The 66,221-nt window shown below is 47.3% G+C and overlaps 2 protein-coding genes across 6 annotated transcripts; both read left to right on the top strand.

Moving 5' to 3' along the window:
• Window positions 1-28,139: 28,139 nt before the first annotated feature.
• On the top strand, window positions 28,140-44,160 carry LOC104689535 (serine protease inhibitor Kazal-type 5-like). 4 transcript variants are annotated; one of them, XM_010399691.4, is made up of 14 exons: window positions 28,142-28,284; window positions 29,454-29,479; window positions 30,541-30,668; window positions 31,181-31,247; window positions 32,792-32,919; window positions 33,023-33,074; window positions 35,394-35,524; window positions 36,111-36,189; window positions 36,642-36,700; window positions 37,530-37,611; window positions 39,907-40,034; window positions 40,401-40,464; window positions 43,455-43,507; window positions 43,922-44,160. In XM_010399691.4, the coding sequence occupies exons 1-13, from the start codon at window positions 28,227-28,229 to the stop codon at window positions 43,458-43,460; spliced, it is 1,008 nt and encodes a 335-aa protein (XP_010397993.1). In that variant the 5' UTR covers window positions 28,142-28,226; the 3' UTR covers window positions 43,461-43,507; window positions 43,922-44,160. The 4 variants fall into 4 exon arrangements, 3 of the variants coding, with proteins under 3 accessions (XP_010397993.1, XP_010397994.1, XP_010397995.1); XR_002045490.3 differs by lacking the exon at window positions 39,907-40,034 and having other exon boundaries at window positions 28,140-28,284; XM_010399693.4 differs by lacking the exons at window positions 39,907-40,034; window positions 40,401-40,464 and having other exon boundaries at window positions 28,146-28,284.
• A 5,830-nt stretch (window positions 44,161-49,990) lies between these two features.
• Window positions 49,991-59,105, top strand: LOC104689536 (ovoinhibitor-like). Of its 2 annotated transcripts, XM_039559616.1 has the most exons (12): window positions 49,991-50,106; window positions 50,872-50,891; window positions 51,700-51,836; window positions 52,019-52,079; window positions 52,567-52,700; window positions 53,142-53,199; window positions 55,867-56,000; window positions 56,079-56,139; window positions 57,437-57,573; window positions 57,922-57,982; window positions 58,342-58,457; window positions 58,916-59,105. In XM_039559616.1, the coding sequence occupies exons 1-12, from the start codon at window positions 50,052-50,054 to the stop codon at window positions 58,959-58,961; spliced, it is 1,020 nt and encodes a 339-aa protein (XP_039415550.1). In that variant the 5' UTR covers window positions 49,991-50,051; the 3' UTR covers window positions 58,962-59,105. The 2 variants fall into 2 exon arrangements, with proteins under 2 accessions (XP_039415550.1, XP_039415551.1); XM_039559617.1 differs by lacking the exons at window positions 52,019-52,079; window positions 52,567-52,700; window positions 53,142-53,199 and adding an exon at window positions 54,428-54,488.
• Window positions 59,106-66,221: the final 7,116 nt, after the last annotated feature.

A 66,221-nucleotide genomic window follows, 5' to 3' on the forward strand; every position in this document is an offset into this window, starting at 1 on the left:
GCATCCCTGAGCTTTGTGCTTTGCTGTTCCTCTGCTCAGGATGAACTGCAGGGCTGCTGGTGGCCAGGTCCTGCTCTCCCTAAGGATCCTCCAGGATTACATGGAGGGTGATCAGACACTCCTGGCAAGGGGCTGGACAGCCCTGAGTGCAGCTCCCTGTGGAGCATGGGAGGGAGGGGGCACAAGTGCCCTTGTCCCTGAGCCCAAATACCTCTCTGTGTGCTGTCACCCTTGCCGTGTCAGCCTCTTGACCAGCTGGGGCCTCAGACCCAGAGACCTGTCCCTGGTCATCTCCATCAAGGTGCCGACATCGATCAGGCACAAATGCAGCTGACACAAGTGCCTTTTACTCCAGGAACTGCAGTTCCACCTGCTGGGTCTCATTTTTGCCTTTTGTGCCCTGCTGACATTCATGTCCTTTCACTGGATCTGGCATTTCGGTGATTAGGAGCAGCCTTTGTCACTGGATCCGGGCTCTGCCATTCCCAGGATCCTATAAATTCAGCTTTCAGCCATACAGAGCCCTGGGAGCCTTATGGATGTGGAACAAAGATGCATAAATGATAATTAAAACCTCTACAGAAACATTCAGTTATGGCCAGAAGCATAAGTCATAAATAATTATCACGATGGCCAGCTTTGCATTATGATGATGTATTATTATTACTAGAACTAATGTTATGAGACTGAGAAAATCAGCACTGGACTGAGGAAGTAAAACACTTGGAGGAGGTCTCTGGGCTCTTCCTGAGAACAGGGCAATGGACTAAATGACCCTGTGCTTTCAGGGATATTGCTTTTATGCTGTTCCATTATATCAATATTTAAATGGGGCATTAAAACATTGATGACACATAAGAGCTTTACTGCCTGTGCATTATTGGGATGTAGGTCTTACTCTGTCTGGAGCTTCAGGGTTGCCCACACACGTGGACCCAAGGAGCCTGTGGTGTTTTACCACATTAATGCACTTAACATCACCTCTTTGTTTTCCCTGATGAAAAGCATGGGAAGCACTTTCAAACAAAATTGTTGTCTGACATCCCTCAGATTTCCAATGGTGAGTGTGGCCCCCCAGTCAGGGCCCTGGAGGGAGCCAGGAACCAGGTGAGAGACCCCCTGCTCTCCTTCACAGCCGGGCTCGGCCTCACTGACACCAGGGTCTCCCAGAGAGCCCTTCCCACAGCCCCAGCACCACCGGCGAGGGTAACCTCGTGCCAGGTGTCACAGCATCTCCCTGTTATCACCCCAGTTCCCAGGAGCTGGGAGTACATGAGGAGCTCTGCTCCTGCTTTAGCCCATTCTCTCTCTTGGGTTCAGAAGGCGGCTGGAAAATGGGAACCACTCCAAACGGGCCTGGTAAGTGACACTATTTTGGAGAGGCTTAAGAACCATTTGTGGTTTCTAAGCTGTGATTCATGATCATCTGGGTCTGGTTTGTGATCTTTGAATGCTTTTGACTGGTGACTCTGTTGCAATTTCCCGGGGGCACTGGTGGAGCTTGTTGCTTCTTGCCACTCTCCGGACTTCAAAACACTCAAGGCTCTGACAAAAGTAAATCCTAGCTCTCTTCTGAGGGCTCAGGCAGCTTTCTGCCACGCAGACCCCACCCTGGCTGGAGAGGAATTGCAGGCACCAACCTCAGTGTGTCCCACGATCCCTTCCTATCCTATTTTCCATTTTGCTTGGTGGCTGCTGCACACAGCATCCTCCTCTTGGGAAGAGCCCACAGCCCCCAGCTGCTGCTGCTTGGCCCCTCCATGGACAGGAGCCCCTGGTGAACCCATCCCATTTGTCCAGTACTTCACTCACAGGTGGCACAGCAGGGAGAGGGCACTGATGGGCCAGCATTGGAATTGGGAAGCTCCAGCTCCCACTGAGCCGTGTAGAGCCCCTTGCCTGGTTCTGTAGGAAATATTCAGACAGAGGTCCCTAGTTCCTACTTGGGGATTATGTATGGACTGGTGAATTCAGCAAGTCATAGGACCAGAGGCTGAAAGGAGCCTCTGGCACAGTGGGGGAGGCTTGTCTCTCGAGGGACATGTGCTTAGGATGTGGGTCACGTTTCCACTTCTTAGAGAAGAAATTTGAATAAAAGATTCAGTGCTCCCCCCACCTCCGGAAGCTGCTAAAGGCTGTTAATGTTAAAAGCCCTCAATTAGGAAGAACACTAAGGATCTACACAGGAAGACAGAAAGCTGCTCTGTAGCTAAAATAACTTCTGTGAGGTGCTGTGATAACAGAGTGAGACCGGAGGATAAATTGCCAGAGTGATAGTGCCTTCCTGCCTTCAAGGATGGTCCCTGCTGTGGGAAGGGTTAGGGCTCTGCCAGGGAGTGGGAATATCCCAGTGTGCCGGTAACTGGGACTGATCCTCTTGGCACAACCTCCTTGCACAGCAGGGTCAGGCTGTCAGGAGCAAATCCTACAGAGAAGGCAAACTAAATGGAACTTCAGCATCACATCCAAGTGCTCTACTCTTTCCCACACATGCTGGGAAACTGGGTTGGTTTTTTTTATACAGGCATGGAAAAAGAGACTGACTTTGGGGTGGTTCATTCAAACCCCATAACTGGTGTTCAGGGGAAGTTGAGCTCTTCCAGGTGCAAAGAGTGGCACTGAGCAGGAGCAGGCTGGAAGGGAATTGGCTCCATCTGGGCCAAATTCTGGTCAGAGGAGGAGGGGAGGGCTTTCAGGAAGGAAACCAATTTTTCTCTTTGGAAATAAAAAGCCTCTGGCATCACCTGCTGCTTATCTTGTTGTAGTGACATGTAGTTTCTTTCCAGGACTAAAGAGCACAACCCTGACTCCAATAGGAGCTTAATTGCTATTAATCCTGTTAATTAAATTTGGTTCTCCTGTGCCACTTTAGCACTCTGACTGAAGGAGGGAAATTGAAAACAAGGAGACTGGGAAACGAGCTCAGCTGACCTAAGGCATGTGACTCCTCCTGATATCATAAATATGTGCCCCCTCCACACTTAGGGAGAGGTAGACAGCAATGGGATTGCTCTGGGAAGGATTTTTGGGTGCTGTGCCAGGAAGAAAGGGATCCTGGTGTAATTGGTTTTGAGGGGTCTGCAGGCTGAATGTGAGTTCTTAAATTAAGTTGATTTTCAGGTAATAATGAGACTTGGGGTAGTAGGGGACTAAGTATACTCTCACGGATTGCCCTGCTTTTGTAGGGCTTTATTTGAAATAATGTGTGATCTATGGTAGTTTATTGGGTTTCAAAAATGTGTGGGTGGGGGGGATGTCAACAAAGTTTATTTTTTTTCTAGGTGGTCCCTGTCCAGGGTGGCCCTTTCTCAGATGGCTCAGGGGCACAAGCTTTCATGTCAGAGCTGTCTGCTCCTGGGCAGGCAGGAGTTTGTCGTGTGCCAGGTTTTTGGGTAGCCCTGCTGTGCTGGTACCTGCAGGGGTTTCTGTGCTCACCAACAACTCCCCCATCAGGAGAGCCAGAGTGGGCTCTTGAGGAACAGGTCACTTTGTTCTTATTTGGGTTTGTTGTATTCCCTTTAAGGAAAGACTTTTGAGAAGGGACTTTTTAGGCAGTGAGTTCCATTCCCTCCTGTTTGTGGGGATTTTTTTCTCTAACTTGAACTTTGTTTTGTAAACTGGTTTAAGTATCTGTCCTAGTGAATTCTTGGGACTTTCACTTCTCTTTCCATGACAAAGGTTAATGTACTGTGGGTCAAGATCTTGGTGGCCAGTTAATGGAAAAGCAAATTTAGGCTTGAAAAGGGGCTTGGCAAATAGATTTCCTGGGTTGGGGGATTCTACCTTCCAACGACTTTTAACAAAAAGAAGAGCAATTTAAAGGCTTATAAGTTTGAGAACCTGATAAAGAATCCACCCATCTGTTAAGAACCTTTTTGTGGTAAATGTTAAGGGTCTGCTGAGTCCCTGAAGGCCTAAAGTCCTGCTGAGTTTGGTGGTTTTGCTTCATATTTTGTTTCTGGTCTGAGCCAAGCTGCAGAGGTTGCCTGGAGGAGTTCAGAGGAGTTTTGTGAGGTTGTTGCATCACTGTGGGGTCAAGGTAAACCCCATAACTGTTATTTAAGGTATTTTGGGTTTGTGGGTGTGTCATGCGATTGCAGTATACAAATGCACATCTAATCATGGTGTTTGAATAGGGTGGGGTGGTGTCCCTGCCCAGTTCCAGGGTGTTTCTAAGCAGCTTGGGCTCTTCTCCATGCCCCAAAAAGGTGGTGAGAGGTTCAGGAGTGGAAGACATGATGTCAATGCTCAAGAAAGATACACGAAACCAGCGTTTTTAGTTGAGGAGGAAGACAAAGCACACTCAGAAGTTGTTTCTTGCCATATCCCAGTGCTGGTGTCTGCCTTTGCTTGCTTTCTTTGGTGAACAATATTGGCATGTGGTGTTAAATCCCATGATATGCTGAAGATCACGGATGAACAGTGGGTCATCCAGCAGCTCCGTCTCTGTCCCACCCAACCACATGGAGAGGGGGAATGGCCTGATGAGTGGGCAGAAATATTACGTGGAAAAGTGGCTGCTTTTCGGGGTCTGGCTTGCACGGGGGCTGTAATTGATGAACTGGGAGTTGGCTTGGGGACCCCGGTGGGAGGGATGGGGACGGGGACCAGGTGACAGCAGGTGGCACTGTCTGCTGTGAGCCAGCCCCGCGCTGCCCCTGCTCCTTGGGGCTCACCTGGGGCAGCCACAGCTCTGCTTCCCGTCCCTGGGGCCCGTTTGCAGCCCGTGCTGGAGGTGCAGATGTGACACCCCCTGCGGAGGTGGGCAAATCTCCCTTTTTAAGGTGCTACTGTGACTTGAGGTCTGTGCTTAGCAATAAATTCAAGGCATGTTCTGAATACCTGTTTAAAACAGTACATATAGTGATTCTTGATGCTAAGAAAAGCCTTCCCTCGGGATGGTACTTCTATTCCAGATCCAGCAAGGCTTCTACCCCCGCTGCCTCTAATAACTGCAGTTAGAGAATTGCATTTCATCTGCCTGAAATTCTCCTGCCACTTAAGCGAGATGATGGACTGATTTCAGCTCTTTCCAGTATTGATCTGGCATTGCAGAGCTTTGTTTAAAGGTTGCCCCTTTCCATCCAAAAGGCTTTGGGAGTCCTACATCTTCACAGGGTTTAGCGAGCAGTTTGGAACCTCGGGGTGAGTGGTAATGAGTAATTGCCAGCAGCTAGTGCTGAGCCACAGCCATTGGAAATGATGAGAAAAACGAACCAGTGCTTCCCTGCAATTGTGGGTTTTCCCTGCCACGGGGCAGCGGAGGAGCAGGAGTCCCACCCTGGGTCAGCGGTGTTGCAAAAGCAGAGAAACTTTCACTCACACGCTCTGAGGAACCCTGGGGACAGAAATTGCTGCTGAAGTGAAAGGGAGCTGGGAGCAACATCCCAGCCCTGCCTGGCCCGTCCCACGGCGTCACTCCTGCGGCTCAGGCAGTCCCTTCTCCCCAGCCAGCGGTGGCATTCCTGAAAAGGCTGTAATAAATGCAGCCATCACTGATGGTGGGCTCTGGTGTGCAACCCCTGTGCACCCCACTCTCCCTCTGCACAGCCTCCTGTCTCAGGGCTGTTGGGATCAGGGGCTTCCTTCCCCTCTCCTGAGCGTTCCTGGATGATGGGGGAGGGAGGACTGCTCATGGGCTCACGTCTTCAACAAATAAATAGGCGTTTCAGGTGCTAAACCACTTTTTTTTTTGCTGGTTACACCTCAGAGGTACACAATGGACCTGGTGAATGTGGGAGCTGTGCTCTTTGCTGGCAGTGTTCGAGTGAATCCTGATTGATGTAGAGGATGGCTGAGGGGGTATAGGAGAAAGTTTCATGAAGGATGTCTGGACTTCAGGCGGCTCTCTTGAAAGCTGTTTATTGCATAGGCGAAGTTACAGCATTTCAGGGAGTGGGTATCCAGAGCCAGCCCTACAGCTGCCAGCTCCAGCTGTAGGCATACCTGAAGCCACTTTCTGTTCAAGTTACAAAGCATTTTATACTTTTCTTTGCAGAGTATCTTAATACATAACAACCAATAAGCACCATACACAATACCTTTACATTTGCCTATAGCCTATCGTAACTACTACCATCACCACATTATAGTCATTATTATCCAATCACAAGAGTAAGTAAGTTACAATTTAAGCTTACAGTGGAAAATTCTCAGACCTTTCTTCTTCTTGCTACATCAACATTTCTTGTTTGCCTGCCATATCTCTCTTTTTGGTAAAGACACGTTTTCTATTTACTTATGCTCTTCTTGAGACTTATTTACTTGGTGAAAAACGTCTTTGTTTGCAGTCACATACCTTTGTCCTATTCCTAAAAATCTCCTTCCAACTCATCTCCAACCTTTGCCTTCTCAGTTACTCAGCGATCAGTGTTTCAGCGAAACATCTTTTACTCTATATCAAAACTTGCTTTCATTTCTGTCTCATCCCCAGTTTCTACATTCAGAGATCTTTCTGCCAAGCCTACATACCTGTGAAACTTTCTTACCAAACTTTCATCTTCCCCAACAAGGGGGAGCATCACTCCTGGTGACATGTCCCACCCTGAGCGAGCTGCCACCATGCTGGTGTGACACCTGCTGACTTCCTGCAGTTTCCCAGTTGAAGGCCAGCTCCCTTTCCAGCTCCCTGTTGGTACCAATGCCTCAGAGGTTTGTAGGGTTCCCTAAACCAAGCTTTGCCTTAGCTGGAGGAAATAAGTATGATTTAAAGTGCAGGATGAGCTGGGATGTTCCGCCCCAGTTTTTAGCAGAAGCTAAGCACTGCCAGTAGCTCATGCCATGTTCTGGCTGTCTGTCTACCTGTGGTCACATCAAAGTTTGTCCCCTTACTCTGGAACTATCCATGCTGAGCTCTGTTTTTTATTGCAAGTTGTAGGACTTTTCCTGGCTTATTAAAAACACTTACTCTGTGTGTGTGTGCCCCTGGCTTTCCAGCTGGTCCTGGTTGCTGTGTCAGTGGCCTCCTCTGTCTTGCTTATCTCAGATCATTTTCCTTCCAGGTCATTGACTGATGATGAACAGAAAAGGCTCAGAAAGCCGAGTTATAGGGGGCATGGAGAAAAACAAAGTTGCTTGGTTTAGGTGCTGTGATTCCTGCAGCATTTCCTGTGTCTCAGGCTCACCTGTCCCTTCCTCTGATGGCCCCAGCCTGGGGCTGGGAGTCAAGTGCAGACAGCCTTGGGAGAGGCACTTAACTCTCTCCTTCTCATTGATGGGGAAACAGATAAAAATAAAGATGCTCACCTCCTTCGGAGGGCAGTGAGAGGATTAATTGGTTAATGTTTGTGAAGTGCTTTGAAGTTGAAATAGGGCAGATTGGAGCTAACCTGGATTGCAAAAGCTCTGATGTGTCATGTGGAGGTAAAAGCTGTGCTGAGGAGGCCTTGGAAGCCTTAAACTCACCATCCTTCAGGTGTCAAGCATCTCACAGGCTGATCTGGCCAAAACCAGGGATTAGGGACAACGGCAATTGCAACAGCGACCTTTCCCCCCTCCCCATTAGTCCTGGCCTGGCCTGCAGCCCTACTCACAGGGATGGAGTGGTGGGGTATGGACCAGCTCTCGCTGGCAGCATCGCATCCTGCCAGGCCCTGGGACAGAGCTGTGTGGCAAGAAGGGCTGGCACGTTTTGTATGGAGTGAAATCTGGTTCCGGGTTCAGCGCTGGGGAAACCAGAGTTGAGGGGGGTTGAGCAAGACAGGCTTCTCCCGGGGAGGAGCACGAGAACCAGCGCACCCAAAGCAAGAATGTGTTTGGTGACCTGGGTCTAAGCCACGGCGGGTGGGGGCGGCTGTGCTGGAGCTGTGTTTAGCCTGGGTGTGTGTCCACCCACTGGTGGTTGCTCAACAGGCTGAAGGAGGAGGAGGAGGCCATGCTCACTTGGCTGCTTGTGGTGCCTGATGGGGGATGAGCCTGGTGAGAATTCCTAGCTGCTATGGGATGGCCCAAGGAACAGGGAGCTTCCATGGGCTGGCCAATGCTCTGGGTTTGGGGCAGAGCACTTCTGGGGTGCGTGTTAAGACAAGCTCTCTGCATTGTCCATGTACTGCAGGGCATCCACAGTGGAGGAAGGAGGAAAAATCCACTTTCTCTCTTCCTGGAGTAGTGGACAGAGCAAGGCTTTGTCCTGCAGTATAAGCAGTGACAGAACCCATCCAGTGCTGTCCTGAATGAGACCAGACTTGAAACTTTCCCTCTGGAAGGACAGATCACGTGCAGGTGGGTCAGCATTCACCTGCCACCTCTTGTGGACCCTGTGGTCTACCTCCCAATGGCACAAAGTTGCTGGGGGACTGCTGGGTGTAGAACTGTGTGAGTCAGGTCTCTGTCATCCCATTTCTCTGCTGTTCGTGGTCCCTAGCAAGCAGACCACCTCCACACTCCTCCTGGCTTGGTGCCACTCATGATTCAGGGAGAACTGGAGGTGGTGCTGGCCTCGGGGTGAGGAAGGTTGTGGTGGTAGCAAATGTGGAGGCAGAGTGAGCAGTGAGCTGTGGGTGAGCCTGGCTCCAGACCAGCAGCAGGAGCCGTGCCTGGAATGGGTTGGTCACTTGTGTGCATCCACATTAGTTTCAGCAAAGACTCTCAGAGAAAGGCATCCCCCTTCTCTGGACCTCCTGGGCCTGGCTTTCCCAAGGTTTGGGGCCAGCATGTGCTGCTGGGATGGGTGAGCTCATAAATCTCCAACGGGCACTTGGAACAAAGCAAGGGAGGAGCAGCCCCAGAGCCGCCTGGCCCTGTGGCAGCCAGAGCTGAGGTGCAGCCCTGCAGTGACCTGTGGGCAGCCAGGCCCTCCTGGAGCAGCCTGGGCTTTGGCAGGCAGATCAAGGGATTTGAGTGGGAGGGGATGAACAGCCTCCTGGGGAGGAGCTGCCTGTCAGGGAAGGCTGGGGGGGGCAAAGTGGAATCTGGAGGAGGCTGCAGGTATCTTTCACTTTCATTGGCTCCTCCTGGGACTTCGAGCCAAGAGGCAGCACTGCAGGCAGCACCTGGTCCTTCCAGGGAGCCTCCTGTTGTCCCTTCCTGCCTGGAAGAGCAGGTGGGACTGCTCTGCCTGTGCTTGGTGGTTACCCGTGGCAGCTCTGCCCCGTTCCTTTCCCCTGGGAAGGACCAAACTGCTGCTGCAACCTTATCATCCAAATGCCTCCGAGCGGGGAAGAGCCTGGGGACCTGTTTTACAAGGGTCAAACAGATGTAAATAGCTTTTCTACAAAGATTTCTGCTCCATTTCCCCCATCCCAAATGCTCTAACAGCCCCTGAGGAGGTTTCTCTTTGCTTTGGTTACTGTACCCCGCTGACTGCTCAGCCCACACAGCCAGTTTTGGGCTCTCCAAGGTTTCTTGAAGAAAGCAGCCAAATGTTTGTTTTGTGGACACCCTCATAATGCATATGGGTTTTCCAAGGAGCAGCCAAAGGCAGGGGGGAGGGAGGAACCAAGAGAAACTCTTCATCTGGGTTGACTCATGCATCTTGCTTCAGCTGGGTTTATTATTCATCATGTACCCATTACTGCCTGGGGCCTGGCTCCATGCTCAAGAAAGGGGTTTTTTTCCTGCTTAAACCACATCACTGAAGTGCTGCTGAGCACTTGTTTGCTGTTGCCATAAGTGCCTTCACTCCAAAGCTCTGGGACAAAGCAGGAGATAACTAACTTCTTCCTCCTTTTCTGTGGAAAAGGGGTTTGTTCCTGGACAGCCCTACCCCACCCAGCCTGAGGAAGCCTTGCTTCCAGCAGGAAAACTGTCATGCCAAGTTAAATGCCATGCAAATATGATGGTTTCATTTGTGGCTTTCTGTAACAACAGCTGCAAGCAAAGGGTGGGATGGGGAGGTTGAATTTTGCCTGCAAGTCCTCTTGTCCTGAGCATTGGTTGGATGCAGGATGATTAAAAGCAAAACTAATCTTGTTTGAAAATGAGGCTTTCCCATGGAATGAGAGCTTTGCTTCCCAGTGCTGCTCTCTTCTGTAAGTGTGCTCATTTGTGTGGGCACTGAGTTCCCTCTGTGGGCCCAGACCCACCTTCTGTGGAGGCCAATGGTGCCAGGGACAGCAGTGCTGTCCAAGGAGATGCTGCCATTAGGGCAGGCCCACTAAGCCTACTTAGAGAAAATCACCAGAACCACTCCTGGGGCTTTATTTTTGGTGTTGGAAGGTCCTGTGTAAGAAAAATCCAGTGATGATGTGCTAGACCTGGGAGAGGTGGACCTTCTGAGATGATGCTCTTAGAGAGGGTGGGCAGAGGGAGAAAGGAGTTGAGGTCTCCAGGGAAGCAGTGACACCTGATCTGCTGTTGTGAAGCTGAATTATTAGAGTTCTACTTTTTGGCCTGGGAATTCCTATCGTACTAAAAGCTTCCTGTTACAGAAATCGTGACTAACAAAGAGAGATGAAATTCTCAGCTGCAGCCAGGTGAAATGGCAGTGCATTGTGAGCTCTCCCAAACCTTGAGCTGTTATCATGGAGCTCAGCAGATGAGTGTGAAAAGATGATGGGGACACTGAACTGAATCCCAGCCTCAGCTCCAGGGAAAGCAAAGAGCATCTTACCTTAACCACTGGCTTGTTTGGTGGCAAGTGGCAAATCTCTCCTTTCTCTGTACCCCAGATGATAAAAACCAGACACTGCTCCAGGTCAGCTCCTTCAGGCTATGGCAAAAGTGGTTCAGTTGGTGTAAAGCCTCGGGGAATTGATGGCTGGATACCCAAATGCCACATCTTTGTGTGCCCTAATGGAAGGGCAGCACTGAGGCCTCTGGATGCAGTTTGGTGGGAAGCTGAGCAGGCAGCACCTCCCCAGCCAGATGTTATTGTGGCAGGGGTGGCTTAATTCCCAAGGTAAGTCCTAAACCAGAAGGAAGACAGTGACAAAACCATGCTTTGGGGAGTGTGAGATGCTGGGCTAGGACAGAGCAGCCTGCTGACAAACGACAAGCTGCTTGTTTCTTGCCACTGAAGTCCTTATCCCCTGCTTGCTGAGTGTGCCCTGTTGTCTACAACACAAATGACCTAGTTTGAATGGACTACTTAAATCTTTGAGCTATGCTGATGTAACAGAACATCAAAAAAAAGAAATCTTAGACCATGCAAAGCATCTTTTCAATTAGGTTCACTTAATTTGTGGAGTGCTGGGGTTAAAAGTGAAAAATGAAACTCACGATAGAGAAGCCAAGTTCACGGATGTCCTGAAGTTATTCAAGTGTCTTGAGAGTTCTTTATTCAGGGCAGGAGCAAGACTTTCCCACATCCCTTTGTTTCTTTTAAGTTTTTTGTGCTTTTGAGAGCTGTCTTTAGTCTTAGCTTATTAATCCTGTTTGCTGCAGTGGTGCCACGGGGAGCCACTGCCGCTGGCGTGATGAGCTCTCGGTCTAATTTGAAACAAGATGTAACAAGGGAACACAACCCGGAGTGGGAGGCAGAGGGTGTAATGAGATCCAGGTTTGATAGCCTCTGTGTTGCACAACATGGTGTGCTTGGGCACCTTGTTTGCAAACTTGTGTCCCTTTTGTAAGTTTTGGGGAACTACATCGACCTGAAGGTCAAGATCAATACGTGGAGAGTAAGTGTTGGTTCCAACTGTGCCTGAACTATTGATTTTAACTTTTAAAACATTCTCACAAGTGATTGAAGAGGTAGTAATTTTGGAGATGGATTGACCCGGTAGAGGTGTGGGTTTTTTTTAACACAAATGTTTCAGTGGTGCTGCCTGTGGAGAAAAGTTACAAAAAAGAAAAGAACTTCAGAGAGTGCTGGTGCTGTTGAAGCAGCAACACCATATGATGCAAAACTGAGCAAGAGCAGCCAAAGTAGGGAACTACAGCTCTGGGGAAATTTAAAGGTGAGGAGGGCAATGCACTGGTTTTAATGGGAACATGGGGAGTTATTAAAGGAAGGATGAGGGATCAGCAAGGATGGAGCTCATCAGCTGCCTTTAAAATGTGGGATGTGGGAAAACTGGGGGAAATGTGCTGGCATCTATCCCAGGCTGCACTGATTTATTTTTAAATGAGGAATCTATCATTGTGAGATGTAAAGACATACAGCAGCTGTTCTCTGTGCAGGGATGTGAAAGTCCCTGGACATCCTGGGAGCCAAGTGAAAGTGAATCTTCCCTTTCTCACTCCCTATTCCTCCAGAGTAAAAGTTGATCAGCCCCTCCCTGCCAAAAGTGAAGTGCCAAGTATTTCCCCTTGATTTATTCCTTTTGTGATTAGCTTCCCTCTGCCCTTGCAGCTTGATCTTGCAGGTTCAAAATGTCTGCAACTGCCCTGGTGCTGGGGATTTGGCATTGGGATTTGGTGACTCATGTAGTTCCTCAGCCCAAGGCAGGCAGCCAGCCAAAGGACCTTGTAAACTTGGCCTGTGTTAATCTGAGAGCCGGGGTGGCTTTGGGTTCCCCTGTTACATGAGCTTCTTTGAGCTTCTTCAACTAACAAAGCATCTAAAGGTAGAAGTGAAACTGCAGGGGGAGGAGGAGGACTAAAGGATCCTTTGTTAGAAGAATTGGCACAGGGAGATGTGATGGGCTTTGGGGTCAGATCTGAGTATTTCTTCTTAACCTTGGTATAAGAGCGAGGCTGGAGCTCAGACAAAAGCAGAGTGTGTGGTTGTTGGTTGGCTGCAGAGAGAAGGGGCTTTGTGGGGAGGAGAGACCATTGCTGGCTATGCTTTGGCTCCTGAGTGCTGATCCATCAGCAGCTCCTGTGGATGTCAGGGTTCAGCTCTCCCAGGCATCAGGCAAAGGGATTATTTCTACCACACATAAAAAGATTGCAGAGTTTGGCATCTGCTTTGAGGTTCTCACTGCCAGGCTTAGTAAAAAGGCTTAGGAGTGCTCAAACCAGAGAAATAAATCTGCTGCACCTCTTATCAAAAATAATGGATAGGCTTCAAAGGAAGAGGAAAAGTCTTTGTTTTGTAGCCTACTTATGTGTCTGGCCTGACAGACTCTCGCCCTTTGCACCTGTGTAAGAGTCCGTGTGGAAAATAAATAGAGCTGATATGTCTAGGAATAGATTTGGCGAGTGGGTGGGACACCTCGGATGCTGGGGAGGCTCTTCAAAGAGGAGAGGCTGTCTCCACCTGGGCTGCTGCCGAGGGGCAGGGCTGCGGCTCACCAGGATTGCACGTGGCTGCCCGAGGGGGATTTTTATGGGGCAATCGTGGTAATTAGCAAGCACAAGTTTTTCCACGTACCAAACATTGTCGAGGGCAGTAATTCAGCCCTGCGCTTGTTATTGTAGTGAGTGTTGGGCAGGAGTGTCCTGGGAATTTGTTGCATCCCAAGTCGGGGGAGCCCATCAAAGTGTCCTCTGGTTGCTGATGTTGGCTTGCCACCCTGAAACAAGGGGCTGATGAAATAGTGTTAGCCAAGCTGGTTGCTAATGAGGGCAAAAGAACATCTGGAGTCAGGTTTTGTTTATAGCTCTTTGTTTTGTCATTGTTAGGGAGACAGAAGAGGAAGTGTCATTCATAGTATAAATCATTACATCCAAACAAAGGGCTGACATCTGGGTGTGATTTTGGATTTCATGTCCTTGGAATCTCCTGAGGTTTAAAGCCCAAAATTTTAGCCTAAGATGTTGGCAATCCACCCTGTGTTCAAAAGATTAATGTCACTTCAGGACAGGGACAAAGAGGAAGTCTAGAACTCCAGACCAGAGCTGGCATGTGCTGAGACCTGAGAGTGTTCACTTCAACTCTGAGAGCTGGCACCAGCTTGGAATAACTTGGAATAACCCGGTACCTGGGTCCATGGTTGGCTGTGGATGTTCAGGGGAACAAACAAGGCAAGCACAAAGTAGATCTTCCTGTGATAAAGTTTCATGTGGTTTAGAGACTTGTCAGCCAGAGGCGGCATCTCCATCATCATGTTTAATAGCCACTGATGGACCTGTCCGTGAATTTGTTTAATTGACTTTTGACTCTCTTGATGTGTTTGGCATCCACAACATCCTGGGGCGATGAGTTCCACAATACAATTACATCTTATGGGGAGGGGAAAAAAAAACAACTTCCCTTTGTTTGTTTAAACCTACTATATGATAATTTATTTAGTATCCCTTAATTCTAATGCTGTGAGTAATCCTGAACAGCAACTACTCTTTATTTTCTGTGGGTTCCTCCTGAGTTTTGTGGACTGTCATGACCATATTCCCTCTATAGCCTGTTTTCCACCATGGGAGTTGGTGTGAGTTTAGACAAAAGCCCTTCCCATTTCTGCTCCTCTCTGTGGCCAAGAGAGGTGTTCCCTGTGCCCTGTCTACCTCTCTAAATCCCTGTTATGATGATGATGAGGAAGGCCACAGTGCCACAACTGTGCAGCTGGGCAGACCCAGTAATCATATAACAGCATGATAGAAATAATTTGTTTTATCCTCTCCATGTTTTCTAACAGTTCCTATCAGGTGCTAAACCTTCCTGATTGCTGCTCAGCAATGATGTGACATTTATTTGCGACCTTAGCCACAGAACTCCTTAATACATCCCGACAGGGATGGTTACTGTGGAGCTGTAATGTGCAGGTAGAGCATAGCAAGATTTTCTCCTCTCTCTCTGTTTTTCAGCACTGAAGTCTGTCTGCCACTGTCGTGTCCAGCCACTGTGTCCTGAGTGACTTGGGGTTTTGTCTCAGTTGACTTGAAGCTTTGAACTCTCTCGAATCATTCAATTTGTCCCTTTGCTAATTGCCTTTTCATAGTCATTTATAAAAAGCTGAGCTGCAGAGATGCCTGTCAGGTCTCACTTCCACTGGGAGAGCTGACCTCTTATTAATGTTTCCATTTTTAACTCAAAGAAACTCTTCCTTTACGTGATGGCACCTTACATTCTTGAAACTCTTTCATTAGAAAGAAAAGTTCATCGTGTCAAGCAGTGCCATTGCTTGCCTACACTCTGGGGACCTCAGATAGACTGAGGAGGCAGGACTTGTCTCCCAAAAACCTGAGATGAGTCTTGCCCAGGCTATCACTTCTCTCTGTGTGCTTTGCTACTCTGTTCATATGAGCTTTCCTCCCTTTCCCCCCAAAGTGCACTATGGAGCTTGAGCTGGGTGACTGCACATTTGAGCACCATCAGTGCTGCTGAGGGGGGAATTTAATCCCGGACTGTGGCTCTGTGTTATCAGGATTTATCAGCTTATTGTGAATAAGTTAATTTAGCTTTTCTACTCTGCTGTTTTCTTCCTTGGAGGCTCCCTTAGCCCTGTGATCAAGAACTCTTCAATGTGTTTTGTTATTAGTGCTGTGGCTTGGAAAATTCTTCTCAGTCTTTGGAGTATTTTGGCACAGTTGCAGACTTTAGATTTTAGTCTTGGTTTTTACATTTTCGCTATTTGGATGGTGCTTCTCCTTAGTCTCATTTTACTGTTAATTGTCTCACTTCAAGCACACTAGCTTTTATTCTGTTTTTTTTTTTTTTTTTCCCCCTTAAGCAATACACGTTTACTCTAATGACTTCTTCAAATGGTCTTCCCACTCCTGGGTGTGTTTTTCCTGAAGGGCTTTTCCTTTTTAATTTTCTTTGAACAAGTGCCTGTGTGTTTAGGTAGTTCCCTCTTCAAGCTTAACTTACAGTAGCAGGTTTGCAAGGCTGCCCTCAAGATTTGTCAGTTTTAAGGTGCGAAGAGCCCCTGGCCATACACTTGAAATCAAACCTGCTGGTTCCTGGGTGCTGCTCAGGATGTGCTGAAGAGGCTCTTGTGTCAGAGGTCATAAATTGCTGCTGGAGGGAGCAGTAACTTTCCATTTTAAATGTAGACGTGTTCCCTTCTGTCAGTGATCCCATCTGCACAGGGAGATGTCCATCTCCTGTTTGTGTTTGTCTCTGCTCATATCCATCGGAGCCTCACTCACCTCCCTTAAGGTTTTGCTGCTGTTGCCCTGTTCTGGGAGGGGGGAGGATGGAATAACTCCAATGCTGTAATGTCTGAGCATGGGACTGCAGTCCTAGGGCATTTGTTGATACAGTTATCTTGGCTGAGCTCTTTGATAAGCTCTCCTTAATGCTCAGCTCCTCCACCTGCACAGCCTACTCTCATTCTTGTTCGATTTGTACCCATTCATTACCATGTTCTGCTGCTTATCTTCCCCCCCCACCAGGTTTCCAAGGTGCTGGTTATGTTAATAGCCCCATCTGAAACCAGGGCACTGCTGTTCACTCCCCTGGCCTTTCAGAGTTGCCTGGATAGAAATGCACACATGGTGTTCTGTCCTGTTCCCTCTCTGCAGCCCTGACTGGGCTGTCAGCTGGGCCTGCAGCCTGCTGTTTTCTCCCTGACTGTTTTTGGCTTCTATCCTATCCTTTTCTTCAAGGATACTAAATTTTCATGACTTCTCCACTGGAGACTGCATTTTCCCAAGCCACATGTCTTGTCAAACTGTTGGCTTTCCCACAATATTTAGTTTAAAAGACCTTCTTAATGTGCCAGTAGCGTTGGTCTGTTTCCATCTGGATTTAATATTTGTATCTTTACTGTATAGGTCCTACCTATTCAAGCCTGTCCTAAGGGTACTGCACTCTGCACCTTGGGGTGACCCTGGATTTCACTACAGGGCACTTGGGAAAGCATTTCTGAGCATTTTACTGAGCTGATCCTGGCCTTTAGCTGAACCTTGCCTTCAAGGTTGTTGTCTCCATCCTGCATTGGTGGTGACCCTATAGACCTCACCATGAGTTGTTCCCCAGCTCAGGGAAGTGAGAGGTGAGAGATCACCTCATCAGCATCCAGCACACAGTCGATGTTTTGCTCTTCAGTTATCTGTTCCCATTGCACTGAATGGGATGATCATCTGGAAAAGGCCTTTGGATGCTTACTAAATAGGGAAAGACTGAGTAAATAATCCCTTGGACAGTGCCATGATCATGTGTGAATACTTAGACTTTTCTCTTTTTATATGATTTTTGCACCTTTTCAAGGGTGTTGCATTTTGAGGGGTCCCACAAATCTCCAAGGAGAAGCTGCAGGGTTGTCTTTTAGTCCTGACCAGGACTTAACTGTTTGTCCTATTGCTCAGTGGAAGGTGAATTCATGTCCTGTTACTTAGGGATTCAAAATCCTCTCCATTACATTCTCGACACAAATTCAGGATCCCTTGTGTAAGAATGTGCTGTCAATTCTGGGTAATTCCATTAAATCATGTAGTCTAAGCATCCCACACAAGGCTGAAACATAGCCCCATGGAACGAAAGTGTTTATTTTTGTGTGTGTCTGGGATGTTGCAGTGATTTGCAGTCGTTGTTGCAGGGATTTGCATCGTTTAAGTGAGGTATTTGAGGTTTAAGTGAAATGTGGAATATAGAAAAGCTGAAGAATGAAGCAAAACATCCTAACTAACTCCCCTCAAGTCTTTGGGTTTTCTGGTAATTTTTTTTTTCTGGAACTGATAATGATCAGAAAGTGAATCTTAGCACTACTATAACCATGGTGCAGTGTATATATGTTCACTGAGGAGAAAATATTAGAACAGAGGTTGCCCAGGCTTTTTGGTAAGTATGAGAGACTTATTATTTTTTTGTTGTTCATTAAATCTCCAGGCTGAAGATATGCTAATTATCTTAGATGTCAGTCCAATCTCCAAGAGGGCATCTTCAAAAGCATGTGGGAAAAAGCTTAGGGCACATGAATATGGTATTCTTTGATTCATTATTTGATGCCATACCTTGAAAATAAAGAATAAATTCCATTTAACTCCTTGCTTTTGTAAACCTGGTGATGAGCACAGCACTTAGGGTGGGTTTTAAAGCTGCAACCATAGGATTCTTTAGAATTAGTTCTTGTTTTGCTCAGAGCAGTGGTTTGTTGTTGTTTTTTTTTTTTTAACCTCCTCTTTTAGCTTGTTTATTTCTTTGGTGCTAAAAGATAACCCAACCAAATTTCAGGAGGTGTATTATTACACAGCTGATGGAAACTGTTTTTCTTTTTTGCTGCTCACAAACCATGGAACTGCTGTCTAGAGATTCCCAGACTCAGTTTTGGAGCAGAAAGCCACTGGGTAAAATGGTCTTGGCACAACATTCAGGCTAGACTTAAAATTTGTGGGTGACATGGGGTGCCCTGGGCAGACCCAGGCACTGTTAAACGGTCACCCCTTGTTTCCAGCCTGGCATCACTTCTGGATCCTGTTATTCCTCTGCCAGATGGAGGAGCCCATTAGCTGTGATAGGCCAATCAAACAGCTCCTAATTGATCTAGTGATGTGGTTACTGGTGATGACAAGCAGATGAACTTGATGACCCAGGAGGTCCTTTCCACTTCTGTGCTCCGTGGAGGCAGAGCAGTGCTAATGCCAGAGTGAATCACGGGTGTTTCTGTCCTGCATCTTTGGAAGCAGGCTCCATGGCATCTCCAGCTGTGCTTGGCAAGGCAAAGTGTGACCCCTAAAGTCAGCACTCCAGCCAACAGCACATGGACCAGACATGATGAATGCAAGACAAAAATAGCATTTGGGCACTGAGTATTGTTTGCTGTGTCTAATCCTTGGCCAGTGACAGGAGGACAGACCAGGACGGGCAGTGACTCAGCCAAGGATGAACCTGTGCAGTGAAGGCAGCAGGATGGTTGGACAGGCAGCAGCAGGGAGCAAGTGAACGTGCAAGAGATTTGGAAAAAAAAGGGCTCTGCAATGCAGGAGACCAACCCTGCTACAAGCAAGGACTGAAGGAAATGAAGGGGGAATTCCTGAGGCAAAAGCTCGATCTCTGCTCCTCAGCCCCAGGGCTCTGTCACCAGCTCAGTGCTGCAAAGGGGAGGTCTCTCTCTCTTTTTTTTTTTCTTTTTTGGTTCTTGCTGTTTGTGGAATGTGCTCACATTTGTACAGATGTGCTCACGTGCAACAGCTGGTGTGTGTCATCCTCAGCTCCCTAAAAAGCTGCAAATACAAGCTTTATGCAAATTTCCTGATTCCTATTCAGAAAGCTCAGTTCCTGCAGCTGAAATGTTGGATTTCGGCTTTATTTTCAGTTGGGAAACAAAGGGTGAATGCAATCCCATCCCTGGAAGGGACCACAGGCTGGCAGATCCCAATGGTCCACCAGGAAAGACTATTTTGTGGTTCTTGTAACATTATGGGCAAACACTTGGAATATGTTCAGCCAAAACATCAGATGTTTTGGGACAAGGTGAACATCAAAAGGGGCTGGGCACCCCTGCTGCCTGTTTGAAATTTTATGGGTTTGGCTCTTCTGCCAGGCACTGTTGGTGGTGAAAAGGGCTGGACCACGATCTAGATGTTCCTCAAAAGATTTGAAATAGCACTGATTCAGGACTTTCCTGTCCTTGTTTCAGATCTGGGATGCTGCTGCCTGCCACATGTCACTCCTGGTAGCCAATTCACTGCTGGTAGACACATTGATTCCCACTGTGGTCATCAGTCATTTGTTAGCAGAACTCCACCATTATCCTGATGATGCAGCTGCAATGGGAAATGGGATGTTTATTGGGTGGATATGGGTGCACAGGCTACTGTGCTGTGGGAAATGATTTTTAAATGCAAGCAACAAGCCCCAGGTAGTTAAATGTAACGAGGGAAACCTTGAGACTTCCCAGGGCGAGCACATTCCTGCTGCAGGGGTAAGAGCTCTGTGTCACAAGTGTCATGTTTGTGTGCAGGGGAAGCTGTCCTGGCTGGAATCTGTCATGGTGTCTTTGTGCTGCTGCCAGAAAGGGCCTGGCAAGCACTCCCTCCTGAGCACAGGGATTATTGGTTCAGCAGCGAGTGTACCAGCTGAAAACCAGGTACAAAGCTGCAGGAATTTGGTGACTGCAGACATGTCCTCTGGAGCGTTTGACCCCAGCACAGAGGAGCAGACCCCAGGTTCATGTTTGCGTGAAACCTGGGTTTTGGTGTGCAAGTGAGGGCTGAATGGAGATGCTTTCTTTAAGTGCATTAGACCTCAAGTGATTCCCCAAAATAGTGATGCATTTCTGGTGATTTGTCTCTGCAGCATCAAGGGGCTGTGCCATTATCTTTGATAAGGCTGAGCTGTTCCTTCAGCAGCCGGAGTGATGCTATTGAATGTACTGATGCTCTTTAACAAAATGCCTCCCTTTCACAAAAAAATGTGTTTAAAGCTTTTTACATCTTGTGTAAAGGAACAGCTCTCCTCTTTCCCAGGTACTGCTGCATTACCAGCGCACTGGGGAAAGGTTGTACAGTGACTGAAAAGTGATAGTTTTGGGTGCCTTGTACAGATTCTGCAACTTTCAAATTGTAAGTAGGGTGTTTGGACCAAATGCAAATATTTATTAGTTCTATGATCTCCCCTAAATTCGGGGGATATGGAAGGAGAAACAGAAGATCACAGAATTGTTTGGGTTGGAGGGGACTTTAAATATAATCCAGGTTCACCCCCTGCCATGGGCTGGGACACCACCCACCAGACCAGGTTGCTCCAAGTGCTGTCCAACCTGGCCTTAGAGACTTCCAGGGATGGGGCAGCCACAGCTTCTCTGGGCAACCTGTGCCAGTGTCTTGCCATGCTTACAGTGAAATTTCTTCCTAATATCCAACCTAAACCTACCCTCTTTCAGTTTAAAGCCATTCCTTCCCTGTCCTATCACTGCGTGCCCTTGTAAAAAGTCCCTCTCCGGCTTTCTTGTAGCCCTGCTTTAGGAAAATCTAATTTATGGAAATCCCATAGTTCTCATGCAAACATATTCAGCTTTCAGTTGTCGTTTTCCTGTGTGAAAAGTTGATTGTTTTCTTTGGGAGCTCTCCCTCTTGGCTGGCGGTTCCAGTCACAATCCACAGCAGCAGATGCCTCAAGTGACGACGCTGTGGTTTTCTATCACATACAGGTACTGAAATGCCTCATTCTCAGCTACCTTCTACAGGGCAGGGAAATTCGGGATCTCATCTTGCTGTGGGCTCTTCTGGAGGACTGGCTGGAGCTTTGGGGGATGCCATGGGTGGCTCAAGGCACCTGCTACGGGTCTGGCTGTGGGATCGGGCAGAGATCAGAGTTTCACAGAGCAATTAGGAGAGCGGGGCGTGGCGATACTTTAATCTGAGAGCAACCACCACCCACACGGGGTATGTTTTTGGCCTCCTGCTGTCACTGCAGCCGTGGGTACTGGCACTTAGGCCGCCACACCCCTCGGCCAATTCCGGCACTATGGAGCCTTTGCTGCTGATAAAACATAAATAATAATTTTGCAGAGGGGAAAAACACTGTTCTCGTGGCTTGCTGTTCAGGTGGGGGTGGGTGGGCATGAGGGTTGTTGGGGGGCATGGAAGGGCTCAGCCCTCACTGAGGGGGGCACGTTCTTGGTACCACTCACTGGAGCAGCACTTAGAGGGTCCAGTGGCTGCACAGGATGGGACAGAGTTACACAAGTGCAGCCCTCAGTGCTCTTCAGGCACTCCCCTCACTGTCCACAGGAAAATGATCTCAGGACAAATTTTTCTTCCTCTGTTGAAATTCTGCTGTTTCAGTAGCCTAGTGACAGTCATTGTCTTTCATTTCCATGTGTGAGTTGAATCCAGAGTCAGAAAAATTTCTTCTTTGTTCCCAAACAATAGGGCTGTGTTGTTTTGCATGATGACTCCGGCTTTTCAGCCGGTGTGTTGAGCTTTGCTTTTTGCTGTGGTCCCCGCCTGGTGCTCAGCAGAGGCTAGAGAGTACCCACAGTGAATCCTGGCAGTTGTGCAACACTACACACGAAGTAAAACTCCTTTCTAACCCCTGCAGGCGATCAGTTTACACCCTGAATGACGAGATTTTGATTACCCTTATCTAAGCTACAAATACTGTTAAGGGAGGTGAAATCAGCTGGCTCTGGGAAGGACTATCACAGCACAGATCTTGGTGGCCTTTGGAGGCTCCAAGTGCTTGGCAGCTCCAGGGGATGTCGTGGTGCTTTGCCATGGGAAGTCCTTTCAGTGTGCAGATGTTACTTGCTGAAGCCTTGTAGATCAAAACCCAACTCCTGCCATCTCCAGCCTCACAATTTTCAATGAGCAAAAACCGCCCAGGAGAGTGTTGACAGTAGGAATGGCAGCTGCTTCCTCAGAGTCGGCAGGGAGAGCCTGTTGCTCTGGTGCTGGATCTCCCTGTGAATGCAGAGACCAGTTCCAGCCTCCCCAGCCCCACATGGCATCAGTTACAGCTTGGGGAGCAGCTCTGCTCTCCCAGCAAGCCTGGTTTCCCAGGGCAGCTTTATTCTTCTGTGAACAAAAGTTGTTGAGCTGCAGGGAAGCTCCTGGCTGGAAGGTGTGTCCTTTCCACAGCCAGACTGAGGGCTGGAATGAGACTGGATTGTGTGTTGAACACTCAGCTGCATCTCTCCTCTGGGTTCCTCTGTCTTATATTTCACTTCTAGAAGAAAAGTACGTTTAAAAAAATTCAGTGCAGCTTTAAGCCAGCGCTGCTTGCACTCCTCAGCTTGATTGGAGGGAAGGAGAATTGATAATCAGTTTTCAAGGTCAGGAGAGATCAATAGGACCAGTTAGTCTGGTGTGCTGTTCAAACCAGACCCCAGACACAGCAGTGATTCCTGAACCAGGCCTGCCTGGAAGATAGCAGAGTTGTTTTGCCTCGTGGTAGGATCTCTCACACCGCAGGGATGAGCTCCAGTATAAGGCTGGGGATGAATAGACTGAATTAGGTGTGACCCAGAGGATAATGCAGCCTTCTGCATCTTAATGTATCCATCTGTGAAATGCAAATAATGATAGGGGAACCCTGCAGGGATTCATTAGTCCTTTGAAGATGGCATGTGTTACATGCTATTATTGTGATCTTCCGAAGTTGGCCTCATCCCTGCCTTTTGGACCTACACCTCTCACTGTTGCTCACTTCCTGATTCATTTCCCCCTCCTCCCTGGTACTGTCAAGCCAAATCAGCAGTGGCAAAGGGCTGTCCAGGCCAGTCAGCCACATGTCATGGTGGCTCACGGCCTGGCAAGGGCTGCAAAGGTGAGGCTACTGCTCTGGTTCAAGCACAGGGGGCTGGAAGTTGCTGCCATGGCATTGCAGGTGTGACAAGGACACCCAGGAGCTTTCTGTGCTGGAGGATGTATGAGGAGCATGTGGTCAGTCCATAACCCAAGATGCCTATTCTGACTTTCAGATCAGAGCTAAAAAGGTGGATTTGGGTGGGAAGGGAATCCTGGTGACAGGGAAGGGTGTGACTCATGAGGCACTCACTCCAGAGGAGGTTGCAGCAGATGCTGGATTTAGGGGAAATTCTCAAATGATCTCAGTGCACAGAGATTTGCAAAGCAATTATTCCAAAATTAAGTTTATCTGCTTTGTCTCCTTTTGGTAGAGTAAGTTAACTTGACACAGATTTTTCTTTTTTTTTTGAGTGTGTTTTATTCTTCAGTAAGGCCTTGCTGTGCTCTGGACGTGCTTCTGAAGTGCTTTTTACTGAGGCTTTGTGGATGCATAGCACTCACTGTGCACCTGACTCTCAGAGGGCGATGAAACTGGGAAATTCCCATCATTCCTGTCCTGGCCTCAAGCAATTCCTCCTCCTTGGTGAGCTGCCAGAGAGGGAGCAGTGCTCCAGGATGCTGGGAGTTAACACCTGCAGCATTTTCAGGGATGCAGCCAGGAGTTGTGACCGTCCAGCAGCTGGGCTGCACACCCAACACCATGCTGGGAGCTCAGCAGCCTCTGGGGAAGGATTTTTCACTGTGTCAGGCTGCTGGAGCTCTGCTTTGGGCTCAGGAAGCCTGTCCTGGCTGGAGGGAAGGGACTGTGGTGGCCTTGAGTACCTGCAGTGACAGTGGGATGTCAGGATGACCAAGACTTGTTTCCCTGGAGGTTCTGGGCAGCTCCACCTGGGAGCTGCAGTAGCTGAGGGTACAAATGGGAGCTCTGGGACATGTGGCTATTACAGCCCAGAAACTCCAACTCACTCCCATCAGCTTGGGGATCACTGGATTCTTGGCTCATCAGCACCTGGATTTTGGTCTTGGAAGGGCAGGCAGAGCTTTGTCCAGCATCATAAACCTTGTTCTTGCATGGGCTGTGTGGATGAGGTACCTCCTAAGCTCTGCTGAGATGGGTGAGACTTGTAGCTCCTCCTGCAGCAGAGTCTAGTCCAGAGTGGGTGCACAAATGAGTATCTTGGGCAGGAAACCATCCTGTGTCTCTGAAGTCCCTCTTTTTGGAATGCCTCACTCTGGACGTATAAGAGGGTAGGTTTGGGTTGGATATTAGGAAGAAAGTCTTCTCTCTAAGGGTGGTGAGGCCCTGGCACAGGGTGCCCAGAGAAACTGTGGCTGCCCCATGCCTGGAAGTGTTCAAGACCATGTTGGATGGGGCTTGGAGCAACGTGGGATAGTGGAAGGTGACCCTGCCCATGGCTGGGGGTGGAATGAGATGGGCTTTAAAGTCCCTTCCAACCCAAACCAATCTGCAATTCTATGAACTCATGGAAGTTGAAGAGCTCTGGATTCAGCTTTGGCTGTGAAACAAAACACCATTTACTCTGTGCTTCCTTTGTTAAATGTGCCACACAACTGTCTCTTCCCTTTTCCCCTAAGGATCTCTGGCTTGGAGAGGGACATAGTGGTCGGCTGGAAAAGAAAGCAGTTTCAATATTTTATAGAAATTAGGTATTGAGCAGTGGTGCTGATGGGGTTCCTCAGAAGAGGAGAGATGGTGGGAGGTAAAAATTGCATCAATCACGACAGAAAAGTACATCTGTGGTGGGAATATTGGCATGTCTGTAGTTTTATGAGGGCAAACAGTGCTGTGAAAGGGACTGGCACTGCTTCCAGGGAAAAAGAGGGTGAAACATGGGCTACAGATCCTTATCAGGCCTTTTTGTCCCACTGTGTGGTGGCTTTGGAGGCCTGACCCAAAGCACTGCCTTGCTCTGGGGTGACAATGGGACAACACAGCTCATGTCCTCAAGCATTTAGGGCAATTTCAGAGCTGCTTGGGCTGGAGGCTGGCATTCAAACCGTGAAGAGCTACCAAAGCACAGATGGTTTAACAAAACCCACAAACCCAAGCAACCAAAAAAAATCCCCAAGCAAGCCCTCCCTCCACCGCCTTCAAAAAAATAATCCCAAACCAAACAACACCCCCACCATCACCATCCCAACCAATTATGCTGCCAGGAGGCTTTTCCTTGGTAAAAATATCCCTAAGTGATGTTAAACCCATTAGGAAGGAGGTGATCCTGCCTGCAATACAGTGCCCTGACACTAATGAGAAGAAAAACAACTTCCTGAGTGGACAAGGCATCTCAATTATTTTTCTGTCTGTAGATATATTTCTGTGCAGGCTGTGAAGGAATGAATTATGGAAACATCCGAAAAGGGGAGAATGGCCATAGGAAAAGGAGTGTGATGTCCATCACTAATTGGGGTATGAATCATTCGGCTGCTTATTGGACTCCCTTCCCATTCTCCTCAGGTCCCTGGGGAGGGAAAAGGCTGCTGTGGCTGTGTCCTGCCTGCCACAGTGCTGGCCCAGCTTGCTGGCTGTAGGATTTTTGTCCCAACCTTTTGGGTTTTCAGCTGCCTAGGGGTTCCCTAAATTTCATGTTATGCTTCTATTTTCTCCTGCATTTTCCTAGTTACTCCTTCATGATTATTTTTATCCTGATTCCTGTTTTCATAGCAGAATGTGGTGAAAAATAGACCCAGTGAGAGCTGTCCTACCAGGCACAGCATCATTATATGCTGTTTACTTTCCCCAATCTTTTAAGTGAGACATGAACAAAAGATGCCTTTGCAATATCTCTTCAGCCCTCAGCTGCTTTTCTCAGTGGCATTTTCCTCTCCAGGTGTTTGGCATAGGTTTTAAAATTAAGATTGGCTAGGGGCTGTGCTAAAAATATATTGATAAAGCATCAGGATCATCTCTCTTCCAGATCCAATCCTATGGGATATAAATTCCTATGGAAATTAATGGGCTGTCTGGATTGCAGTGCAGGATTGAGACTTCACGGTGTAGATGGATCAATATGGTGAAAATCGATCAATACAGGCAATCAAGTGAGTCAGGCAAGGTTTATGCTTAATACACTCCTGCTGTCATCCCTCATTGTGCCCAGGTTTGTGTAACTCAAGCACACACAAGCAAATCCTCCGAACCATATGGTTCTGCTGGGTCCTCTCCATCCCTTCACATTTCCTACCATTGCTGGGTCCTTTTAGGAGATTGTGGTTGTGCAGTAGAAATTAGGCTGGGAATCCTTTTTATTTTTCTCCCCTCTAGAGTTTTGTTGCTGAGCATGGAGCTGGTTTTGGCATCAAGGTGTGTTTGGGACATTCTGAGCTTCTCCCATGTGTTGGTGTGGGTATAAGTGGTGGACAGGGGGCTGCAGTGGTGGGAATGTGGGAGAGATGGGGTGGTCACAGGGCCAGTGTGGGATCAGGACTTGTCTCTCCCTCTCCTTTTCCTTGTCACCCTGCACTGCCAGGCTGGGAGCTGCTCTCACCTGGCCAGTCTGACCTGATCTGGCGCCCAGTCTGCTTCCTTCAGGAACAGGGCAGTCAGCTAGCTGTCTTAAATCAGGGAATTGTTTCATTTCTCTGTAGGAATAGAACTTTTGGAGGAAAAGAAAATTTTAACAACAAAACCCTTTTTAAAAATGCACTTCCCCTTCCCAAACCCTCCCACCTCATGGCTGACTCATGGGCAGACACTTCAGTAACAAGTAACATCTTTTGTTTCTGTCCTTCAGATAGATTTCCAAGCTCTAACCACTTTTAAACTACCATACACTTTTTTGTTGCTTTTTCTCTTCCGATTCTCCTAAGGATTTACTGACACATGCTCTGTCAGCTTAGTTTTCCTCTCTTCCTGTTGGCCTCCCCTCCAATTCCACACCCAAATACGCATACAGAAATTATCTCATGATTCAGGACAATACACGGCTCTTCAGATCTGCCGTGAACCATCTGCATTGTCCTTGGGCAGTTTGCTACTGTATTGCAAACTCTCCACTGTGAACCTGCGCATGATTTTGTTTGGAGTTGAAAAAGAAATATTAGGGATGACCACACTCAAAATTAGTGCTGTGCTGGCTTGGATTTGGCTCCAGTTGTGAACACAAACAACTGTTCTGATCTGAGAAACGTGTGGCAGCAATTTATTACAAGAATTTATACTGAGCTCTGCTGGCCTTGTCTGGCCAGACACATATGTCATGCAGAGCTATGTTTTCTTCCTCATCTTTTCAGATGGTGCTGATCTGCCTCTCTGCACAACCACAGCCTGTGCTCAAGCCCCTCATTGCTCTGGTTTGCTTGACTGACTCATTTATCCACCCCTTTCAAACCTTGCAAATGACTTTTCTCTCCAAATTCTTCTTGTTTCACTGGAGACAAGGCACACAGCTTCTTCCCACGTAAATCACATTCCAAAACTTTGATATCATCTTTATTTTCCTCTCTCGAGACTCCTGAGAAGCCCTGTGCAGGATGATTACTTTCATCTTATCTCTTATTTGGGAAAGACCAGAGCAGGGCTGCTTGGCTGGACCCTTTGGCATCAATAACAACACACCTCAAAGAGCAGCATCTGTAATGGTCTGCCAGGTCCCGCCTGGGCTGAGAAAAGCTTTTCACTAATAACGCTGCAACTGTTTTTTTCTGAAGACAAAAGGGAGAAACTGGGAAAGGATGAGGATTTGGCTGTGTGGTTTTATCATTAACGTAGGTGCTATGAGAACTGTAGCATCAAACCCAAAGAATTTCAACAAAGCCTCAAACTGATGTTTTTCAACCTTTCCTGAATGTTTACTCTTTAGGTTCATACTGAGGTGCTTTAATAAAAACAGACTGACTTCCAGAGGTCTGAGTGACCTGGCCTTCCTGTTGTCTCTTCTGCAGACAAGTTATTAGAATAAAAGCCCTTTCAGCTATTTTGTTGAGATATGAAAAGGTATTTGTGGTGTGATGGCTGGAGTCCCGCTGTCTTATGGAACCACGCTGAAGATGGCAAGAATCCCTCTGCCTGTGTGGGGGATCTGAAGTGATCTATTTATAATTTTCTTACCTTGACAAAATGCAGGGAGTGACTCAAATATGTCTCATCCTTATGGAAATTAATTGTGTTAATGGGATCATTAGAATTTAGAGTAGTGTCAACAAACCGGTTTTTGCAGCTAATGATGGTTCTTGGGCAGGTTACATCATAAGGAAGGCGGAGAACCTGGACATCTATATATATGTGATCAGCCCTGAGCCCCTTCTTTGGGTTTCACTGAGCAATGCTCTAGTAGAGTCAACGTAGGCAAACAGCTGCCACCACCCTCACCATGAAAATAGAAGGTGCCTCGGTGGTCCTTGCTCTGGCATTTTTCTGCTTCTTCTCAGGTTAGTAACTTGTGGTGTTCTCCGTGCTGGAATCTGGGACTGGCAGAGGATGCAGCCTGGGAGTGCCCATAAAGACAGAGAGAGGATTAGAGAGCCCTTGTATTTTTAAGATGCATAGTGGTATAGCAGAAGACCACCAATTTTTTTGCTGTACTACATGTATTGGTTTGATATAACATGTCTTGTTAACTGCTTTTTCTTTTTCATGTGGAAATAGTGAAGTTTTATTGGTATATAAAAGCATCTATTTTTACTAGAATTAGCAGTTTAAGAACAAACGAAAAAGCCAAACCCCCATTTTTCTAAGTGGGAGAATACCAGTTTCCAACCAGACTGAATTCTTCCATAAAAAGCCCAACTTTGAACAGAAATGTAATACAATTTTTTTGTAAATTCAGAAAAATGGTAATGTCTTGTCAACACTTGCTAAGGAAGGCATTTTCGCATGGCTGCAGTAATTTGGCTACAATAGATAGACTTCAGCAGGAGCTGTGTTTGAAGCAATGGTCTTTCAATTTTCTGCCTGTTCCTATTGAAAAAGAGCTAATGGAAGATTTCTTGACAGTTCCTTGCAATGCCACTGATGATACAAAAGAGGATGAACCATATTATACCATCTTTAAGTGGCTTAGTAAAAAGAAACGGCTGTCAGCTACTCACCTGCTGACTCATTATTAATTTGATAATTTGTGTGAAGTACTGCAAATGGAATGGGCCTTGAAAAGGAATTTGTCATTTTGGACAAACAATGTGATATGGCCTAGCTCTGGTATCCCAATTTTAAGTGATGGTGAAGAATGCCAAAAATGTATGTGTGGGTTTGATGCAACTACCAAGGCAGGGGGTGTAGAATAATGGAGAAACAGCTACTGAACCATCCTTGGAACCTGGATTTTAAGCCTGAGAAAAGAAATGTAGTAAAGGAGGGCACAAAGACACAAAAAAATGGATGTTATTTTGCATTTGAATGACAAAAAGTGCAATGTTCCAGAAAGGACTGGGCATTAGAGACTGTCTATCAGTGTGAAATAATGCATTGGATTAGCTTTTATCAAGAGGTATTTGGGTGGATTAGGACACTGCATCAAGTATTTTAATTAAATGCTTTTGCTTTAAAATTTCCCTTCAAAGATTTTTGTATGGTTTCATTGTTGGTTTTTCTGTTGCAGATGTTGCCAGTCAAGCTTCGATTAAGGCGAGTCCAACCTTTTCTATTCTGATTCTCCCTTTGTTTTGCCAACTTACACTGCTTAATGCATGCTCTGAGCAAAGTCCATTTAGATGCACTATACTTAGATATTATAATGCTTTTTCAGTGGTGGAAAAAGCAGTGAATCTCTCCATATTTAAAAACAACACTTAGGTAATACAGCAACGGCTCCAGCTGACAGTGTGTGTTTGGTGCACGATGCTCTGATCATATCCAAACAGCTCTGGGCTGGAAGTCTCATGAAGTGATGTTAGAAATGGCATGAATTACATTTTTAATGATATTTTAGAATATAGCTTCTGATCCAGCAGAAACCCCTGCTTCCGATAATTCCTGAGTTTCATAATTAAAAGAATTAAGGCAAGTCCTTTGAGTCTCAGAAAATAATTTGATTCAATGACTTAGAAGTCAGTTCCATTCATGTTTTAATCAAGCAAGCTTGTCTCCTTGGTAAAGATCCTTTCGGGAAACACAGTAGCCAAAAATAACTAAATGGTTCATTGCTTCTCCCTGGTCTGCATCTCAGCTACCCAGCAGAAGATGCAAGGGGCTGCTGCAACGTTGCACAATATTACTGCTCTGCTTCCTGAGGGGGTTCTGCTTTTCTGTGCTTGTCTTGCACATGAATCACTTTTCAGTCGCTCTGGCCCGTTCATTCCTCTTGCATCCCTCTGGCACTTGCAGGGCTCTATTTTCTGCTCTTGGCTAACTTTATAATGTGCAGTCGTCCTCTGTAGTGGGTAGCAATTTGCAGCTGTATGTAAATTAAATGTGTTCCCTAAATATATATTCCTTTCCCCATGATTAATGGTTCTTGCAATGGGTTTTGAACTTTCTCATTGCCTTTTCTGCTTCGGGAGCCTCGAGCAGGGCTCTGGGCGCAGCCTGTGCCACGTGTGGTGTATGGGCAGGAGGAGTGTGGTTTGTGTGAGCAAACTGGTGCTGTTGAGAGCCTACAGCACACCCATAAAAGATTCAGTGAGAACAAACAGTTCTCAGGATCTTGCTGGGAGCCTCCACTGATTGCCCTCCTCTGTGCTTTTCAGAACGAATGCAGGAAAATTTGGTCACTTCTGCGCAGTGGGAAGTATTCCTGTCCCATCACCAAGGAGGTCTTCAGCAGCCCAAATAACAAAGGAGACCTCAACAAGTGCATGATGTGCCAAAGGCTGCTGTGAGTATCAGCTGCCTGCTGGCTCCAGTGGCAGCCCTGCCCACCCACAGCATGTCCTCTCCTCCCACAGCAGGGAACCAGCTCTCAGGAGGCTCCGTGCTATAAAGTTGTTGCCCCTGGCCAACCAGACCAGTCTGTAGTTCTTCAGCAAACCTGTGAACCCAGTAGCTCTCTCCAGCTCATCACATGTTGGGGATTCACCATGGAGTGTGAGGAACAAATGCAGAGTGAAAATTTACACAGTTGAGCTTCTTGTTTCTGTGGATGGTGTTTCTTAGGATGGAGAGAGCTGCATATTAGGCAGGGAGAAAGGATGGCACAATGCCCCCAGTGCAGAGATGTTAAACACCCTGGGCATGTGTCAGGGAGCTGAGCCCTGGTGCTGATCTGCGCTGCTGCCTTGTGCAATGGGGAGGTGGGGTTGGCGGGACTGGCCTTTAATCACCCTCTATTTTGGCTTTGTGTCTGAGCACTGCACGCTGCCCTGTCACTCACACCTCCGTTTCTTGCAGGGAAAGAGACTCAAAAAACAAAGGGAGTGGTGGAGAGGCGGACAGGAAGGTGAACTCCTTGGGAAAGGTGAGGTGAAACATCTGTGCCGAAGCCAGTTTTATTGGTGATGGCATCGCGTCTGCTGCCTCTGAGCCGCTGCCCAGGGTGCTTCCTCGTCTGCAGCGTGGGAAAGGGCCTTGGGATGCCCAGCCTTGGGAAGAGTGTGAGGCTTTGTGCTATCCACCAGCATAAAAGAAACCAAAATTCCTGGCGGCTCCTCCCAGGCAATCACGGCACCTCCGGTGTGTGCCTGACCCCGAGCCCTGGCTGAGGAGGATGCCTGCCTGTTTATAAGGCACACCATTGGCATCTGGCAAATATTTAATAGCAAGGTTGGCGCATGTGAGCTCTGACTAGGGCAGGGTGTGGGAACAGGCTGGCTCTAATTGTCCCTTGTTTATCTTGTTGATGCACCTGGCTGGTTTCTTTTACCCATAGCTGTTTTTCTAGATAGCAGGTCTTTATGTGGAGGGAGCTGTCCTTTTAGCCTTGGGTTTTTATTCTAGATGGGAGTGAATTGGTTTCCATCAGATAATGTTGGTTGTGGTGATTGATTTATTTATTTTTTACATCTGGTTAAGCAGGGTAGCTTTCTGGCTCTTGTGTGTGTGCACAAATTAAAGGCTTTGTAAGGCATAGCTGTCCTAAGGGACATCTTTTTTTTAAGACATCTGACTTGCCAAAGTATGGTCCTGAAGGCAGGACAGTTTTACAGCATCAGGAAGAGACCTACACTGAATTTCTTTGTTAAGCCATAGATTTTCTGTCTGGCTTTTGGCAAGTAATTTTCTAGGCTTGACTTCCCCATCTGCAGAGCTGGGATAAGCTATCAAGCCATCTCCTCTACATGGTGTGAGAGGAAAAATGTCTTGCAGATCACATGGCAGATAAGGTTGTAAGTGCTGCATAAACGGACCTAAAGACTTCACGTGTTCCGTGTGTTTCTTACACTGCAGACTTGCCCTGAAAGTTATGGGAAAACTGTTCAGAGGAAAGTAAAGGCCAGGCTGAAATGCTTAAGCAGGCTTTGCTACAAAAGCCTTTTGTGAAATAGAGTGCTTTGGTTCAATTAACATGTACCATCATGTTAAGTGGAAGGTAAAAACACCCACCTCTTACTCTCGTGTACCTGGGGATAGGAGGTGTTCAAGGATTATATTTTGTTTAGGCCTGCAGCTTCATTTTTTTACTGTGCATGGGTTTTAAATTTCTTAGCAGTACGTTCTCTCATGAGAGATGGGAAAACCGACTTTCTCATCTGAAATTCACTGAAACTGTGGATTTTATACTCAGAGCAGAGCTTAGGTCCTTCGGGCAGGATCTTGCACGTGTTATCTATTAGAAATAGCAACAAGGCTGCCCTGGATGCAAAAGACAGATCTGCTCATCTAAACATACGGATTTCTTTGTTTTATGCTGCATGTTTTGGTTTTCCACCGAGTTACGCCTCAAGGAAGCAAAATAACATTTGAAATGTAATTCGTTGGGTGGATAATCCTTTGTGGATTTGCGGGAGATGCGTCTCTCCGTCAGCATATCCGTGTCAACCCATGCTTTTGGCATTTGCACAGGATGAGTGTCGGGAGTTTCGGGATCTGTTCAACAGAGGGAAACTTTCCTGCACCAGGGAGAACGACCCTGTCCGGGATGCCTCTGGGAAGCAGCACAGCAATAAGTGCATCATGTGTGCAGAGAAGTTGTGAGTAAAGGAAAGGAGCGTGGGATTGCTCGCACCAGCGCTGGGGAAACCTCTCCTCCCTGGAGCACCCTGGTATTCACTTTCTCATCTTCTTCTCTTCCAGCAAAAGGGAGAATGAGCGGAAGTTATCTAAAAACAGACAAGGAAAAGATAAGGTGAGATTAAAGTATTAGGCAGGTCAATATAGGACTTTATTGGATTTTCACCCAAGACAGAGAAAGGCAATGTTATTCTACTCAGTTGCTCTTTCTCCTCTGACTTAATTTAGAGATCCACTTTCCTTACCCTCCTTATTTCTTATTCATGCTCTTGAGTGCCTCAAGTGAACAGCTTGTGCCTGAATATTATGGTCTGCCCTGCTGACCTGTGGATCTAAGGACAGGCAAATCCTGACAGAGCAGGAAGCCAGGTGTGCTGTGCTATCCCGAATTTCAGCTCACAGGTGGAGAGGTCAATTCTGCTGAGGCTGCTAATTAGGTGGAAAAGAAAAATCTGTGAAAGGCCCTAAATCTGAGCTCTGCACAGCATAAGAGATCATTGTGTTCTGGGAGATGTCAGCCTTGCATGATCTCTGGGCCTGTGGCTCAGTTTTAGCTTTTTTTTGTTGGAAACTTTGTTCTCATGGAGCTGTGATTTGCCACCTTCTCCCTGGCATGCTGCAGCCACCATGTTGCTGTGCACTGATGCTTTGCTGGCAAAAGCAGCCCTGTAAAAGGGAAAATAGTTGCTTTCCACCAATTTCCTCTCGATTCCTGCTATGGTAGGGGCTGGTGCGGCCCCCTTAAGCCTCAGTCTTGGGGATAATCCTGTTTTAGTGCTTTTTCTAATGACTTTGGCACCAAAAAATAGAAGTGTAAGTGAAATTTGCTGATGGCAAAGCTGGGAGGCAGTATCAGCAGAGGAGGATCAGCAGATCACTCAAGACTAATTGGATAGTGCTGAGGCCTGGAGTAATAGAAACAAGATAAAATGTAATGGCAGTAGCAAGATCACACAGTCAGTGATTAACAAGAATTCTTACTCACTGGCTAGAAGTGACAAAGGATAAGAAAGCCCTGCATTTATTAGCGGGTCAGGGATGTGACAGGCCGTGAAAAAGGCAAACGCACGACTTGGATGTACTCAGTGAGATTTTTGCAGCGGAGGTCAGGCCTGAATAGGGCTCCAGAAATGCTGGGTCAAAGAGAAAATGTTTGAGAGAAGCTCTTAGTGGAAGGAAGATCTGTCTGCAGAGAACTGGGCTGCTGGGCTGGTCCCAGGGATTAAGGCACAGAGGGGCTGGGAGAGCTTTCCTGGGCTTGTTGGGAAGGGAAAGCATGGCCTGAGCTGTGCAGGGTTGTGAGCACACGCTGGTGGTGGGGAGAAGCAGTGAGGCTTGTGGGGAGCCCCTCTGGAGTGGATGCAACGCTTCTTTCTGGTGGGACAATGCTTCATGGCTGTTGGCACAGCAGCAGAGGCTCATCCAGGGCCAGATCATCTCTGCTATCCCTGCCTGGCGTGGCCCTAGGGAAATGTGGGGCTTTGTGCTCGGATTGGTTTTCCAGCACTACCCTCGTGGGAAAGCTGAGGAGCTGGAGGCTGAGGTGCCCTGGATGGGATGCAGGACAGCACTGGGGAAGCCTCCTGTTGGCAGAGGGGTTGAGGTGGTGTAAACTTCTGAGCAAAGCAAAGGATAAGGCCAGTGACCTGCCAAGGGCCTTCATGCAAGCTAGCAGGACTGCACAAAATGGGCAGAAAATTGCGAGCACTAAAATCTGTTTTTAAGAAGAAACGGGTAAGTGGAAGTCACTTCCCTGTCCTTTGTACTTGCTGATTGGAGCTGCCTATTGCAGTGTGTGAAACAGTTGAAATTAGGGGGACTGAATGTTTCCATCCATGTTACATAACAGGGGCAGGTGAACATAGTTTCTGTACAGCAGTTTTGAACAAGGAACAAATTAATCATCCACTCTCCAAACAACCTTCCTGTGCTTGTGGACTATTGAGTATGTTTGCATTGTGCTTTTATGTTTTAACTGCTGCTTCTTGATTGACACGTCCCAAAGTGTGGCTGGTTTGGAGGATCCTATGGGCTTTGTAAAGAAAATTATCTTGAGCTACAATCTGGGAAAAGGCTGTAGCTGTGTGTTAAGGATGTTGGGAGAAAAGGGAGTGACTTCATTACCGTATCGGTCACATCACTGGCATGCTTTGGATGGCCCAACCAGGAGAATAATAATTAGTGGGACCATACTAGAAAACTCCCAACACACGTGCTGTGCAGGCAGAAGGACCCGGAATTTTTCTGACTCACCCCTCTGTTTATATGCTAAGTGGCTGGTACTGCACATCCTCTTCTCTCACCCCCACCCAGACTCTCCTGTGATGCATTTGTGATAGTTCCATGCTTTTCTGGCAGGAAACCCCAGGTTTCTAAGGATCCGATCAATAAGGCAAGGAGGACAGAGTGCCCTAACCCTGCCCTCCTTCCACAGGATGACTGCAGCGAGTTTCGCTCCCAGTTTGAAGCTGGTGGCCGCCTGTCCTGCACGAGGGAGAACGCCCCTGTCCGGGATGCCTCTGGCAAGCAGCACACCAACAAATGTCTCATGTGTGCTGAGAAGTTGTGAGTACCCCTTCCTCTGAGCAGCGACAGCAAAGAGGGAAATCTCTGGCTGCAAAAGTGCAGCTTCTGCCTGTGAAGCTGCACCTGGGCAATGCCTGGGAGAGTCCTGACTCCCAGTGGCCCTCTAAGAGATGCTCTGGCAGTGGGGTTTCTCTTTGCACTTCGCTGTCAGCACTAAGGGCCCAGGGGCAGGTGAGAAGCAGTGTGGAGTAGAGGAGGAGAAGCAAAGTTGACAGAGCAGCCCCTTTCCCAGGGGACTGTCAGGCATGGGCAGCTCCTGAGGAGTTTCCCACATGTGTACTTTGCCTTCCAGATGCTCTCTCTCTACTCCCATAGAGCATATGCAGAAGCAGCCCTGATATGAAAGCAGCCACCTGGATCCAGGATGTAGCATACAGTGGGAATGGTGAGGAGAAAGGGAGAAGACTTAGGGGTGGGAATTAGGAACAGGACCACCAGGAACAGGGACTGTGGATGGGGAGGTGGTACCTAGTGGCAGGGCACTGGCTTACAGGGCAGCCCTGGGTGCTGGTGGCACTCACACTACCATAGCACTCCATTTTTTTCTCCTCTTCCCTTCTTCCAGTAAAAAGGAAGCTCAAGCTCAAAGAGGGGGTGGAACTGTCCAGCGCAACAAATTGCCCCCTTCAGAGAGGACATACCAGGTGAGATGGAGCTTGGAGCCTATGATGAACTCAGAAAGGGTCTGGTGAGAGTCTGTGGGGTCTGGATGGCCAGGGACTGCCTGTGGTCAGCCTGGGGTGATCAAGGCGCTTAGGATTCTGTGGCCAACTAATGATGGAGGAGAGGGTGGTTGGACCTGGGTGTGAGCATACAAACTGGACTCATTTGGGCCTGACGGAACAGCCCTTCTCACTTTCCCAGTGATGTGATGCTATATGAGAGACAAAGGGCGGGTTCAGACTCCCCACAATCCTCTAAGCCCTTGGATGATAACATTTGGTGGGCATGGGGTGCATCAAACCTGTTACTTTAAGAGCAGCCCTGTCATTCTTTGGGTCTGGGAGGATGAGGGGGAGGGCAGGAGCTGCTTTAGCTTTGCTGCTTCTCTACTTGCATAAAAGTTGTTGTTGAGTGTGTTCTGGCCCTTTTGCAGAAGAACTGTGGTGGTTCACGGCAGGGTGTAAACGAGAGGCGTCCCTTCTCGGGCAGAGGGTGAGTTCAGCAGCACCTGGGGTGGCAGCCTGTCCCCACAGGCACCTCCAGCCCTGGCACTGGTTTCTGCCCCCTTCCATGTACATGTAATTTTTAGGGGTGGTTAGGAGATTAATAGGAGCAAGAATGGTTTGACAGCACAGGAGCAGCACGGTCTGGGATGGAGCAGTGAATGTTTGGTGCTTGCTACAGCACTTCCCACTGGCTGAGCTGATGATGGGGAAGAGACACATAGTGGGGCATGTTTCTCGTGAAGCCCTTGCTCCTTTTTGGCCTTGATGTTGTGTGTATGAAGCACCAGCGATTGCTGTGCTCAGAATCCATCTCGGGACACTTTGTCCAGCAAAAGCTGTCTCCTGGCAGTGCACACGTGTGTGCCTGGCCCTGGCTCAAAGGCAGTGCTGGTGCACCCTGTGGTTTCTGGGCACTGGTCAGGCAGGTGCTGTTTGTTTTGTAGCTGTTGGCCCTGAGCAGGACTCAGCTGCTGCTTTTTCTTGGGCACACTGAGATTTCTTGCTTTTGACTGGTACAATTCCTTCATGTCCCCCTTCCATCAAGTGCTGCCAGCAGACAAAGGGGTGCAGAGCCCTGGGGTGGTGGTGCACTCAGACTGAACACAGGGCAAAGCTGTGTCCTGCTCTTGGCTCCCTCCCTTTTAGCATGTGGCTGGGGGGGCTTCTCACCCTCTCCTATCTGGTGGGTGGGTGGATGCCATGGTGCAAACAGCCCTCCAGGAGCTGTGGGGGTTTGCAGGGAGGGTGGGTTTGCCCTCTGCTCCCCGTGTTTGGGAAGAGTTGGTGATGAACTGTATCTCTGCTCTCTCTGCCAGCCCACAAGGTCAGCGTGGCAAAAACTGCAACCAGTCACCCGGCCGCAAGTCACAGAGCAGAGACACCGCTGAGGACCCGATGGTAAATCCACCTCCTGCCCCTCGGGTGGCAGCTGTGTGGGCAGAAATGAGGACTTCTCCCGTGGGGTGCTCCTCTGCTGGTGCTGCACCACCCCTGCTCCTCTCCCTACAGCTGTTCCCGTTCTTGCTGTAACCCTGAAGCTTTTCACTTGGCCCCATGTCCCTGGAAGGGTTTGAATGAGTGGAAGTATCTGTAGCCTGCTTGCAAGCCCCTGTATCACCTGGCACTGAAGCAGAGGGAAGGGCTTGGCTCCTTGTGGAAATCCCCCACCTGTGGGGCATGTGGGTCTTGAGCTCAGGTTGGAGTCCTGCCCCACATGTGGCCAAAATGGGGTGAGGAGTGCTCCCCCCCCCCATGCTGAGAAGGTGCTGAGAATAAAGGCTGTGGTCAGAGCAGGGTGGTGGAGCTGACCAGGGAATGAGGATAAGTTAGGCAGAAGGAAGGAGTGCTAAAGGGGGAAACACTGAGTGGTAGATGACAACTGTGTAAGGAATAATGTAGGAGGAAGGTGGGGGTGTCTGCTCTCCCTTCTCATGAGAAGAAAATGGAATAGCTCCAACAGAGCTAAAAGTGGAAAATGTGAACTAATAAGAGAAAATAAGTTACCGTAAAAAGGGTGACTAAACTGTGGATCTCACTATCACAGGGTGTTGTCTAGAGGTAGGATGGTTAAAAAAAATACCTGATGTTTTAATTCCTCCAGCATTTTCATACAGTAATTTAAATAGCATTTTGGAAGAGATAGGAAACGTGTTTCTATGGGTTTGGAGGGATCTTACTACCAACTGTCTTAACTCTCTCTGAAGCCTCTGCCGCTGACCAGTTTTAGAAGAGGGATATTTGAGTTAAAAACCCAATAGATAGTTCAGGTACAGCAATTTTGGTGCATTCCAGAGGAAGCATTAGGTGTAATAAGGCCAGTCTGCTTCAGGGCTTAGTGGTATTTACTGGTAGCACTGGAGGGGCAGTGATGCTGACGAGCCTGACAGACCAGAGGTGATTCAGGGAGCAGATCTGCTCCTCTCCTCTTTCCAGGGCCACCTGTGGGTTTTGTCACAGATAATTCCCAGAGCCAAAGGAAAGGTGGCACTGGCGGCTGGCACCTGCGATGTGCGGGGCTGCTGGTGGGGTGGCCTCCTGCCCTGGGCTGTGGTGCAGGCAGCAATGTCTGGTGCGTAGGAAGGCATCCAGCAGAGGATTGCAAAGGTCAGCATTGTCTGCTCTCACGTCACTGATGATTACCCCGGTGAGGGAGGAAGCAGCACATTATGGAAATTAGCAAGTGAAGTTTAACCAGCAGGTGCTATCACAGCACGCCAACATCACCAAAACCTCCCTCTGTGCTGCGCGGCATGAAATCCTCCTTCCCTGGGGTGCTTCCTGCCCCGTAGGGCTGCTGATAAGCCATCATTTGTGTGCTAAATGCTGCATCTCCAGGTGGAAGGGGAAGTGGAATGTTCTCGCAGTCCCATTGCACCATTTGCAGCTGTTGCAACACATCTTGTAGCACCCGGAGTGGGGTTGGGAGCCCATTAGTCACTTCTTTGTCTTTGTCTTTTTTGGGATCCCGGAGCTACGGTGGGGCTGAGGAAGGGGCTGTGCGTGCCAGGGAACAGGCTGTGCTATCCCTGACCTCTGCTGTCGGAAGTCTGCTATGACCGTGCAAACACCCGCTCCGCTCTGCTCGCAGGGTGCGAGAGGCTTTTTAGGATCCCTGAAGGTTCTGTCAGTGCATCCCGGCTGTGCCACGTGTGGTTTGTAGGGAAAACTGTGCCTAAATGTTCCCGTTGCCATGCTCGAGAGGAAGCAGGAGGGCACCCCTCATTATTCATAGCTGCTCGTGTCTCTCGGCGCGGTGGGCGTCAGGAGCGCTGCGTGTCGCACCGCCCGCGGGCAGCGCCAGGCTGCTCCAGGCGTTCTTCCTCCGTTCTGGCCAATGGGTTTCATCTCAATCCCTGGAGATAAAATGGTATCGACGTACTCGTGTGGAAGACTAGGTATGGGTGGAAGATGATTTTTGTCTTGTGGATGCACTTTGAGAGAAATAAACCTTGCCCTGGACCGTAGTGTTGGGGTGGATCAGATGAGAGGGGCACGAGGGCTCTATATCCCAAAGCTTGGCTGACTGGTCCAACAAGAGACATGATCGATCTCCAAGCCTGGCTGGAGGTGTGGTGGATGTGATACAGGACAGAGGGGCCCCATGCAAGGCTTGGTTTGTGAGCACTTTCAAGTCACATAAAGGAGGGTCTTGCCAGTGAACCGGCATCAAATGTGATTTTTTTCTCTCTTCAGCTGGACTGTGATCGAATTCTGCATGGGGTAAAGGGTGGAAGGATTTTCTGCAGCGAATCCTCACAACCAGTCTGTGGCACTGATGGGAAAACATACAAAAATGAATGTGACTTGTGTTCAGCTGCCATGTGAGTAGGCGGAGAGATTTCAGTAATACAGGGCCATCCACCATTCCCGAGTGTCTTTTGCAGAACAGTGTTTGTTTTGATACATCATGACTCACTATCAAGTGTGTCCTTGGTGCTTTGCTGTTAAGCAAACATAGATCAAAATGCCTGAGATTAATCTGATGACAGCTAATTAAGATACACAAGTTGCCAGGGTCCCCTATTCCCTCTCCACCCAATCATGAGATTGTTTGGGGAGTAACAAATGCCGTCGCATTGGAAGTAGCATCAAAGCATTAAGGAGCCCACAGAGGACTGTCATGCCGGCAGCTGGGAGCTGTGGCATTGCAAGTGAATAATAAGCAATGTCTTGTCCTCCCTTTGCAGGAGAGCTTCAAACTTCATCACGGTAAACTATCGAGGCGAGTGCCAAGAGCCTGCCCCTGAAGTGGTAAGCGGCAAACCACAGCTGGGCTGCCAAACATCAATCTCTCCCTTTCCCCTGATGGAAATTCCCTGTTGGCACTGCCTCAGCTGGTGGTGACCCGATCCAAGCAGCCGCAATAGGGAGTGAGGAATGAGGCGTGGCTGGCAGTCAGCAGCTGCCCACTGTGCCCTCCAGCAGGAGCTGGGCGTCCACACCGTGATCCCACTGGCAGGTTAACAGAGTTAGCTTGTTCCTTCAGCTAGCAGTGGGCTAATTAAAGGCATGCTCTGCAGCTGCTCTTCAGCCACATTGGTTGGGAGGGAAGAGAGGTATTGAAGCCCCTATTTCTATTTTGTTTTTTTCCTGGAGTGGAATGTTGCCAAGATGTGGAGAAAAGAAAGTGTCTCTTGGCTGTGCGTAGCATCCCACTTCACTCCAAGTGTCTGCTGAGGAGCCAGCCTGGCCCCTGCACCTGTGACAGGATCATTAGAGCCCCGGGAATGGATGCTCATGGTCCAGGTGTTTAAATACAGGTTGAGACTTGGATTTAATACATAACCTGGGCATAGTCTCCATGCTTTGCCTAGGCTGTGTGATAAGAGTGTGATGTGTCTGGGAAAACAGCTGACTTTCTTCCCGGAACTTTGATGGAGCTTGAAAGACCAGAATTATATAAACCATAAAGGGCTTGTTCCCTAAATAAAATCCAGGGAGATGGATGGGAAATGAAGATTATTCACTAGGTAGCATGCTTTCGGGAAAGGTTTTGAGCCTTGACATCTTGTGCAATCACATAGCAGATGAGTTAAATATTTCTCAGTTGTGCTTTGTCTTTCTACCAGTGGAAGCTGGACAGCCTCCAGCTCTTGGATTTGCAGCCAGTGTCTCCCAGTTTGTGACTCTGTGCACAGGATGTCCTGTGGCACCTGGGGAGGATTGTCCTCGTTGGCATGAACTCTTGAGAAACTGAATCTTCATCCCCAGAGAAATAGATTGGTTCCCACTCTAAACCAATACAGAATCCAAATATTGAACCTACCAAAGAGATTTCTGGGAAGTTTTGAATGGGAACATTGGCTTCTGAGTGTGGATGTGGTATCTGTGTGTTTGTAGGCACAGAGAGCTGTGGGGTATGAGAGAGCCATCATGCCATAGTATCATTTCATGCCTTCCTCTGCTCGGTACCAGGACACCAGCAGATCCCCAAAACACACTAAACATCCTGGCTCCTTTTCCTGTCTTCTCTAAAACAGCAGTGCGCTCTAAACTTTGCTTAAAGTTGAAGAAATTGCAGTGCAGAGAGAAATAATTTTGCCTGTGATGGTACTGGGGGCCTTTGTGCCTCAGTCTTCAGGGAGATGGAGCTGCTGTTGGCCTGTGGGTACAGGGAGATGAGGCACTATGTGAGTCTGGTAGTGACTGTGTCCAAGACAGAATGAGAATGGATACACCATGGCAACTGAAAAATAGAGAGGATTCCCACAAATCTCTGCCTGGTCTGGAATTCCTTTACTGCTTCATGTTTCACTGAGCTGTTACAGCTCTTGAGCCCTTGCAATAAGAGGGGGATGCCATTTACTGAAAGTCAGAGAGCTTGTAGCTGTGTTAAGTATTCCAAGGAGAGATGGATGCAATTAAAAGTTAAGGTGATAAGCTTTTTTTTTCTTGATGCAAGAAAAGCCAAATAAAAGCCCCCCTCCCCCCTGCACAATGATTTATTCTTTATGTTTATTATGTCACCTGAAGAATCAGCCTGGAAATTTATGGCAGTTTATAAACAATGTACAAAGCAATGTTATTTTCGGCACTGAAATTCATACTCCCTTGCAGTATAATTAATTTTTCTCACTGCTGAAGATTCAGGCACTCAATATATGCTACTAAAACCTGGAGGAAAGCAGCTCCAGCAGTGCTTTTGGCATCAGAAATGGGTTTAGAGAGTTCCAATGTGCAGAATGTGAAATGCTTTGGAGGAAGATAAGAAATTGTTACCCAAAAATTGTAGTATTTCCTTGAGTTGTATTTTTAAATTATCCATGGAGAGTGCAGGGTTGCCTGCAAAAATGTGTGTTAAAGCTGCCTCATCCCTTTGCAGCCCAGTGCCTGCATCCACTCCTGCCTGCAAAGCTCCAGCTGGATTTCCAGGTGTTTCTGGCAGCTCTGGTGACCTGATGGCCATCAGGGAAGGATGCTTGTGGGAAGGGTTGGGAGCAGTGTCGTTTGAGAGAGATCTGACACTAAAGGGTGTATCTGGGTATGGCTGGGGTGCAAAACCTTGCTGCAGAGAGAGCCTGTCCCCACTGGCCAGCGTTGGGTCTCACCACCTTCCCTGGGAGGTCCCTGCCATAACTGAATTACTTTGATCCTGTTCTGCTTTACTGATGACAAACATAGGTCGGCATCCTGGGTTTAGATATTTTTTTTTTTTTGGTAAGTTAACTGGCTGGTAGGTCCTGCAGGGCTATGTCACGTGGATGAATTGATTGTGGGTCTTTCCAACACATTTGACTTTTCATGCCGCATATCTTGCAGTTCCTTTACTTGTTCAAAGGTTTTTCCCACTAATCACCTGGGCAGTAGTCACCAGCCTGCCCACCCTGGTCAATAGATCAGGGGAAAAAAGGGTTTATCTTGTTTCTCCTTTTTTTTTTTTTTTTTTTAACCTGTTTCTCAACAAACAGAACTCCCAGGTTTGCAATGGGCAAGTCCCAGTTTCCTTACAATGCGCTCTGTTTTGCCACGCTACTTTTAAATGCAGTGAAAGGAGGGAAAGAAGAAAAGCAGGACCTTTCCCAGATTAGAAAATAGGTGTGGAAAGCAGCTAGCTGGAGGTTGAAATTAGTCTTGTTTTCCTCAGCTGGCAGTGCCCCAGCCTGCCTGCCCTTGTGCCAGATGCTGCTGCAGTTGTCTTACGTGGCAGTGAGCTGGCCTGAGGGGCTGTCACAGCAATACCAGGGTCACACAGCAGTGCTCAAGCTTGGGAATGGGCTTATTTTTTTGCTCTTCCTTTCCAGGAGTAATGGAATTCAGACTGCCAGCAAACACCAGGGATCAGCTGTGACCAAAGGTACAGAGAGAGAGGCAGTGACTTAGCCCTGCTTGGCCAGCCTGTCCTTTGGGGTTGTGTTTCACAAGGGTTGGAGTGTCCCACCTTGCTCAGACAAGCGGCAGGGCTGGGACAGAGGGTTCTGAAGACTTTTGCTCTCACTGTGACCCTGGGATAGTGGGGCTGAGCCTGTGGGGACTTGCAGTAGTGGGCTCTGCCCACTCCTTTCCTCCACCTCTGTTTTTTCAGCCAAGCTGTCCCTGCAGAGCAGGGATGATGCTGGCAGAGCTGTCCCACATCCCAGCGAGGCAGGAATGGCCCAGAGCCCTTGCAGAGCATGGGAACATCACAGCTTTAAGGTTTCCCCATGGTCCTTTCAGGTGCCTTTGCCTTCTGGGACTACAGTAATAAACAGTCTGACCTCTGTCTCTGCAGAGCAAGTAAAGGAAGAGTCGATGTCGAGCATCAGGGGAGCTGCCGAGTCCTCAGGAGTGCCAGAGCTGCCTTCATCCCCTTCTGCAGCAAACGGGGCCCGTCCTTGCTCAGGTGGAGGGCGAAAGGCTGTGGGGACTCAGTGGTGTCTTCCCAGATCTGCCCCGTGCATGTGGCTGCAGTCGCTGCCGCCTCGCTGTGTCTTAACGTGCTTCTCCAATAAAGATAACTCCTCAGCTTCATGTCACTTGTCCTCACTCAGCCTCAGGGGAGGGACACACGAGTCTCCACTCTGGCCTTACACCACGTGCTCCTTAGGCAGTGAGCACCCTGAGGTGCACCAGATGCTGTAAATACCTGGTGAAGATGTTGGACCCAAGGGGGCAGAGTATGGTCTGGGGTTTTGTGAGGAGGGGTCAGGGGTCAGGTTCTCTCTGGCTCATTATGGGATCTTGGGTCAATCACTTCACTTGCCCTATCAGCCCTTTTCTCCTGCCTGTAAAACAAACATTTAAAAGATACTTACCCACCTCAGAGGGTTGTTGATTTGTTTGGTTTACATTTGGAAATCTACAGAGAAAAATTGCTTTTAAAGCACCCAGTGTCTTGAGCTGGCACTTTAGATGATGCACTAAGTGTTCTCTTCCAGGCTTCTTATGTGAGGCACTGGGAAATCCAGACCACAGTTTGGAGCAATGCTGGGATGTAGATACGTGTTCAGTGGTCATGTTAGAAGATGCACTGAGCCCAGAAAGGTCTCTGGGATTTGGAGGTGTGAATTTGGCCAGTATCTCTTGCTGTGAGAGGGCAGAAGCAGAGATGGCACCCTCAAGGCAGCACAGGAAGCTCAGCCATTGTGGTGGCCCGTGGACCACCGGCTGCTGGGTCACCCTCTGCCTTGGCCTGAACTTCCCTGTAGGCTCAAGTCGATGCCTGTCTCAGGAACCATGTCCTGAGAAGGACAGAAGGGCCCTTCCTTTGGGGTTCTGGTGCTGGGGCAGATGGAGAAGTGAGAAGTTCCATGGTATGGAATGGTTTAAGCTTTTTTAGGAAAAGTGTTGTTTTGAGGTGTAACTGACCTACAGATGATTCTAATTCATTTATATTCTGAAACTATGTTCAGATAAAGCCAGGCCTCTGAGCCAAGGTTAGCCCTGTGTTTTTGGGGTCAGTGGATCTGCAGATGGGGTAGGCTTTGCAGAACAGGAGACACTGATGGTGAGGTAACAGAAATCTGCTGCTGGTTTGCACGTACTTCCTGTACTTTCTTTTATAGCTGATACTTAAAGCAAATAGGTTCTTTATTTGTATAAACTTTATTGCAGGATGTTTCCAGAAGACCTTGAATGAACATTTGCGGTGTTTGAGTCCATTTGAGCTGTGACCTGATCTGTAAACAATTTTCTCTTGCAGATAAGGCTGAAGTGACTTTCAGATTTTGACAGGATTTTACCTCATACCAATTAATTTCACTCCCACCAAAGATGTAGAATTCTTTCAATAGTTATCAAATCCTCTTTTTCTACTGCAGTTAATGAGAATTGATTTTTAAACTCTCAAAATGCTTATGCATGCATCATGTTTTATTGCAGTTGATAATAACAAAACCTGATTTTATTATGAGTAAACTCTGCCCTAAGTGGTTGTTAATAGTGTGTATGCTTATTTCTAACGTGAGCAAACACCATGATTTAGAAATAAATTATGACTGCCTCTTTCTGCATGGAAAATCCCCTCACCAAGTAAGAGTCATGTAGGGTGAGAGTCACCAGTTTGGGGCTGGTTAGCTGTTTTGGGGGATGCAGAGTTTGAGCTGAGATGAAACAAGTACACTCTCGAATGTTATTTATGCAGCCTGAGAGTGAGGAATGTCAGACAGTAAAAATGTTCTCTGATGATGTCTGCTCACTGATTCCAGCTAACATCGTGTGCAGGGACATCTACATGATTTCATAAAAGCAGTGCACAATTTGTGGCTTAAAATAAATTCTTGCAAATGAAAATCAGTGCACTTAAAAGATACTATGATTTGTAGTGATTTTAAGTATTTAAGTTTTCAAATAATGACCCCTAAAACCTTCATTAACTGTGCTTGAAAAGCAATAAATTGATGAAGACTGCCCCAGTAGCCTCTTCTGTCAGTGTTTGAGCACCTTCTAAATTTCTCCTGCTGCCAGCAGAAATTATCATCCACAAAAATTGCAGCTGGTGATAAGGGATCGTTAATCAGATTCCAAGCCCATCTGCTGAGGAGGTGCAGGACAGGGACTTGCTAAAGCTGCCTGTGCTGCTGTTAGCAGCAGTGCTGGCTCCATCCTGCTCCCAGCAGCCTGCCTGCTCGCTCTGCTCTTGCTTTCAACCTCCTTTTGCAGGTTATTCTGAGGGCTGGCTGGTGAGGAATGTCCCTAGTGGCGCAGCAGAGCTCTGGAGGGGATACCACATGTTGTTACTCCTGGGGAGAAGGAGGCAAAGGCTGATGAGATGCTGGAGATTTACCATTTTTTTCTTTTATGTTTGCTCTTGGTTGCCCTTTGTGTTGCCCTTTAAAATGGTAATGAGGCCAAGCCAGTCCTCTGTGAAACTGGAAAGGTACCAGTGCTCTGGGGACGCTTCGGTTTGCTGTAAATTACACTTTATTAACGGTGTTGCTTGCCAATAACCACAGACCCCATGCGGTTCATTGCAGTTCCTGAGGTTTTGCAGAACTGGCATTATGAAGTGACCCTTTGGTCTCCAGCCTTTCAATGTGATTGGGTTTTGAGTTAAAATGCCCTCTGCAGGGACCTTAAGTGTTTCAGTATTTTTTTTTCATAGAAGGTGTCAGGAATGTATGCAACTCTTCAGAACATACGAGTGCTGCTCTTGGTAGAGAGTGAGGACTGTTGACTCTGGCAGATACCTCAGCAGACTTTGAACTCCCTGTGGTGTTTTTCAGTCCTCTGTCCATTTGAAGCCTGGGAGCTCTGCCTGGCAGCTCCCAGCTGCTCTTCAGCCACACCGAGGGAGAGCCCTGGCACGGCCCCATGGTGTCCTCTGCCCCAGGACACCTCTTGCAGGCTGCCACAGCAGACAGTGCTGGAAATCTTGCAGTTTAGGGGCATTTGTTCCTTTAAGAACTTGGTGAATTGTGACACGGAGAGCTTGATGCTGTTTGTGCAGGGAAGCCCCTCTGGCTCTGCTGCAGAGCTCTTTTCTGGCTCTCCCTACATCCCTGTGATGCTCAGCCCCAACACACAATTTCTGCATAGGGGTACCTGGGGATTTTAGGGTTATTTGTCTTGATTATCACAATTTCTGCTCCGTGGCCCATCTGCTTTCACCTTGGGGATTCATGAATGGGCCTCTCTCTTTCCTCTCTTTAGGGCTTCTGTTTGGCATCTGTTAGAACATCTGTCTTTCCCTGCAAGGCTCTCCCTACTACAGGGAGCTCCCTACTACAGGGAGCTTTCTGCTCTATTCTGCTGCAAGATCTCTCCTGCTGCCCAGCTCTTCCTCTGGAACTGCAACACAAAAACTTCCAATGCTTTCCTCTGCGTGAAGGTATGAGCAGCTCCACTCAAGTCATTCACTAAAAACAAGATGCAGCTGCTTGCAAGTTAGAAATCCAGACCCTTGATGCAGAAGGTCCCAAAAGAAATACCTTAGTGCTGGGTTAATAACAACCATCCCTGTGGTTGAAGGTGGGAAGCATGGAAAATTTCTCCATGTATTTCTGAAAAACAGATGAGTTAGCTTTGTTGCCTTCTTGCCTCCAAGGGGTTGCTTCCTTTCTTGGCCTTTTTCAGTGAAATTCTGCAGAGATGGAGACAGATGATTCACAGCTGGGACCAGAGGTAACCTGGAGAGGCAGTGGAAGAAAGGGGTGGAGTGCTCATGTCCAGGGCTGCTCAGCCAGGTGGGATTTGCAGCAAAGGAAAATAAACAGGCAGACGTCAAGACAACATCACTGCAAGTGGGAATTGCACAAGCAGAAAGGTGTAAACACAGCCAAAGGTCTCCCTGTCTGGCGTGGGCGGAATGTGCTGCACCTGCTTCTCTGCTCCTGAAAGGCTCTGTTCTGAGGGACAAGTTCCTGGTGGAAAAAGCTTTGCTGAACAACTCTGTGTGAAGCAGGAGGGTCACAGCATGGATCTTCCTTGTGCACAGGACAGGAGCCCAAATCTGAGCTCTGTGGGCCTCGGCTGACACAGGCAACAGCAGGCATGTGCTGTAGCTGCAGTGTTTTCTAAACCCTAGTTCCTTCTCTAGATCCTTGATAGGTGTTTGCTCCCCTGTCCCTTTACTCTGTCTCCTATTTCAAACTGCTTCCCAAGTTTAATAGCTTGGTTGGAAGAGAATTACTTTGCTCTTGACAGAACATGCTGAGTGAATCCACTTTAACTGCAGATTTGGTTTGCAAATAATATCTCCTTCCCGATAGGGTTCAGGTGTCATCGCTGTGGACATTGGCAGGAATTTGCTTGACCATGACAGCTTTTACAGAGCCTGGCAATTAAGTTGTCAGGAATCATTTTCCACTGCTAGGAAGCATTAATGGATCCTGGCCTTGGCTGGAATAAGCCCTGAGAGATGGATATTGTAATCGGCGTGAGAAGGGGTCCTCGTAGCCGAGGTCTGCATCGATCCAAAGGTCTGGAGTCCTTGACACTTGGTGGAACTGAGATAAGGCAAAGGTCAGGAAACATAGGGCAGAACATCAGGGGCAAGGAATGAAAATGAGGAATATGAATAGGGAGATGATCCCTTGTGCTCCTCACGTAGCAGGAAATGTTGGCATTTGGAGAGGCTTTAGTTTTGCAGATGCACACTGCAAACTACTAATATTAGCAGAGCTCCTGGATATGAAAGCAAATATTTTTCCAGTAGGTAATCCCTAAAATTGCATTATTGTGGATTTGCTTTTCAAGTGAGAAAGATGTTGGAAATGTCCTTCTCTTAGAAAATAAAGCTGTGATGATTCAATGCAAGCTCGCTCTGTTTAAATTATGTCAAAAATAGATCGTCAAGCAAGGATTTTGATTACTAAATACAGAATTTGAAAGATTAAAAGTTAGTGAGTGATTTGGAGAATTTAGGATCCCAACAGAGAAGTCTACAATTGAGATTAATCCAAAGAATTGCCAAAAATCTCCTTACATAAAGGACAAAAAAAGTGTTCAGGGCTAATCTAAGTGCCATTACCTGAATAGTGGGCAAACCTTAAGGAGATATTTGAAGAACGCTAAAGATACAAAGCATAAAGAGATAACATACACAGTGAATTTTCAGGAAGCAAACCGTGCGTGGGCTAATACCAATCTTTGCAAAGTTGGCTGACTTCCTAGGTAAAGGAAGTACAGTACATCTAGTCTGTGCAGACATTAAAGGCATTTGGCCTGCTGCCCTGGGGGTTGGTGTCACTTGTGCTTAGTATGGTGGGTCAGGGCTTGGCCATGGGGGAGGTGGAAGCAGATGAGCAGAAGGTGCCATGGGAGTTATCAGTGAACAGCCAAAAAGATGGATTTTTAGGACCAAACTTAGTATTTTTGCTCCTTGCTGTATTACAGGAAAAGTTGGCACGCGGAGCAGAGCACTGCTGGGTTTTTGAAACAGAAGAAGAGCAGGTTTCCTCCTGCAGAGCACAGGGTGACCTTCTGGGCTGAAATTGCCTGGGCTCAAACTGGGCTGAAATACAGCAGTGAGGAGTACAAAATCACGCTCTGAGGCTAAATAATGGGGCATTTGGATATCAGTTGACAACTCAGTCGAAAATTATAGATGAGGAGAAAGTCCTAATTGCGTTTTGGTAGGCACAGGGGAGATGTGAGCCTACGATGTGCTGCAGCCGTGCGAGGGGCAGCCCAGGGCTGGGCAGAGTGTGCGGGAGGAGAGGGGTCCTGGCATGGTCCCCACTCCCTCGAGCCACCTGAAATCCCCTTCCTGGCACACACACTTGTATCAATCATTAGCCAGACATCCAGAGCCGGGTAAACACGTTTTTGGCTTCGAATGGTGATGACAGGCTGGGAGCATTACCTAATGAGGTGGGACCACTTGATAGCGTGGTGCGCTATATATTCCTGCTCCTCCCTGCAATCTTCCTCTCCCGCACAGAGAGCAGGCAGGCTGCACTGGAGGGGTGTTCCTGGCTGCCATGAAGCTGACAGGAGGTTTCGTGAGGGCAGCTCTTGCCCTTTGCTGCTGCTTGGGTGAGTATTTCCTGGGGTACTGCAAAGATCGATCTGGCTGAATCAGAGTTGAGTTTTCATTTCAGTAAAAGCCTTTGGGTCTTGCAACATGGAGGAGAATCTCGTTCCATGAAGAAATAGCCTTCCTGAGAGAGCACAGCAAAGAAATTAGGTTTCAAGTTTGAGGTTTCAGCAAACATCATGCAACTGCTACCTTCTTGGTTTGTAGGAGCAGTTCTAGGGCAGGATAGGGGCTTGCACATGGTAATCCTGTGTATAAAGGCAAAACAAAACTGTAAGAAATGGCATCATTGCCCATGTGAGCAAGATGAATGCAAACTTTAACCTCTAGGATTGCACTGGGAGTTTACTGTGCTCTCCTGGTAGCTGAGAATGATGTACTTGGAGATGGACAGTGCTGGTGGCGGTAATTATCTTGAACATGCATGTCCAAACTTTTGAAAGTCAAATATAAAAGTCTCTTAGAAGAGGTTAAAATCCAGGACTATGGAATTGAAAGTATCTGTATCGCTTACCTGTAGCATTTTAGAGGTGGATAAACATATGTGCTCTCACATGTTTTATCTCCCCTCAGAAATGCAATAAAACTTTTAGTACATCCTATGGCCATTTACTGGAATAATGTAAAACTCTATATTTTCTGAAACAAAATGAATTGATGTTGACTAATTACTGAATTTAACTCATTCCATGAAAATATTTATGTATGTGTTCTCTGCATGTCAGTAATTAATTTTTTTTTCCGTCACAATTTTTTTCTTTCAGGTACTGCCTTTGGAGTTCAGGTGAGCTAAAGATCTATTTATTATGTTCTATTCAGGCTTCTGGTAAGGTAGAAACAGTATGTAGCTACTTGAGAAGCACATGGGTTAAATCTAGTGAAATCTTTGCTGTTAAAATAATATTTGCCAGTGCACGGTTGAATGATGTTGCCAATTTCACAAGAAAGTAAAAGATCCCCATTTTTTGCAATATTTTTGGTTCATTAAATGAAATGAAAAAACAAGAAGTAATTGTACACTCTTATTATATTAACTCTTAGACATAATTTAGTTACTCCCAGCCAAAGGCAGCAGTTTGCCTCCTCTTGAGGAAACCTGTGTTAGGATGACACACTCAAAAGCATCGAACACTGTGACTCTGATAATTGCTTCCATACAGCAAGACCCAGAGAACTATGTTCCTTGCATATATTTCTACACCTATATCACAGAGAGAAAGTCAGCAGGGCCTGAGCCATGGATGTGTCTGCAGGTTCCTCCCACGCAGCTCCGAGCCTCCCATAACTCACCAGAGTGCAGCACGATCTGCAAGGATTCTCTGCGGAGCCGAGGGGCTCCCAATTACCGCCGCCTTCATTAGGCACTGTCTCACCCACAGCCATCCTGCCTCCCTGGACCCTGGCAGGAGTGCATAATCAGAAACTTCTGTAGGGAAGATTCCCTCCTCCTGACTGCCTGAGCAGATTCCCAATAATGCCTCTAATTTGCCTCCCAGCAGGAGCTGCAGGCACGGAGGTGGTGGGAGGACGCTGGGGGGGTTTCATTCAGTGAGGGAGCCAAAATCTGGGCTGATTCTGGGCTGCCTTCACAGCTTGATTGCAGCCAGTACTCCAGTGGCATTACCAAGGATGGGAGGTCTTGGGTAGCTTGCCCAAGGAACTTGCAACCTGTCTGTGGCACTGACGGCAACACGTACAGCAACGACTGTGGGATCTGCCTCCACAACGTGTGAGTATTGCTGGGAACCCCGCCGAGGCCTCAGGGCACGGGGTGCCAGGCAGGGGTGGCAGCTTTGTTCCCCAAGGATGGCCTGGGCAGAGGAGAATGTGCCTTTGCAGCTGGGTGCCAGCACCACCAGCCTTGAGGTGATGCTGTTCCATGATCCCTGACAGAGGTCTGCTTTCTTCCAGGGAGCACAGCGCCAGCGTGGAGAAGGAACACGATGGAGAATGTGACCCAAAACCTATCGTGGTAAGACAAAGTCTGCAATGGGGACAGTTCAAACACTGTGCAGAAAGAGGACAGAATGTGCACAGCTGGTCTGCACAACCCAAAAGGAAATAAAATCTGATGATAACCAAAGCTAGGAGGATTTTTATGGGTTATCTCATACCATGTCTGTTATTTTCTACCTCAGACTTCTAGCCTCTCTAATTGGGAATAAAACACAAATAATACGTTGGCTGAAGGTTGGATCTCACCACCTGGATAGCTCCAGCAGGATCCTATGAATGACCTCACAAAACCCAAATCACAGTCCTTCTTAACATACTATTTTCTTCCACTGGGAGAGAATTCCCACAGAATTTCTGGTGTCTACTTTTGATAGTGAAATTAGTTTGATGCTGGATTTGTCCCCAAAGTCTGAGGGAGAGTAAAAAGACTATGTAACAGCGTTATAACTTTATATCAAAAATGTGGTTTGTTTTTCTTTCCTCTATTCCTGCTACTTTTACAGGTTGATTGCAGTAATTACCGAAGAGCTGTAGTAGACGATCGTGTCGTAGTAGCGTGCCCAAGGATATTTAAACCAGTCTGTGGCTCAGATAGCTTCACTTATAACAACGACTGTGGGATCTGCGCCTACAACGCGTAAGTCTTGTGCATGGAATGTCCTTCTGGACAGTCAGCAAGTTGAGGCTCTCAGAAGTGCTTCTGTAAAATACCAGTTTTAAGGCAGGTGTCCCTGTAGGTCTCCTTGCTGCTGGCTGCTTGTGGTTCTTCAGCCAGCTTGAGTTCTCTTCCCCATTTTTTTGTCTGTGCTCGTGAAGGGAATCACAAAAAGAACCAGAGCAGAGCCTGGAACAGATCAAATGTTGCTTGTAACACCTAATTACTCCTGTCACTTAATTCCCATGGGAGATGGGAATACTGTTCATTAGCAGCTGCCATCTGCAGGGCACATTCAGAGAATTCAAGCAGTTGTAATGTCCCACAGGGAGGGTGGGACCCTGCTTTGTTGTCCCAGTACCTGCAGTGTCATGGGGAAAGTTATTCTCAATGCTCCCTAACCAAAGCTTTTCTTCCTTTCAGAGAACACGACACCAATGTTACCAAAATACATGAGGGGCCCTGCAAGGAATCTGTCGCTGTAAGTGCAATAGAAGTCAAAAATCCACCTCTTAGGGCTGCTAATAAAATCCTGAGGACCTCGCAGACTTCCCTAGGAAGCTGCAAGAGGTCCACAGGACAAGGTGTATGAGGGTCCCAGTCCATTATTTGCTTTTCTGCATGGTGGGGGTGGATTTGGCCTTCTCCCTGCTCCAGAGAGAAGGTCACCCCTTGCTTACCACTGTAAGGTAAGCATGTGTGTAGGACATGTAAGCTGCTGTGTAGGACATGCTAACACACAAATGTGGAAGTTGTTCAGATTGGGCTTTGATCTTCCTTTGATGATGCCCTTCAAATGCAAAGTCCAAGTCCTTTCACTGCACAATTAAAAAGGGTCTATGTTTTAAATTTTTCTTCTTTTCTGACGTATCTTGTAGTTGGGATTGACCAAGGTGCTTAATCCAGGGATTTGGCACCTCACACACTGTGTAGTGCTGTGCAGCTCCCCCTGTATGTGAGAGGGTTCAGGCAGAGCTGACTCAGCCTGGTTTTGCAAGAACTGAGTCCTAGCACTGGTATTGTCTCAGCATCCCAGCATTAGAGACATGGCAGGAGATTATGATGGAATTTTTTTTGTTGGAGAACAAGATCTTCCTCGGGTTTGATGCTGCTGCTTTTTTGTAGCTCGATTGCAGTAAATTCCCAGCCAGAAAGGTGAAGGGTGGCAAAGACCTGGTCCGCTGCCCCAGGATCCTGCTGCCAGTGTGTGGCACAGATGGGTTCACTTATGACAACGACTGCAGCATCTGTGCCCACAACGTGTAAGTCTTGTACACAGGACTCTCTTCTGGAGTGGCAAGCCAGGGGTAATTCTCCAGATGGCTTTTCTTTTGGTACTAACAAATCTGTGTTCGTCTTTCAAACTCCTGAAGCCCTTGTCACCTGGATTTTGTTCCCTGATGCTCTTTTTGCTCCTTGGGGGAGCTGTGGGAGAGCCAGCTCTCAGTCTGAGCGCTCTGTGAGAGCTGTGATATTTGGGCAGGGGAAAGAGTGAATGGAGCTGTTATATAGCACACACTGGGGAGACCTGATGGGTCTGTTACCACTTAGAATTCCACTTTCTAATGATGGGGAGGAGCTGGTTCATCAGGCAATCAGGTGCCTCCTTTATCATATATATTGGCTCTGGGTTTGGTTTGCTTTCTGTTGCATTTGGGAGTCCCAGGGCTCAGACGGTGAACATGCTAACCCCAACCTCTCCCTTTCAGACAACACGGGACTGATGTTAAGAAAAGCCATGATGGAAGATGCAAGGCAGAAAGCACTCCTGTAAGTGTTCTTTTTGCTCTAAAATAAGCACCATCTACTTTCTCTGCAACCTCCAGGAAGACTCTGGCTGAGCTCAGTGCACCCAGGCATGGGGGAGAGTGATGCACAGGGCTCATGCCGATGCTTTGCTTCTCCTCAGCTGCTCACAGCTGCCAATGTGCTGTACAGGAGGGCAAGAGAGGATGGGGACAGGCTGGGCCCTGAGAAACAAAATGTCCCAGTACTGCCAATCTCTGAACAGAAATCATCAGAGGCAGCCCAAGAACCATGAAGCCCATTTTAGCACAGTAGGAGAGGAGGCAGAAGGCTGTGTCAGATATCTGTGTATTTATTCAGTGCTAGGATTTCCATTGCACTGGACAGGCAGGTTAAAAAAGTCCTTGTACTCTGGTCAGCCAGGACAAATCTGCTCTCAGGTATGTGTACAGAAATAGCTTTATTATCCTGCACAGTAACAATATGTGCTGATAATATCTTAACACATTTATTCTGCTTATGCAGAGCAGCTCTGAAGCACCAAAAATAATTTCATGCATCCTGAGGGACTCAATATATTTTTTGTAGAAAAGGCACGTTGTTAAAATGTGGTCTTTGCTCTAATTTGTTCTTGGACCACGTGGGAAATATGGATAATAAGAGACACTGCACTGGGGAAACTGCAAAATGACAGTGAAGTGTCAGTGATGCTTGGCTAATGTAGACTGATTTCCAATAGGTGTTTGTCTATTGATCCTCAAATATTTAAACTATTAGATTCTATATATTGTAAATATTTTTGCAACAGAAGCTGGTGAAACAGTTCTTGCTGCTCTTGGAAATGCTGAAACAGTCTCGGATATAGTAAACTATCTCAAGCTGCACTTAATGTCACACACTTTCAATCAGATTCCTCAGGCTGAGTTAGGGGATGTTTAGTTTAGACATCAGGAAAAAAAAAATCTTCTGTGAAAGTCTTGTCAGTAGTTGGAATAGTCTGACCAGAGAATTGGTGGAATCAGTATTCCTTGGAAGTGCTCAAAAGGCACGTGGATGTGGCCCTTGGGGGACATGGTTTGGTGGTGAACACGGTGGTTCTGGGTTAACAGTTGGACTCGATGATTTTAGAGGTCTTTTCCAATCTTTATGATTTTATGAATGCCTGATTTAAAACTTGTGTATGTTCTACTCTAGGAAAATGATATTTTTTGCCAGTTGTTCCTTTCTTCCCTCTGCTAGCAGAAAATACCAAACTACAATTACATAATTAATTTCTAATGCAAGTCTAAACTTTAAAAACCCTTTGATTTTCCCCTGCCAAAGGCCTTTAAAAAACTAGAGGATCAGAGTGGGCAGACTGTAGATGGGACACTGACCCAGCATTGCTGTTTTACCTCCCCAGGTTGACTGCAGCACGTACCTGAGCGGTACCAAAGCCGGCGAGGCCATCGGAGCCTGTCCCTTCATCCTGCGCGAGATCTGCGGGACAGACGGTGTCACCTACAGCAACGACTGTGCCCTGTGTGCCCACAACATGTGAGCCCTGCAGGTCACCCCCCTGAGAACCCCACAGAGTTATTTGTTGAGCATTTTTAACTCTGCTTCCTCTTCCAGGGAATACGGAACCCAGGTTGCCAAGAAGCACGATGGAAGGTGCATAGAAGAAGCTCACCAAGTAAGTGAAACCTGAAGGAAAAGAAGAGTTTGAGGAGGTGCCAACTGCACAACCTGAGCAAATGCTGGGTGGTTTGGGTGGTGCAGCCTCCACGGGGGTCACACTTGTGCTGCCCTTCCTTCTGTGGGTGAATGCCACCCTCCCATCAGCAGGAACATTGTGCACTTCCTGCACGCAGTCAGAAAAAGAAAGAGGAGAGGACAGGTGAGGATTGAGTTATGAGACAGGCAGAATAAATGGTTTAAGGCTTTGCACAGAGAATCCTTTTCCCACAGCACTCTGCAGGAACTTAGCAGAATGTTTTGGCAATATGGGCAGGGGATGCAGAGAGCCCAGGGAACCCTGTGCCTTCTCGATGCTTGTGTTTTACAAAAGGATGTTCTGCAAAGAATAGAAAGTTGCCTGTGTTTTGAATGCTGATACCTAAGGTATCAAGGGATTCAAACCCACCTCTGGTTTTTGTTTTGTGTTGTTTTGTTTTTTTTGTAAATGCAATGTAATCTAATATATACCAACATGAATCTTGTAAAAATACCAGATTACCTATATTTGGCCAGCTCTAAACCACTTACTCTCACTGGGGAATAGAAGAACAAAGCCACCTCATTAGCATGTGTTTGAAAGAGTCAACATCCCGAGTCAGATATTTCATTTCTATACAAACAAACTATGAAATGTCATTCCTTTGTTTCCTGAGTACGCTCTGTGCTCAGGCTGGGTGAGATACATAAATCAGGAAAGAAGAGTTCACACTGGAGAAACTGGGAGTGCTAAAACACAAGGCCAGCTCCTCAGCTGACGTAAATCAGCTTCCACTGCTGTCAGTCCTGCTGGCAGGTTTCAACGCTCGGAACCGTCCCATTGCAACAAAAGACCTGTCAGCACATCTCCCCTCCATTCTTGTGGGCCATGAAAAACACCTTGGTCATAGTCAGTCCCCTTGGAGGGAGTGCATAAATTGTGCCATTTTGATTTACAGATTATTTCTGAGCTGCCTTTTGTAATATCCTGGTGGGTTCAGTAAGGTATAGGGGCAGCGTGATAAATGCAGAGCTCAATGAGTAATGTCTACCTTCCAGCCTTGATTCAGTCTTCTCCAGGGAGGGCTGTGAAAGGAAATTGCTAGTTTTCCATGAAGAAAGACTTAATATATAACCGTAATTTGTCATCTGGCAGATCCTTTTAGGGTCTGGTATAGGCAGATTTAGGCAGTGGCATAAGCAGGGGGGTTGTGTTGGGGCTCCCTTGCACGGAGTAGAGCCCATGGCACAGCTTTTGCTGTCCTTGATTTCCCCAGCTGAACTGCAGCCGGTACCCCACGTCCACGCTGAAGGATGGCAGGGAGCTGATGGCCTGCACCATGATCTACGACCCCGTGTGCGGCACCGACGGTGTCACCTACGCCAGCGAGTGCACCCTGTGTGCCCACAACCTGTAAGTGCTCATCTTCCTCCCTGGGGGATTCCGAGTTTGGCTCTGTGGGAGCCAAGTAATCTGCAAGGGCTCTCTCTGAAACCTTACACTGCAGGGTTTTTGTCTGCCTGCCCCCGTTTTCCTGCTCGCCTTGGTTGGTGTTTGACACGGGTGTTCAACCCCACAGAGGAGGTGCATCAACTGGGCACAGTGTCTGGTCTCTAAGGGCATGTTTGTGTCAGTGCTGGGCAGGTGGTGCTGAGATGGGTGATCTGGAAATCTCTGTGACTCCATGGGAGTGAGGTTTGCTCTTGATCTGAGGCTGCAACAGGGAAGGTTGTGGTTAATAACAATCTCTCCTCCCTCCAGGGAGCATCGGACCAGCCTTGGCAAGAGAAAGAACGGACTCTGTGAAGAGGATATTACAAGAGTGAGTGGGAAGGGATGGGAATAAAGAGTGAAGTTCAGTGTCTGTTATGCACATGGGGGGACTGTCTTCTGCTCTGGGCTACAAACTGGGGAATGGTGGTGTTGACACCTGAGGAGATCCCTTGGGAATTTCACACTGCTCATAAAACAGCCAACATGCATCCCACTGCTCTGTAATAAAGCAGGAAAAGATAGTGGCAGTGAGCAGGAACAGTACAAGATCACATCTGCCATCAGGAGGACACTTGGTTATGATGATGTTACAGGCAGTTTCATTTCTCAGTGGTGTGTCTTTCCTTGTGCTGGGGGGTCACAGTTTGCTCTCTGCCTGAGAGATTCGTATCTATTTCCTGTGTGCAGGCCCTTTGCAAGGATTTCAAAGAAGTCTCTCCTATCTGCACCTTGGAATATATGCCCCACTGTGGCTCTGATGGCAAAACCTACAGCAACAGATGTGCTTTCTGCAACGCCTACCTGTACGTATAGGAGTGAAACCTTTCCTTTCCTGAACAATTCCCGTGCCTGCTGTGAATGCAGGGCTCTCTCATAATTCCTTTTTGTCTGACTGCTTGTGGCACATACTGGACATTTCTAGATTTTTTGCATTGTAAGGGAAAATGAGAAGTGCCCATTTCTGTGATCTGTACTTGGCTTCCTGTTTGTGAACTTTAGAAGTACTTCATTGATTTTCACCAGCACTCAATCTGTTCCACAAGCTCACAAGGGCGTGTGGAAATTACTTCACTGAACCAACTGGATTGTAGCAAATGAATGAAAACATTCATCTTTCCTTAAATGAGGATAATGAAAGGGGGTATTTGGGTTTTTGAGACTGTTCTTTATCTCCAGTCAACCCTAAGCCAACGCTCAGGCCAGTGAAATGAGGAAAGGGGCATCAGCCATGTCTAATTCTCCTCTCTCCTTTTCTCACCAGGGAAAGCAGGACTACTCTCAACATCATGAGCTTGACTGAATGCTAAGTCTGTTCTGGACTCCAGCCCAGGAAGACAAACTCCCTTCCATGTGACTTCCCATGGGCTGACCATCCCTAGTAACATCCCTTCAGTCTGCCTTGTTTCCTTAGCTCCTGAAACACTTGTTCAATAAACTGACTTGGCAACATTTCTCTGTCCCAATGCCACATCTCGTCCCTTTTGCCCCATCTCCTCCCTGTCATGGTACTTCAAGTGGGGGATGTCTGTTTTTCTATTGATGTTCTCCACTACCCAATAATGCGGATAAAATTTCCCTGCCATGTGTCAGTGCCATCCCTGCACTGAGGAGGGCGTGGGCTCCCCTTGGAGCTCTCAGCTCCTTTCCTTAGCCCTCAGTCTTCTTATCAGTGTTAATCTTATCAGACCATGCTATCTCTGTATGACCTGATCGCAGACTCCCTCTTTACAGTCAGTGCAAGGAGACATTTACCTCCAGAGCATGGCCCACCTCCTCCATGGGGAAATGCCAAGGATGTAGGTGGTGATTTACTCTCAAGGAGAGCACTTTTTTGTTTGGGTTAGAAAGGGAAATTGGCTGTCTGGGCAAGAGGTGCCCTGTCCTCATTCCCACTGCCTGTGGCAGAGACAGCAGCTGCTGCCAGGAAAGGGGATCCCAGCCTGCCTTCACTGAATTTGTCCACAATGTCAAGTACTGTTTTATGGTGTAAACTGCAGGAGGGGAATCTTGAGCTCCATTCAGCCATTCAGGGTCACAGACAGCAGAAGCGTCCACTCATGCAATATCTTAATTTATTAATGCAACAGAATATCTCCAGGACTCGTGGGCAGCGATCACCCCTGAGGTGGGAGCAGCCCTGGTGCATCACTGAGCTGTTTTCTAAAGTCATTCAGGAAGGAAAAAGATGCAGATGTTCACTTGTGACCCGTTTTAACCAAATATGTAACAAGCCATAGGAAACCAATTCTGCCTGAGAGTCATTTTGCCTACTTTTTTGAGGCCAAAGACTCAGGACCTGGTGATATATTTACTGTCATTTTGGTGGTCTGCAAGGATGGCAGGGAGGCAGGGGGACCTCGGGGCTGCCCTTCATCTGTTGGCTGTACCAGTGCCACTACCTCCACACGAGGTCACCAAAGCTATTGCAAGTCTAATATTTCAGGGATTCTTCTGGGCTACAGTTAGTGCCTCCCTGGTTCAATGTCCCATTGTAGTTCACCAGAGAATAACACAATTATTTGGATCAGTTTGGAAAGTCACTCTTTGAATTGTCAGGCTAGAAGAATAGGCTGAAGGGAAATGTTCCTGACTTGGAGATATTGGGGGTATTGTACCAGGGAATGAGGCCATAGTACCTCTGTGCCATTAGTGTCCATTTTCAAGATGATTTGTAACTAACAATGGCTTATTGTGCTTTTCTTGGGTCTGTGTCCTAAAGTAAACGTCCTTTTGGTTTATATAACCTTTTTGCCACTTTCTGCTCAGGTGTTTTTGCAGAACATGCTGTTTTACTCTTGTTTAAGTGTTACTTGGTTATCCTCAGGGATAGGACCTGAATAATTTTTTTTCTTGTGGACTTTGGCAGCATTTCACTTGGGCTGTGCTCTGACTGCTGGCTTTTGCAAGCCTTTGCAGTAAAGCTGTCAAGAGCCAACTCAATGGTATTATCTTGGCACAGCCAAAGCCTCCTGTGTGGAGCTCATTGTCTGATGACACCAAAGGCAAACAAGAATTCAAGGAAGCACGAAGTTGAGATTGTCAGAGCCATCCAGGGAAGCAGCCAAAGGGGTTAGAGGACAGAAGTTTCCATGCAGCACTCACCAGTAGGTTTCATGCAGGAGTACATAATGGAATAAATCACTGAAACTGGGCCAGGAAATGGGAAAATCTTGACATTGGAGTTTAAATATCCCCCAGGCTCAGGGGGTGTTTTATGAAGCAATATAACTATAAAAATAGGGCAGTCTTCTCAGGGACAGTGTGGTTTTCTGTCCCTTGGAGTTGTTTTTCAGCTGTTCCGTGGTACTCACTGAGTGTGTGTTACTTAGATGATTTCTTTCTGCTTTGTGTTGGAAATGGCCTCAAGTTGCATCAAGGGAGCTTTAGATCAGCTATTAGGAAAAATTTATTCATGGAAAGGGTTGTCAAGCACTGGAGGAGGCTGCTTAGGGAAGTGGTTGAGTCACTGACCCTAGAGGGATTTAAAAGATATGTAGATGTGATGCCTCAGGACATGGTTCAGTGGTGGCCTTGGCAGTGGTAATGTTTGGACTTGATGATCTTAAAGGTCTTCTCCAAACGAAACCATTCTGTGATGGGGAGGCAATGATCAGGCAAAGACAAGCAGATTCAAGGGGGAAGATTGAATTTTCATGGCTTAGGAGAGAGGTAGAACAATACCAGGTTTCAAGTGCCAATAAGAGGCTTGAAAGGTGGTTTCAAGGCACAGTGGACTGAGCTGGGTGACTGCTTGGGCATAAATAGAGGAATGGCTGGAGACATGGATGGATAGAGGTTTCTGTGGTGGGAAACAGTGAGAGATCACAGAATAGTTAAAGTTGGAAGGGACCACTGAAGGTCATCTAGTCCAACCTCCTTGATCAAGAAGAGTCCCCAATCACCTTATGAGCTCAGTGCTTGCCAAACTGCAAATATCCTCAGTAGCCATCTCTGTGTAGGCGACAGCTGCTTTGGTGCTGCTCAGCCTGCTGCTCCATCCCTGCTCAGGTGTGTGATGCTGCAGAGCCCTGGGGCTTTCTTACTCACCTTGAGTTGCCTGAGCAGCTACAAAATCATCAAGTTTGCCTCAAAAACCATTCCGCAGTCATGCTATGAAAGCTTGGTTCTTAACCTGGAAAGAGGCACTGAAAGGCTCAGATGCAAGCACGGACTTAGTCCTGCTTCACTGGACTCTTATTTCTGCACTCTTGCCATGAACAGAAAAGGCCTTATATCCTCAGTCAAGGATGCAGCCAAGGGAGAAATGACTTTGCAGTGCCTGTTGTGGCTGCAACACGAGGCATCTCAAATGTAGTGCTGAAATGCAGCTGGTGCCACTGCAGACGCTGCCTCACAGCTCAGCCCTTGGCTCCGAGGAGCGGGGCCGGAGCTGCCAAGGCTGGACTGACTTTGACGTGTTTCACACTGATGACGATCCAGCCTCAGGATCTGTGACCTGTAAATGTACCAGAACATATCACAGAGGCAGTGTTTTAAAAATATAAATGTCCTCTCTCTTTCCTTGTTTGTCTGACTTATCTTTATAGCGTTATCAATGTTTTCTGAGTCTACAGTCATTTTTCTTGCAACACAAAGAGGGGGAAGAATGAGGCGAATCATTTAAATTTTGATTGAGAAGTGGAATGTAGAAAACAATACTTACTCTTTTCATATTGAGCTGGGAATTTTTTTTCACCTTTTATCAGCACTCACCCATCTGCAACATGAAAAAAAAACCCCACAACTTTTCCTTGAGTGTGGCTGTACCTAAACTTCATTCAAACACTATCAAAAAAATCAGTGCCTTTCAAAATTATGTCTGCTGATAATTTTCCTTGGTTTTGCTATTTTTTCATGTACTGTATTTGTTAGTGAGGCATGTGGATGGGCTCAGACACTCTGTCACTCTCTTGAAGGATGCTGGAGAGTGACAAGGCTCATCCCACTGATTTTTAAATATTCATTTCAGAAGAATATTTAAATGATTTAAAAAGCATTTTTATAACCATATGTTCCTCAAAAAAAAAAAAAAATCCAGAAATAATTATTCAAACTTATTGTATCAGTTGCACCATCCTATTTAACTGACAGTTGGCAAAGAAAATAGTTTGGGAGCTTAAAAAATTTCCTTGGGCCTCTGTGTTTAAAGAAATATATAGCCCTGGTATGCACCCATTTGATCCATCAATATGTTCACACTCAGACATGTTCATTCTCTTGCTGTAATTTAATGTTTGATACAGTTTTATTTGATTCTTTGCCATGCCCTGGGCTCTGGTTGTGTGCTCTCCGCGGATCAACGAGTAGAGAGGCAAAAAGCAGAGAGCAGCAGTGGAAGGAGCCTGTCTCCAGCTGGCAGACATCCACACAGCCCAGGAGGGGTTTCCAGATTTTCACCAGCTGAGGTGAGGCCCCATGATTTTAAACATAACGTGAAACTGCGAAGAATGAGTGTTCATACAGTGTGCTGCTTCCTGCCTATTTTTCATGCGTAGAAGTAAAGCATTAATTTTGTTCAAGCCCCCTGAAGGATGAGGAATGTTTGGATGTATTGCTTTGAGCTCTTTCTCGCTGTTCCCCTTAAAGCTGGGCTGCAGCCTGTGCCCCAGGGCCATCGCTGAGGATGGCCAGTCAGGGCCCCCTGACCAAGTGCTGGAGCAGATCTGTGGCACAGATGGTTCCACTTACACCAGTGAATGTGGGATCTGTGCCTATAAAGTGTCATTCCGATGGAAAGAACATGCTTTCTGAGTGACAGTTCCCTAGCCCCTGGCCTCTCCCTGTGCTTTTCCAATTTATCCTCCTTTTCTCCCTCTCCACTTGCTATTTGTGCTTGCGGGTAAATCATGAAGATTTAGCAGAGAAAAGAAAATAGCTGAAGAAAGTATCTGGAGTGGAAATTCAAATGATGCAGCACATTCAGATGGCAGAGGTTTGTTGACTGATAGGTTTATAATAGTCAGAGACAGTAAAACCACTTCATTGTTGGTGGTTAACTCAGATGAACTCTCCTTCACTTGCATCAGTTGGGATTTTTATGTACATTCCCAGCACTTGTGTCCCTTTGGGAAAATGGCCACACTGAGTCCCTAATGGCAGACTTTCCCTTGCTCAGAGAACGTGGGGCACTCAGGGCCTTGGGAACAGCAGCCACCCCAGTGACTAAGAAGGAAGGCAAATGAAGAAGCAGCCTGAACTCCCATTGCTGTCTGTGGCAGCATCCCAACCAGTGTCAGCCGGATGCTGAGCAGGCAGTGCATGATTGGACGTAAGTGATGCATATACCTTCTGTTGATATTTTATTTGGCAGGGATTTAACACAGGCTTTCTAATATTGCTGTTCTCCACAGGCTGCATTCCAAAGTAGGAAGAGAAGGATGGCAAAATGATGCAAAATATGAGACAAGTAGCAGAAATATTTCTTTGCTATGGAAGCATTCACAAACAACCTCCACTGACAGCAGCAGGAAAGTGCAGAATAACCCATTTCAAGACCAGAAGAGGAGGCAGGAGGCACACAAAGCCTTTACAGAGATCAGTGCATTCAGCTCTCCTGAGATAAGAATGTTTTGTCAGGTTGCAAATGGGGCAGTGCCCAAACCAGGGGACGTAGGGGTCCTGTGATCGTGTATAATATAGCAGTTGTCATGCATGTATAACATAATAAGTAAATAACTGGGTTACTTTGCTACTGCAATAGTTCAAAGATGGTAGAATTCCTGCTGCCTACCTCACTTTTACTGTAAAACGGTAAAATCTTGTAATTTGGCATCATGTTCCTTTCTGTCAGCACCAACTGTGCTTCACCCATGCCCAGATGCAAAGAATCAGCCAGTGGTCTCATTAAAGCTCAGCTCTGCAGAATAAATGAAATTGTTGCCCTTTCTTTTGATGTTAATAATGAAGATGTGTTCAGTGGTTATGATGCTAATAATCCCTCAGCTATAGAAATTCTTCCCATCCAGTCTGTCCTCTCCCAGCCAAGTGTTCAAGCTATAGCACCATGATATATCCTGCCCTTCGCCCTCTGCTCCCTGCTGTTCCCACCAGGAAGAGCACGGAATTTTCATTCTTAGCCTATTGCACCTCTCTCTTGTTGCTGTTTTATTTACAAAATCATTCTTAAAAACCCAACCCTCATTCATCCCATATCCCAGGCGTTCCTGGTTTTATTCCTATACAGGAAAGCACGCACCTTCGCTTGTCTTTTCCAAACATTGCTCTTCCTGTGCATTTTTGCTGGTTTGTTTGTTGATAAGGTGAGACCTGGGAGCATGTTTTGTTTGGTGCTCTGCTTGCTTCTGTTCTGCATCACCTCATCCTGTGGTGTCACGTGGAAAAAAAAGGTTTGCATGGGGATGTGATACCCCGATCTTCCTTGGGGCAGAGTGATGCCTGCAGGTTACGGTGGCACTCCTGGTTGCTTCCTCCAATATGGGATTTGTGCACAGGCACATACTTCTGAAATGTTTATCTAACTTAAACCCCCCTTTACAACAATTCCTCTGCTACATGTCACTATCTGTGTATAAACTTCTTCACCCCTGGTTCCCCCAAGTTGGCAGAACCTCAGCTTGCATGAAGCAAATCCCAGATCCAGACCCAAAGGGCTGTGGAGTTACAGACTTATGGATGATTGCAGAGCTGGTGCTGGTCCAAAAGCCCTGAGTCCAAGGCTTTGGCCATTTACCCAAGGAAATTTTTCCTTGGTTACCTACTGCTCCCTGTAGAGCTCAGGAAAGTCCACTCCTTCTGGGCTCTGATCAAGAGCATGAAAGGAAACTAACTAATTTACAGCCAGACCTGCCCGAATCCCCAAATTGTGTGTTACTTACCAAGAGGAAGGAGATGTAAACATTGAAGGTTAATTACCCTCTTGTCAAGAACACTTTGTGATCTATAGACATATCTGTCAATCTTACAGAACAGAACCGAGGGTAGTGAGCACTGGAGGCATGTCCCTATGATAAATTAATGAGACTTGGCAGCTCACTGTGAAGAGATGATCCCTGTGCTTCATGTGAGACAATAACCTGGCTCCCCAGCCAGCCTGGCCACAGATTTTGTGCTGCAGTCGCATCCGGGATGGTTTTGCCTCTGTAAACAAACTCTGCAATGCAGCTGTCCAAGGATCAAACGATCTTCCTTGAGGCCTTCACTTTCCTCTGTGCTGCTCAACATGCAGCAAGTGCTCATCCCAGCCACACCAGATCACTTTTCCCAGCCCTGCCTGTCAGTCAGTTAAAATATCTTACTTCTGCCTCTCAGCCTCTCTCGGCAGTGCCGCTCCTTGGTGGGTCACGGAGCTGCCTGAAATCCGAGGGACACAGCCACAGTCCCCCTGCTGTGTGCTATTCTGGTGATGTGAGTGCTGCTACATGACTGGTAGTTTGAGAATGTGTTCAGCTATTCCCCTGGTTTATATAACCTCAAAGCAATTTGCTTTCATAGCTGAACATGCTTATTCGTTCTATTTTAACTGTGCGTTGAACTATAAATAATGTCTCATTGCAGATAAAAATCTATTGAATTTTATCTTTTTCTTTTTCTACCTTTGGAAGATTTTT

This window comes from Corvus cornix, chromosome 13, assembly GCF_000738735.6.
Source record: "Corvus cornix cornix isolate S_Up_H32 chromosome 13, ASM73873v5, whole genome shotgun sequence".
Lineage (NCBI taxonomy): Eukaryota > Metazoa > Chordata > Aves > Passeriformes > Corvidae > Corvus > Corvus cornix.

Coding starts and splice junctions, on each gene's coding strand:
- LOC104689536 (XM_039559616.1), top strand. CDS start 50,052: ATGAAGCTGACAGGAGGTTTCGTGAGGGCAGCTCTTGCCCTTTGCTGC. Junction 53,200..55,866: donor CCTGCAAGGAATCTGTCGCT/GTAAGTGCAATA, acceptor TTACCTCCCCAG/GTTGACTGCAGCACGTACCT. Junction 57,983..58,341: donor GTGAAGAGGATATTACAAGA/GTGAGTGGGAAG, acceptor TCCTGTGTGCAG/GCCCTTTGCAAGGATTTCAA.
- LOC104689535 (XM_010399691.4), top strand. CDS start 28,227: ATGAAAATAGAAGGTGCCTCGGTGGTCCTTGCTCTGGCATTTTTCTGC. Junction 30,669..31,180: donor ATGATGTGCCAAAGGCTGCT/GTGAGTATCAGC, acceptor CGTTTCTTGCAG/GGAAAGAGACTCAAAAAACA. Junction 36,190..36,641: donor CTTCAGAGAGGACATACCAG/GTGAGATGGAGC, acceptor GCCCTTTTGCAG/AAGAACTGTGGTGGTTCACG.